Below are 71,408 nucleotides of genomic sequence, written 5' to 3' on the forward strand. Positions count from 1 at the left end.
AATCAACCGTAACTCCGATTTCTTTGCTCTTGGTGTCATTCAGCTCAGTTCCCCTTGGACTCCATGATGCTACCTCTACTTCCATAATCCCCGAAGCGGCAGGTCACGTACACAGGAACTTCCTAATCCTGTCAGATCGTTTCGCCAAACCCTTCCTCCGGGCAATATTAAGTGGCAGATGATGCATATCTCTGGCCCATTGTCTTGCCACCACCGGTACTCAATAAATGTTTATCTATGTATATTTCTCGCTCTGCATATTCCCCCCTCCCTCATCTCAAATGTTAATGAATGTAATCCCACCTTTCCTTAATCTATTCATGACGTGTGAAATATATTCATGATGTAACTCGCGAAACCCGACCTTCTCATAATATATTCATGACGTTTCCTGCTCTGTATTCTGGGTTATGGAGGGAACTTTTAAAAGTCTATGTCGCCCCATTCTCGGGGTTTAATGCCATTTTGAACCTGTTGCGCAATAAACTCGGATCTTCGTAGTTTGCTCCTGTGTCCGGCTGAGCTCCTTTCTTCTCCGCAAGGACCCGCGGACTTTGTCCGACGAGCTGGGTGGCAGTGCAACCACGCACCCAGATTTTTCCGTTTCAGTAAATAAAAACATATATCCTAAAGACCCCACAGTCTCTGCCGGGCTCTGCTCCAGCCTCAGGTAGCCTTCATTCCAAGGAAACTGGATCTAGGAAGCTGCTTGGAACCGCTGGAGTCCCTCACCTCCCAGAACTCGGGGTGGCATGTAACAATGTTCCTTAAGGTTTGGGCCACTGGTGTGGCACCCAATGGTGCAGTTGTGACCTCGAGATCTTCTCATGCCAACTGTGAAGCCTCTGAGGTTGCCTTCCGTGGTCAGAGGCAGTGATGTGTCTGAAGAGCAGCTGTTGGAAACCACAGGGAGATGAGGCCTTCAGCTTTCCAAAGCAAATGGTTCCTAGTGCGGGCTTCCGAAGACCATTGGCAGCCTTTGGAAGGAATGCCATAAGGTGAGTCTGCAGGATCATGGCCAATGACCCATCTTTTTCTCACAACTGGCCAACCTCAGATGTCTCTTTTAGGAGGCTTACAAGCAGGATTCGACCCCAAGAGCAGCTGTATCCACCCTGTGGTTTCCAGCAACTGCTATTCAGACACACCCTCCAACTGAATGTTCTCCACCTGTTTGCTCTCCCAATAATCTCCACCTTTTATTATTATTATTTTGCCGTATATTTTATTGCAGTCCCAACTGCCCTGGGCAGCTGCACTGGCAACCTGACTGTTGTTCGCTCCATATCATTTCTGGCACATTAACAACCTTGTGGTAAGATAAGGAAAAGCTGTGGAGCCAGTAGGAGCAACAAATTATATTTGCAGAAAGGCAGCTGCTCATCCTGGAGCCACTCAGAGACATCCCGGTTTTCCCACAATTGAGAGATATTTGCAGCTTCCTCATTTTCTTAGCCACAATCCCTCTCACCTGCTCCTCACCCCCTTCACACAGACAACTGGTTACTGGTCTAGTTCAATTCCCCCTGCTGTTGAAGCAGAACCTGCTATCTTATCATCATTTCCAGAGAGAGGAGAGGAGAAATATGCAAAACACTGGCTCTCTTGCAAAGAGGGGGAGAGGCCAGTTCTGGTGAATTAGAAGCCTGGAATGATCTCACTGGGTGATTCCTGGTTCCTTAGAATGCTCTGCCCAAAGGTTTTTGCCTGTGTGCTTTTGGAAAGTCCCAAAATCTTAGTAGATGAGTCCTTTGCCACAATGGGTGGCGACTCAGCTTTGGGGCCCCCTCCCAAACGATATTTGAGCTCACACACTGAAGAAATGATTAAAGACTTTTTTTCTTAAAAACGAAACAAAAACTTGTCTGGCTATTTGGATCCTGAAGTATTCTTCGTTGCAAGAAGTTTCTTGCTGGTTTTCTTGCTATTTGATTTATTGGCCTTTTTTTTGTTTTGTTAAACCTACCCATGTTTCCTAAGGAGGTTTAACAAACCAGTAGGAGAACACTTTAATCTCCCAGGACATTCTATACAAGATCTCAAGGTAGCTGTCATATTACAAAAGAATTTCAGAAATAGACTGGAAAGAGAAGTTGCTGAATTACAACTTATTACTAAACTTAAAACCACGGAGAGACCTGGTCTGAATAGAGACATTGGATTCTTACCTTGTTATACATGATAAAGCTATTTTTGGCCATCTCATCCCTTGCTTTTTCCCTGAAAGACCAACTGCAGTCATTAACAGTCGTCAACAGGCTTACCACACCTATCAGCCAATCACCCATTCCAACCACCCTTCTGAGTAATACCCCTCCCCACCCTCTCACTATATATAAGGGTCTGGTGACTTCTGTTTCAGTGTATCTGAAGAAGTGTGCATGCACATGAAAGCTCATGCCAAGGGCAAACTTAGTTGGTCTCTAAGGTGCTACTGGACAATTTGTTTATTTTTTAATATATATTTAAACTGAAGGACACCATCCTCTTTCTATGCTCCTCCTGATGGAAACATGCAGATGGCTTTTGTTCTCCTACCCAGCAGCTCGGAGAAGGGGCAGAGGAAAGACCCATCCATTAGCCTGCAGGGTACCACCACTTAGTTGTAGCTCTTGCAACTGAGCTCATTCTTTGGAGATGTTGATGAGGACACTCAAGCAGCCAGCTTTGTCTTACAGAGAAACGTTTCTGACCAGTTCAGCAACCTCCCCATCTCTTAGATTCTAACCCTCATTGGGTACAGGACCCTGACAACTGGAAGGGCATCATCCATACAGACCCTACAAACTCACAACAGTATATTTAAAGTGTGCAGAGCTCTTTATGCACACCACCTGATTATCCCTGCAACGGCCATTACTTACTGATTTGTTGCTAGGGACGTGGGCAGCGCTGTGGTCTAAACCACTGAGCCTCTTGGGCTTGCCGATCAGAAGGTCGGAGGTTCAAATCCCTGTGACAGGGTGAGCTCCCGTTGCTCTGTCCCAGCTCCTGCCAACCTAGCAGTTCGAAAGCACACCAGTGCAAGTAGATAAATAGGTACCGCTGTGGTGTGTGCTCTGGTTTCTGTCATGGTGTTCTGTTGTGTCAGAGTCAAAATAAAAAAAATCCTTCCAGTAGCACCTTAAAGACCAACTAAGTTAGTTCTTGGTATGAGCTTTCTTGTGCATGCACACTTCTTCAGATATCTGAAGTGTATCTGAAGAAGTGTGCATGCACACGAAAGCTCATACCAAGAACTAACTTAGTTGGTCTTTAAGGTGCTACTGGAAGGAATTTTTTTATTTTGACTATGGCAGACCAACACGGCTACCTACCTGTAACTGTTGTGTCAGAAGCAGTTTAGTCATGCTGGCCACATGACCCAGAAAGCGGTCTGTGGACAAACGCCGACTCCCTCGGCCTGAAAGCGAGATGAGCACCACAACGCCATAGTCACTTTGACTGGACTTAACTGCCCAGGGGTCCTTTACCTTTACCTTTACCATTGATTTGTTGCTTCAATCTCAATCCTGCCCTTCTCCCTGAAGGAGCCTGGAGTAGCAAACACATCTGCAATACAAATTTGAAAAGCATTCTAAAAGCAGTTCATAAGCTGTCCCTTAACCTGCGGTCTCCAGATTGCCAGGAACAATTGCTAAATGCCTAGGTTGTACAGGAAGGCTTTAAAATCCCTATTGAATATCAGTAATGAGGGAGACAGACACACTATACCAGGGAAGTGATTGCACAAGCATCACTGAGAAGGCATTTCAAACATTTCAACAACAACAACAGTTTAAAAACTTTCTCTCTTCCAGGGTCTGAAGTGGTTGATATAGAGCCAGTGTGGTGTAGTGGTTAAGAGCGGTAGTCATGCAATCTGGGAAACCGGGTTCGCGTCTCCGCTCCTCCACATGCAGCTGCTGGGTGACCTTGGGCCAGTCACACTTCTGTGAAGTCTCTCAGCCCCACTCACCTCACAGAGTGTTTGTTGTGGGGGAGGAAGGGAAAGGAGATTGTTAGCCGCTTTGAGACTCCTGAAGGGGAGTGAAAGGCGGGATATCAAATCCAAACTCTTCTTCTTCTTCTTCATAGGGGAAAGTGCTTTTTACAGGGATTGGGGTCCCAAGCCATTTTGGGCTTTCTATGCAGGTGGTGCTGTGGTCTAAACCACAGAGCCTAGGGCTTGCCAATTGGAAGGTCGGTGGTTCGAATCCCAGCGACGGGGTGAGCTCCCATTCCTCGGTCCCTGCTCCTGCCAACCTAGCAGTTTGAAAGCACGTCAAAATGCAAGTAGATAAATAGGTACTGCTCCGGCGGGAAGGTAAACGGTGTTTCCGAGCGCTGCTCTGGTTCGCCAGAAGTGGATTAGCCATGCTGGCCACATGACCTGGAAGCTGTATGCCGGCTCCCTCGGCCAATAAAGAGAGATGAGCGCCACAACCCCAGAGTCGGCCACAACTGGACCTAATGGTCAGGGGTCCCTTTACCTTTTATGCTTGTATTTACATTTTGAATGGCAACCAGTGCAGCACTTTCAGGACTGGCATTGAACTGACCCATTGGGCTCTCCCACCTACCAGCCTAGCTGCCAAGCTCTGCACTAGCCAGCCCTACGTGCAGCGCTTTACAATAGTCCAGTTAGGATTCCCATGTGATGTGCCTGTTCCCTGTGGCATCAGGCAACATCTGAGTTGTGTGTTTTGAGCTCCAGTCTTTATCTGTGCAGGAACGGAAGGAGAGGCCAGGATGTCTAAACCACAGGGTCTTTCCTCTCAGTTTGTGGGTTGCTTAGCACCTCGCAGTTGGCAAAAACAAACAAATAACACAGAAAACACACACCCCACAGCAATAGCAAGTCTCCCCACAGAGCAGGAAAACCGTCAACGTGTGAAATCAGATCTGTTCCTTGGCTTTTCCTATATAAGTCATAAAATGTGAATACTTAACACCAGAAGTTCTGGACCCCAGCTGTCCTGGACTCAGATGTGCTAATAATTCACCTGCGCAGATGCATATTTGCAAATATCAGACCTATGTATTAAAGAAGAAAAGACAAAGGCAGGCTAGGAATTGCAGCTGCATTGAAAAGAAGCGGCTTTCATGTCTCTTCCAACTACAGCGGTACCTTGGTTTCCTAATGTCTCTGTTGACGGACATTTCGGTCTTCGAACGCTGTAAACCTGGAAGTAAATGTTTCAGTTTTCGAAAAGGCCACAGAAATCGAACATGCCACATGGCTTCTGCTCCCAATAAAAAAGCAATAAAATATCAAAAATTAAAAACTTCCCTAAACAGGGTTGCCTTCAGATGTTTTCTAAAAGTCAGACAATTTTTTATTTCCTTGGCATTTGATGGGAGGGCGTTCCACAGGGCGGGTGCCACTGCAGGAAACAGTAGTACAGTAATAACCTGCAGTTTCACAAGAGTATATACTTACAGTAGATAATCAAATAAGCAATGAAATGAATTTGGATATGCAGAAGATTTAAAAAATATATTTTAAGGAATCGCAGAAAGGGGGAGAAGTCAAATTTTGAAATGTTAAATTGATTGTAAAACTAATGAAATGTATAAACTTGAAAAGAATAAAAAAATGAAAACAAAATAAAAATGATTGTATTATATATACTTTGGATCTCCCCGCATATTGATATGTCAGGTGTCTTCACTGTACTCTTTTCGATGCTTGCTAAACATATTTTAAATGTTTAGAAAGCTGATGTGAGTTTTCATCTGTTTTTATTCTATTTTTTAAAAAATTTTGAAGGTCTTTCATCATTGTTAACTTTTTTTAATTGATAATTTTTTGTTGTATCTTTTTTGCAAAACCACAGAGCCTAGGACTTGCCGATCAGAAGGTCGGCGGTTCGAATCCCCGCGACGGGGTGAACTCCCGTTGCTTGGTCCCTGCTCCTGCCAACCTAGCAGTTCGAAAGCACGTCAAAATGCAAGTAGATAAATAGGTACCACTCCAGCGGGAAGGTAAATGGCGCTTCCATGCGCTGCTCTGGTTCGCCAGAAGTGATGCTGGCCACATGACCCGGAAGCTGTACGCTGGCTCCCTTGGCCAAGATGAGTGCTGCAACTCCAGAGTCGGCCACGACTGGACCTAATGGTCAGGGGTCCCTTTACCATTACCTTTAAATTTTAAGATAATTATAGGTTTGTTGACTTAGGTTTGTTAAAAGAAGGAAGTCACTGGACAATCCAGATCCACAGGTTGTTCTCTGTAGAAAGACTGGGAATGTCCTCCCTCTCCTGTTGCAATCTGGAAGTGGGGGGAATTCCAAAAAGACCGTCCATCTGGGTTATGGGGCTGGAGAGAAAGATTTAAACACCCTGCTGGCTGACCTTCTGACTGTGTCTCTGCAACTACAATTTGAGAGGGCTGGGGAAACTGATGTCAAGGCAATGCTGTTTGGAAAGAGAATGCTTAAAGTCATATAATTTGACTCCTAGAGAGGATCACTGCAGATGCTGACAGCAGTCACGAAATTAAAAGACGCCTGCTTCTTGGGAGAAAAGCAATGACAAACCTAGACAGCATCTTGAAAAGCAGAGACACCACATGGCCAACAAAGGTCCGTATAGTAAAAGCTATGGTTTTCCCAGTAGTGATGTATGGAAGTGAGAGCTGGACCATAAAGAAGGCTGTTCGCCAAAGAATTGATGCTTTTGAATTATGGTGCTGGAGGAGACTTTTGAGAGTCCCGTGGACTGCAAGAAGATCCAACCTATCCATTCTTAAGGAAATCAGCCCTGAGTGCTCACTGGAAGGACAGATCATGAAGGTGAGGCTCCAAGACTTTGGCTACCTCATGAGAAGAGAAGACTCCCTGGAAAAGACCCTGATGTTGGGAAAGATGGAGGGCCCAAGGAGAAGGGGACGACAGAGGACCAGATGGTGGGACAGTGTTCTCGAAGCTACCAGCATGAGTTTGACCAAACTGGGGGAGGCAGTGGAAGACAGGAGGGCTTGGCGTGCTCTGGTCCAGGGGGTGACGAAGAGTCGGACACGACTAAATGACTAAACAACAGCAGAGAGGAAGTACACAGAGACAGATAGAGTGAATCAGTTTGGGCTAAAACAAGCAAAAAAACCCCCTATTGAGCAGCTGCTCAATGTGTCATAAACACGAGGGGAGATTGCACAGCTGTTTTGCTTTGCTAAAAAGAAACTTAGGTGTTCTGGGTTCTGGGGGGAAAAGGAAGAAGCTGGATGGGGTGGGCTGAGAGGGAAAGAGCCAAAGGTTTTGCTCATCTATTCAGACTGAAACTAGTCCCCATCCAAAAAAAGGTCAGCTTTTCTAAATTTGGGTGAGGAAGCTAAATGGGGAAAAGAGGAAGAGGTTTTGCTCATGGTGCACATTGTTATAAGAAAAAACTGCTCCTTTTCCCTTTATGGGGTACCCAAGACCCAGTATAGAGTCCTTACATAGGTTCTCTATCGGTAGGAGAAAATAACAGAGGCCAAGCAGAGAATATTGAGAAGCAAAGCAGCTAGTAAGCCTGATCTTTATTGATCTGTTGCAAAAAGGGTCACCACATGTAGGAGGGAGGAGGAACCCAGAACAATGGTGTGCAAGCTCTTATATAGACTTTTGAAATTGCCACCCTGTAGCTCAAGGCCACCCCCTAATACATCATACATCCATCACTGAAGGAGGCGGTCTACAACAGAAAACCTGTCTGCTAGGATACCTGATAATGGTCACTGATTGCTTTTACCTGGGCATCCTGGCCATTCTATTGTGATGGTAAATACTCAGGTCACAGGCTCACCCTACTCACACACAGATACGCCCTTAAGACAGGATTTGTGAGCAAAGATGCAATGGGGAGGCTTTCCCATTTCCTCCCTCCTTGCAGAGAAACATGAGGTCAATTTGGGAGAGTCAAAATGGTTTCAGGACTGTTTTCCTGTACTGTTTCAGACATGAGGTTTATATATTTATGTATGCGTTTGGTACATTTATGAACATTTATTTTATATCTTATCCCTGATAATTCTCATAACAACATGAAAATGTGACCCAGCAAAGCAGGGCCACTCCCCCATAAAGTACACCGTGTGTAAGCAGCAGCTATGCATTTCTTACAAAAAGTGAATTCCTCCAGCAGTAACACAGGGGGTGGAAATGGCAGGTCTTCCTGTCAAGGTGGGAGCCAGCAGGAATTCAGCAAAATTAAGCTTCTTAAAATTCAGAGGTGGGTTTGGCATGTTCAATTTGCGTAAGGAGAATCAAGCAGCAGTGTGGCATTTTTTTTTGCTGCCCAAAATGGTTGTGTTAAGTTGTGGGTGAACATATCAGACGACACAGCGATTCTTCAAACAGCTCTTGTTTATTCACAGGCCAGAACAGAACTGAACTAAGGGTTCAGCCAGCCTGCTTATATAGAGCTCCACTACAATGCAACTGTAACACTTTCTGTAACTATCCAATCACTGAATGTCACTTTCAATCCCTTATTTGCATATGTGGACCTGAGTGAAAACTATCTACAGTATCCCCCTGCTGGCCCAGGGTGCGAACTTCAGTACACAACAGGTTGTGTGGCTGCCGCCACTGTGCGACAAACACAAAGAGAGATGCAGTATTTTCATGTAGGAGAAGGCTATTAATGGCTACCAGCCAGGATGGCTAAGCTCTGTCTCCACAGCCAGAGGCAGTAATGCTTTCTGAATACTAATTGCTGGACAGGATGGGGAGAGCTGCTCTTGTGCTCAGGTCCTGCTTAAAGCTTTCCCCTTTGGGCAACTGGTTGGCCACTGTGAGAACAGGATGCTAGACTAGGCGGGTCACTTTTATTGGCTAACAGAAAGTGTCCTTTCATACTGCATCACGGTGCGATACGCTGGTTTGACATCATCTGATAGGAAGTGCCTACAGAGGGTGGTGAATACAGCACAAGATATTATGGGCTGTCCCGTGAATCCGCTGGATGAAATAGCAGAATAACGTTGCCTCAGGAGAGTGAGGAAAATTCTCAGGAATGCTTCACACCCTGGCCGGCACTTTCTTGATCTCCTGCCCTCAGGCAGAAGATATAGAAGCATGATTAGTCGCACCAACAGGGTAAAGAATAGCTTCTATCCTGGGCTGTTAGGCTGCTGAATGAAAAGATAACAACAGGGCAACTGACTTTCGGGTTTGGTGGGTGTGCATCAGTAAACGAGGGGAATTAAGACTAAGAGAGCTGAGTGGGGGGTGCTCGTGTAATCTCACTGTATACAAGTTGTACAAGTGACAATAAAGTATTTCAATTTCAATAATTTCAATTAATTTGGGGGATAAAGTAAAGGTAAAGGTACCCCTGCCCGTACGGGCCAGTCATGTCCGACTCTAGGGTTGTGCGCCCATCTCACTTAAGAGGCTGGGGGCCAGCGCTGTCTGGAGACACTTCCGGGTCACGTGGCCAGCGTGACGAAGCTGCTCTGGCAAGCCGGCACCAGCACAGCACACAGAAACGCCGTTTAGCTTCCCGCTATAAAGCGGTACCTATTTATCTACTTGCAATTAAGAGTGCTTTCGAACTGCTAGGTGGGCAGGAGCTGGGACCGAACGACGGGAGCTCACCCTGCCGCGGGGATTCGAACCGCTGACCATACGATCGGCAAGACCTAGGCGCTGAGGTTTTACCCACAGCGCCACCCGCGTCCCTAATATGGGGGATACTGTTGCCCAAAAGCCAACAACTGAACTTTGATGCCCCCTGAGTCCTTCCGGAGAGAGCCGCAGGGCAATCACTGCATTAGATGGTTGTCTGATTGCTTCAGCTGGCATATGCCATAAAATATCCTAATGACCGGATAGCTGCCTCCAACGTTGGAGGCAAAATGTACTGCTGTTGCACTTCAAAGAGAAAGGAGGCTATTTTAGCAGGCTGCTATTGCAACTCTTCTAGCGTCTAATCTCTGCCCACCCAAGTCGCCTCCAGGATGAAATCTACCCTTTCAGTAAACTGGGGACCACGCAGGCCTGGAATGAGGTGCAGCTTGGCAGAGGCCCCCCCCCCTCCAGATCAGAAGGCACCAGATAATTAAACAAATGAGTTTATTCACCAATACAAAGTACAACAGCATTGCATTTGAACATAAATAAAAAAAGCAAAACACTTGGCTCATGTTTCAGGTAGGTTATATTTTGCATGGCTTGGGTCGTCAATGTGATTCTGTCCAGATGTTACTGAATGATTGCAATGCTTTAAATACGCTTTTCATTTTGAATAAAACATGCATTGTTTTGCTATGTTGTTGTCTGCCATCCTGGGCTCCTTTGGGAGGAAGGGTGAGATAGTATCGCAGCAGGTAACAATAAAAGCAACTCCTCCCATTAAGACTCAGGAGCCAGTTTGACCAACCACCAGGGATAATGGGACTGGCAGCCTAACATTTGGAGGGCAGGGCAACATATCGCCTGTCCCGTTTATGTGGTTCGAGAGACCCACAGCAAAAGGCAGTAATTTTGACTCAGAAGCCAAAAGCTTCTCTCTCCTCCCCTCTTTGGCAGCCTCTGTATCTGCTGGACTGAAGACTGTCTCCTGAACTCGCCTCCAAAATTAACACAATAGCACAACCTTGCTTGAGGATGTAGGTAGAAGAAGAGTTTGGATTTGGTATCCCGCTTTATCACTCCCCTTCAGGAGTCTCAAAGCGGCTAACATTCCCCTTTCCCTTCCTCCCCCACAACAAACACTCTGTGAGGTGAGTGGGGCTGAGAGACTTCAGAGAAGTGTGACTGGCCCAAGGTCACCCAGCAGCTGCATGTGGAGGAGCGGGGAATCGAACCCGGTTCACCAGATTAAGAGTCCACCACTCTTAACCACTACGGTCAGAAGGTGACAATGGTGAACCTGATGTCCACATGCATATTTGCTTTCTTAGCAGTGCCGGATTTATGTATAAGATAAACAAACTATAGCTTAGGGCCCTCAAAAAAATTTAAAGGAAAAAAAACAACTGGATGTCCATTTCTAAAATATAAGATAAAAAACAAATAAAATAAAACCTACATCATTTTAAGTTAGAGCTTAATAATTATTTCACTGTTAATATACTTCTTAATTGTATTTCACTATTAATATACTTCTCCTTAATTGTATTTCAGTTCAACAATTACTTTAATAAAATACATATTTTGTTATGTGCAAATGGCTTTAGATACCTATTAGGTCCATAAATTACCATGCAGCATATATTCAACACAAAAAACAGCCACAATTTGTGGTTGACAAAGGACAGCTGGACAGATAAAGGGCCCCATTACCTTCAGTAACTTAGGGCCTCATCCAACCTAAATCTGCCCCTGTTCCTTTGAAGGGGTTAATCCTTGCCCCCCCCTATCTACAGATACTTACAGAGGTGGACCAATGGCATTAAGGCAGCTTTGCAAGAATAAATACATACATCACAGTCGCTTTGAAAAACGGGAACACAAACTATAGTACAAAATACGGTCATGTAACGCCCAAAACAACAGCAAATCATAAAGAAAAGTGAGAAATGGAACAATATGTTGCAGAAGTGGTCCCGTCCTCGTGTCCAACAAGTCCATTTCAGAGGCCCCCAACTCCAACTTTCGTGTAGAATACTGTGCCACTAAACACACCCAGCCCCCTAAATCAGCTACTTTCCCTATATCTATCCATCATCTACCTATCTACCTACCTACCTACCTATCTACAGTCGTACCTTGAAAGTCGAACGGAATCTGTTCCGGAAGTCCGTTCGACTTCCAAAACGCTTGAAAACCAAATTGGGGCTTCTGATTGGCTGCTGGAAGCCATGTCGGACGTTCGGGTTCCAAAGAACGTCCGCAAACCCGAACAATCACTTCCAGGGTTGCAGCGTTTGGGAGCCAAACCATCCGAGTTCCAGGGTGTTCGACAACCAAGGTACGACTGTGTCTGTCTGTCTGTCTGTCTGTCTGTTCTGTGAACTTTGGTTCCCCCTAACCCAGCTGTGAATCTTTGGCGTGGTTACAGCAGAAGCCACTCATTACGATGTCTGTGTATTAAAAATGGAGAAAAGGAGGAGAAACAGTAGCATGGAAAAGCAACCTCATGGTCCACAGTCCTCCTTGTCAGGAGTGCATGCAGGAGCCAGGCCCTGTGACCAGTAGGGCTTCGCAGGATTGGGGCCTTCCTAAGTTTGTTCTGGAGAGGCAAGGCGCGGCTGCACAGGTGAGGCTCTTTGCCACAGCAACACGTTTTCTGCCTTGCTGCGTTTGGCTTCTTGCTTCCTGATCCTCGGACCTCGGCTTCTTGACTCCTTGCTTCTCAACCCTCAAACCCTTGACTTTGTGACTCCTTGCTTCTCGACCCTTGGACCCCTGACTTTGTGACTTCCTGCCCCTTGGACCCCTGGCTTCTGGACTCTCGCTCCTGCTCCCACCCTGCCATCTTGCCCCGGTCCCAACATCCTCAACCGGGACTTTGATCGCCCGTAGACCGAACCGTGACACCTCCTGACAAGGCCTAAGTCGATAGCTGTTCGAAAGAAGAGAAATCTATTTTTTTTCTTTTTGCAAAAAACAGAGAATCGGAAGGTAAAGCAGCTATTAGCAGGGCTCTTCTCAAAAGTTTCCTCCTCTTGCAATCAAAGAGGCTTCCATTTTTCCTCCTGATTCTCAGAGCTCTTCAGAAGTTCTTTAGAAATTTGGTGGCTTTGAGGGTTTGGGGCTGATCTTATCGCTGCCAGGTGACTGAGGGCTTTTTCTGAGTAAAAGTTTCCCTGGAACTTCAGAGGCCCCCAAGCTGTCAGCACTTCCGGACCTCAGAAACGCCTTGTGATGCCTTGATCTGCAAAACTACCGCAAGAATGTGTGGGACTATTCATGAGGCTCTGTCACCATGGGCAAATCCGCTTGGTTTTTGTCGTCGTCTCCCCCAGTAAAATGCCTCTGTGAATTGAACTTCTGTTGCAGAAACTGTTCCCCCTAGACTGACCCTCTCTGGCAGAGGAAGTAGGAACAATTCTCTTTCGTTCTTAGCGAAGTACATTTCTAATTATAAATCATATGCTGTGATAGAAGGTCTGATAATGTATTGGCAATAAAATAAAAAAGGGAAACGGAAAAGGGAAGTTACTTTAAAAAAAGCAAAGCAAAGCATTGACCTGTTCTCAAAAGCGAATAGGAATTAGATAGATATAATTTATATCCGCATCTTCCCTTGAAATCTCCAGTACTAACATAATGAGTGTGCATAATGTCAAAATGGAACTCTAAGTGGTTTATAAGCTCCATATGGTGCCTGCATGTCTGCCTTTCAGACAATTCAGTAATGGTTCATTTTTCTTGCGGTGGGGACCAGAAATTGCCTTTGCACAGACTTCCTCTTGGCCCAGCACACCTAGTGCGCTGTTTTAAAAATAAATAAGCAAGTAATTCTGAATTTCTGCAAATACGTATTTGATTCAAGACTGCAAACTGACCAAATTTAAAACAGAGTGAGATGCTTTGATTGGGGCTGGATTCTACAGACGGTGGGAAAAGTAAGCAAGGAAGCTATTTAACCAATTGCATTCATGTATTTGGCAGGAAGTGGAATGTATACAGCAGCGATTCCTGAGATTTCAGCAGCCCAGGCTTCCGTGCTAATGGAAAGATGCCTTGAAAATTTGGAATTCCCCGTTTCATCAGACCTGCAGGGAAAAGGGAAACAGAAAGAAATGTACAATCTATGGGGTTTTTTTTTTTAATTGCAGGGGGCACCAGTTTCAAGAAACTGCCACTCCCTTTCCCAGTCCGAACTGGACTGACTTGGTGGAAATAACCCCAGCTTCTTTCCTAAGCCAGTCTGAACTTAGAAATCACCCATCTCCCACCCAGCCAATATCCTTTCCCTCTAAAGCTCCTCTGCCCAGGGGCAGAGGAAGGGGTATGTGGTGGGGGTGGTCTGCCCCGGGTGCTTCACTGAGGGGGGGGGGACTTTTGGCACGCAGCCTGCCTGTGGCTCCCAAGCCTACCCCGAGCTGGGGGGGGGGGAACGGGGAGCTGTGACCCTTTGCCAGCTGCATTCCTCCTTTCCCCCTTTGTTTCGACAGCTGGGGGAGGCTTGGGGGTCATGGGCACGCGGTGCGCTGAATGTCCACCATTGGCGGCTCGCTGCTCCCCTGGCTGCAGGGTGTGTGCGCCGCTCCGCGCACCCGAGCGGCTCTGTTCCGTCGCTGCCTCTGCCTTCGCTTTTATGAGGTCATCACTTGGTTCAACCCTTCCCAACCCCAGTGTAAGTCAAGACCCAGATAAAACACCTTAAGAGAGACCATCATCTCGGAAGCAGGCAGCTCGCTTTGCACCCCTCAGGTTTGTAGCACTTCTTTTCTGAGAAAGAATGTCTGGGAAGTTGCCTGTGCCCTTTGCATTGAATTTTGCACAACAGCTGGCTGTCACAGTTTGCAGTTCTGCTGTGGTTGACCACACACACACACGGTAATTTGTTTTGTGGAGTGTTTGTTCTTGGCTTCGTGCAAGAGCAACAGAACATTTTGTCCTGGTGACCTGTTTGGTCCCCTTTTTAAAGCACACTTTTTTTTCCCCTGGCTTTGGTCAGAGAGACTGTCCTTTTCTTATATGACAAAGAGCAGATCTCACTCTTGAATTTGACAGCGACTCATTCATTCTTTCACAAATGTGAAGGAGCTAAAAGGAAGTGGAAGGTGGGGCAGGGAGTGATATCTGATCAGTTAAGTGAAAGCGAGCTTAAAAGTCAAAACTGAAGATGCTTGGAGTATTTTCATCTTTGCTCATCAAGGTTGGAAAAATGTGTGTTTTGCTGAGAGACGTATGGTTTCGGGGTTGTTGTCTATTGTAGCCCATAAAATCAGAAGCTGCAGAAGCCCCGTCAGACGTTTGGGTTCCAAAAAACGTTTGCAAACTGGAACACTCACATCCGGGTTTGCGGCATTCGGGAGCCAAAACGTCCGAGTACCAAGGTGTTCAGGATCCAATGTACGACTGTATAGGATTGCTTTCAGACGGCTCAGGGGTCGGATAACTCCATACCCTCCAACATTTCTCCAGTGAAAACAGAGATGTCCTAAGGGAAAGCGGGGCATTCCGGGATCAAATCAGAAACCAGGGCTGCTTCTCTAAATCATGGACATCCCTGGAAAATAGGGACACTTAGAGGGTCTGTTAGCATGAATTCCCCCTGTTCCGAATTGCAGCCTCACCTTGCTCACGTGACCTGTTCAGAATGACGTGCGGGTGCCTGGAGCTCCGCATACACTGTTGAAAGTGACGTTGGGGTATCTTGGAGACGAGTCTGTTCCTGAAAGAGGGAAACAAAATGATATCCTTTACAGACCCCGCGCTAAAACCATCTGAACTCCTGCACTTGGCTGATGCACGGCGAATGGCTGAGATTAGCCGAGCTGCTGATTATATCATTTATGGTGGCTTTTGGGAGCCACTGAGAACGGAGGTGTGGGGGCTACACAAGACTTTGGATCTTGCAAACGCTGCTCATCTTTCCCAAAATCTTGCGGGAGATTTTGAGGAGTGGACCTGGGACCTTCTTTCAGGCAACGTGCAGGCTCTGCTACTCAGGTATGTCCCCTGAAAACACGGCTGTAGTCATCTCAGATGTTCTAAACCAAGAAAGGAGAGGCAGAAAATTCTAGGCGAGGTGGAGTGCAAAAAGCAAAGAGGCCTACAAAAGCAAGGATGAACAGATGATGGACAGGAAGAAAACCGGCTTGCTGTTGCGTCTCGAGGCCCCACGACCCACCCCCCAAATAAATACACACTTATATTAGTTTAAGTTTTTGGGCAAAATTTTTGGCCACAACTTTCTTGAAATACAATCACGTGAGCGGTATTGGCTTAGGCACTGACTCCCCACTATAACTGACTCCACCTCTCAGGGTAATCGTCAAATGGGGTAAACCAAACAAGGGAGCTAAGTCGATGAGGACCAACCTAAGCTCACCCCGGGGTTCCTGTGGTGCTGGCATGGCCCTAGCCCCTCAAGTGGACTTCGGACGAGATCCAGGACCCCCAGATTCCTTTAATGGAATACCCAGTTCCTGGAGGGGCAGGTGATGGCCGCACCTCCCCTCCCCACAATCCAACTGAGCCAATGCCTAACCGCCACCTTACAAGTTGTGATGATTTGCTAAGGGGTAGGCAAAAACCAAATGGTTAAAGCCAACCTGCCAAATGGAAAAATTCATACCCAGCCCTTGTTCCAGAACAGGTGACCCAAACCAAAGCGAGGCCAAGCGACTCTACCTAAACTAGGGAGGGTGGGCGAAACTAGGGAGGGTGCGAAACAAGTGCCCTTCCTTGCAAGCCCCAGGGATCATGCCACCCACTGGCTATTGGCTAAAATCGCCTCGTGTGATCCCAGGGGAATGGCCAGGGCTTCTTGCTCCTCCCCCCCATTTTAACACTATCAAGCGAGCTCTTGGGTCCCGCGCGCAACCAGGACCCTCTGTTATGAGGATCCCATATAGCAGCTTCCAGAGAGAGAGAGCAAGGGGTTTATATTGAGGAACCAAACAGGGGAAAGTGTTGAATCGGGGTTGGGCAACCTGTGCCCCTATAGAAGTTGTTGAACGAGACCTCTCATCCTCCCTGACCGCTAGTCTCGGGTGACAGGAGCTGCAACACCTGGGGGACCAGAGGTTTAAGGAATAAAGGAGGGATGGGGAACTGGTGGCCGTCCAGATGTTGTTGGATAGCTCCCAGTAGCATTTGGACACCCACAGATGTTCCCCATTCGTGCTTCACTGCCTGGATCAGGGATGGGGTCCTAGTGTCCCCCCCCAGGCATTGCTGAGCTACAACTCCCAGTAGCCTCAGCTGCTGGCACGGCCAATGGTCAGGTGTCAGGCTTCAGGGAACCCGACCCCCTCCCTCATGGCAGGCTGCTGGGAGCTGGAGCCACAGGTGAGAGCTGAGTGCAGGATAAAGTATGACGTATCCCCCACCAGAAGTACCACCTCTCCCCTAATACCCTCAGGTTGCATATACAGTGGTACCTCGGGTTAAGAACTTAATTTGTTCTGGAGGTCTGTTCTTAACCTGGAACTGTTCTTAACCTGAAGCACCACTTTAGCCAATAGGGCCTCCTGCTGCTGCCGCTCCGCCAGAGCACGATTTCTGTTCTCATCCTGAAGCCAAGTTCTTAACCAGAGGTAATATTTCTGGGTTAGTGGAGTCTGTAACCTGAAGCGTATGTAACCTGAAGCATATGTAACCCAAGGTACCACTGTATGTGTAAATAAAATCATGCATCCCAAAGACTGCATAGTCTCCATTCACCTTCATTTGCAAGGAAACCGAACCCCTGAAATCTCCACCACCTGTTTGGAGACTGGGATGCCTGCAACATCTTCAAGACTCACCCTACCAGTCATCTACCCAGATGTTTTCTCATCCTAGTGTTCATTGTACATAACTTAAAAAATGGGTTGTATCCAATGTTGGTTCTACTCAAAGTAGACCCACTGAAATTAAAAGGTGTGATGCAACCCAGTGAGTGCTGCTCTGTGTATGCCTAACAATGGATTTATATCTAGCAGCTGCTAAGGGGTCATTTCCAACATATCTTTAGGGCTATTAGGGCACTGTGCAAATATCACTTTCCCTGCACAAACATGGTTGCCTAGAGGAAGTTGAATGTTTCCCATCTGTCTATCGATTTGCATCATAAATAAGCAAAGTGTGTTCCATAAGGTGGAATTTACCGACTTAGAAATAACCAGCTGTTATCTCGTTACTTCCTCGTTACTTTATTTTCACAACAACGAATATATTTCCCCTGTTTCTTTTGCAGAAGCACCAAACATCTGCTACAACCTCAATGCCCCCTAAATGGAAAGCCTTGCAGGATTTGCAACTTTCACTTTTGTTTAATAGATGTGCAGTTTAGCATTAGCTGAAAAAATAGCTTATAAATTATGTGTTGCCTAAGGCTTGGAGGGGGACGTGGGTGGCACTGTGGGTTAAACCACAGAGCCTAGGGCTTGCCAATCAGAAGGTCGGCAGTTCGAATCCCCACGACAGGGTGAGCTCCCGTTGCTCGGTCCCTGCTCCTGCCAACCTAGCAGTTTGAAAGCACGTCCAAGTGCAAGTAGATAAATAGGTACCGCTCCGGCGGGAAGGTAAACGGCGTAGTCATGCTGGCCACATGACCCGGAAGCTGTATGCTGGCTCCCTCGGCCAATAAAGCGAGATGAGCGCCCCAACCCCAGAGTCGGTCACGACTGGACCTAATGGTCAGGGGTCCCTTTACCTTTAAGGCTTAGAGAAACCTGAAAAGTTATAGGCTGCTTAGCAGGATTCTAGATTATATACAACAAATACATACCCTGAGAAGCATTTATTAGGAGAAATGTGTACTAAGATTGGGCCCCATGTTTGCCTCCACCTATATTTTAAGAAAGCGTGTTCTCCTTCATGGAGCGCACGTGTCGCGGTGGGGGCCGACAGGACACTCCAAAGTTGTGAGGCGGGCTAATTGATCTTTGGCCACTGTTGTGATTGGGCTTCCCTTGTTGTTGGGAGGAAGTTAATTTTGCCACTTGATGACTGACAGCCAGAAATGTTAAAATTCCCTGCATGAGGCGTAGAGCTTCCTCTTTTCGCTCTATGCATCGGATTGCCCGTCTCCCCCTCCCTATATTTAGGGTTGTTCACTTTGACCTTGCTATGCCTGTCATGGGGTCGTCTGCTCTTGGGGCAGGGGCCTGGTAGGAATTTTGTCCATCTGGCTGATTGGCTGGGGGCCATTTGGTTTTTGCCTACTGTGTAGCAAATCGCCACAACTTGCGGTTAGGCATTGGTTTATGGTTTGGTTGGTTGAGGGGCATGGATTGGCTGTGCCTGCCCCTCTAATGCTGCTGCTGCAAGGGATTCCGTTAAAGGACTACAGGGGCTCATTCTTGCTTTTGTCCGAACCCTGTCAAGGGGCTAGGGACACGCAAGAGCCCCTGGCTGCATTTGGGGAAGGCTGAGGGCTACCCCCAAGTGTATTCCCCTATTCTGACTTTCGCATCGTGCGGAATGTCAGTCTGTCCCCCATGGTGGGGGCAAATAGTCGCAACCAATGCCTAAGCAACCACTCACATTTTTTGTATTTTAATAAAGTTGTGGCCAAATTTATGCCAAAAACCTTAAACAAAAATTCTGTGTGATGTGTGAGTTATTTGGGGTGACCTGGGGACCTCGACATGCAAAAGTTAACCTAAGTTGACAGGATACTCTCAGCATCTGTGAATGAGGGATTATAGATGCTTGGGTTAACGTGTTTCCTCAAGAAGGAAGCAGTCTTTTATTCCAAGAGACTGGATTTCCTGTGGGTTTCCTCTGAGCTCTGAACAACATTTTAGGAGGTGGGCAAGTGCTGCGGTTATTTGTTTTATGCAATACAGTAAATTTGTTGAAACTTCCTCTGAATAGCATTGTTTTCGAGGCAGCCCTCACTTCCAAAAGAGAAACAAACACGCAAATTACAAACGAAGGAAGAGAGAAAAGACAACAACTATAAACAGAAACATTTATTCTAAGCAACTGTAGAACAAGAACAGACTGAAAGAGCCAGCTGATTCCTGTTCTGTGATTCAAGAAAATGGGGAAAGAAAATCGTATTTTCGTTTGCCAACCTGCGTTCATGTGGACAGACTGTAGGTGCAGAGAGCTAGAGAACGAGTAGGTTTTCAGTACTGAGACAGCTTCATCCTCAGCTACCACCTGCAACGCCTGGGACGTGGGTGTGCTGTGGGTTAAACCACAGAGCCTAGGACTTGCCGATCAGAAGGTCGGCAGTTCGAATCCCCGTGATGGGGTGAGCTCCCGTTGCTCGGTCCCTGCTCCTGCCAACCTAGCAGTTCGAAAGCACGTCAAAGTGCAAGTAGATAAATAGGTACCACTCAGGTGGGAAGGTAAACAGTGTTTCCGTGCATTGCTCTGGTTCGCCAGAAGCAGCTTAGTCATGCTGGCCACATGACCTGGAAGCTGTACGCCGGCCCCCTTGGCCAATAAAGCGAGATGAGCGCCGCAACCCCAGAGTCGGTCACAACTGGACCTAATGGTCAGGGGTCCCTTTACCTTTACCACCTTCAACCTCAGAACAGGGGTATTAAAACAAGCATCTCTCCTACAGAGCAGGTTGAAAAGGGATGGGGAGGCAGGGGTGTAAGGCAAAGGGCTCTGGTTCAGATCTCTGGACCTCTTGAAAGAGGAGCAGAAGCCAGAACACCCACACAGCAGAAATGACATTTGCCATCTATTTCTGCTTTGCATTTGCTGCTGCTATCTTTGCAAGCCACCCTAGAGTGGCTGGGGAAACTCAGCCAGATGGGCGAGGTATAAATAATAAGAGAGCTGATGAACTGCTTGTGGGGGAGGACTCAGCTGGGGCAGGGGGGGAGTGCAGAGTGCAGAATGGCTTGCTGAGCACGAGCATATTTGGTAAGGATATTTAAACGTACATAATTTTGCCACTTCAATTGTGACTTCACTAGTGGAGCCTGGTGAAATGAGGGAGAACTGTAAAAGTTACCAGGGACTAGGACTTTCCCGGGTGTCAAAAAAGATTATTTATGTATGCCACCACTGCGGCCCGTGTTTCGTTAGTCCCCAGATGGAAAATGAGCGAGGTCCCAACTAAAGAAGAATGGCAACGTAAACTGATGGAACATGCGCACCTTGCGGAACTAATGCATAGTATAACAGAACAAGAAGAACACACGTTTAAAGAAGATTGGAAAACGTTTATTGAATATATGGGGGGAAATTGTGTGCACTTGAGAATGTTGGTAGCATTAAGATAAATCCAACAGTGTAAACAAGTTTTGATGGATGTAATAATGAAATACTGAGTGGTTTAGCTTATGTAAAATATGTCCTCCTGGGCATAGTTGGCCAATCGGTGTTAAAGAAGGATAGAACTTTTTTCATGTATGCTACAGCAGCAGCAAGAATTCTCATCGCAAAGCATTGGAAGACACAAGACCTACCCACCTTGGAAGAATGGCAAATGCAACTAATAGACTATATGGAGATGGCGGAGATGACTGGCAGAATCCGAGATCAGGGAGAAGAGTTGGTGGAAGAAGATTGGAGGAAATTTAAAATGTATTTGCAGAAATATTGTAAAATTTTTGAATGTTGAGGACATTGAAATGAATTGCAGGGGTTTTAGCAACAAGGTAAATTGTAAGATTGGATTAATAAATAGACTAACAGGACATGAATTTGCTGAACTAACTTTTAAAAGGGATACAAAAATGGGAGACGTGAGGGAGTCAGGAAAATAAGGTAATCAAAGAGGAGAAATTAAGAAAGAAGGAATTTTTGTCTTTTTATATGTGCTTTTTTCTTTTCTTTTTTGTGTTTAATGTCTGTTTTTCTGTATTTTGTAATTTTGTATTTTTTTCTTTTTTGTATTTTTCTAAACTTTTTAATGGATAAAACCTAATAAAATATTATTTTTAATAAAAAGCTTATGTAAAATATGAAGGGATTTATGATATGCAAAATGAACCATGGAAAAAGAAGAGGGGAAGTCACTGACATTTTAAGGTTGTTTGAATGAATATTCTAAAGTGTGAAACAGAAAATTTAAATTAAAAATAGATAGGTATATATCTATATATCTCAATATCGATATATAGATATATAGCTATGTATATGTATAGTTACCAGGGACTCAGCTACATTGATAAAAAAAAAGGTTTTTAAATCCATTATAACACTGACACCAGGTGGCGCTGTAGAGTTCCATCTTTAGGCAACGTGATTTCCCCATACGAGGTTTGCAACACATTTTCCTGAAATGTTTTTTTTGATGTGTCTAGATCCAGCCCAGATCTGCCCCAAACATTAATTAAAATGGGTGCTTTATATAAGGTGTGAACGCCCTATAATATGAACAGTACAGTAATACATGCTCAAGCGTTTTAATGCAGAGCAGACACATAGATGTTGAGTGTAAATATTTCCCTTCCAATAGTGAAGGTGGTAAGGGCTTAAAGGGGGTCTTACGAACTAGGCCATATCACCACCACCACTGGGATTGCCATGATCATCTCCATCACCACCGCAATTTCCATCATCCCCGCCATTCTGTTCTGCAAGAAGTTCTCACCTGGTCATCATCGCCTTCTGGGGGGCTTCTCTTTGCAACCTCTGAATACTGAAGCTCAGGAAGTGGCTCCTCCCTTGGCATCATGGAGGTAGCTGCAGAGGGAAACATAAGACATTTACTCTATTGGGTCACCCACACCTGCCTAGCAGATTCAGGTAGGTAGCCGTGTTGGTTTGACACAGTCGAAATAATTTTTTTATTTTTTAAAAAATCCAGTAGCACCTTAGGGACCAACCAAGTTTGTTCTGGGTATAAGCTTTCGTGTGCATCCACACTTCTTCAGATGCACTGAAGCAGAAGTCACCAGACCCTGGTATATAGTGGGAGGGTGGGGTGGGGTTTTTCTCAGGAGGGTAGTAGGAGATGGGCGATTGACCCAATGGGTATAGTAAACCTGTTGACGACTGTTAACAACTGCAATTAGTCCTATAAGAAAAAGCAAGGGATAGTATGCAGCTGTCCAAAAATAGCTTTAGCATATGTGATGTAACGTCTCATTACATATGCCAAATATGCTAAATATGTCTCATTACATATGCTAATTACACACACTGCGTTTCCGTGCACTGCTCTGGTTCGCCCAAAGTGGCTTAGTCATGCTGGTCACATGACCTGGAAGCTGTACGCTGGCTCCCTCGGCCAATAAAGCGAGATGATCGCCGCAATCCCAGAGTTGGCCATGACTGGACCTAATGGTCAGGGGTCCCTTTACTTAAGGGTACAGAACTATGTATAGGAACCCTAAACCCCCACTGAAAGGGACTCAAGTTTCACAGAGATCAGCTGTGGGGGGCAGGATGGTCATCCCAACAGATTCTTCGGTCGGTTCCCTCAAGACTTTCCTTCTGCTCTTACGAAAAGCTTCCTACCTCTGTTGGGTGGCATCTTCCTTCTTTTCTTCCAGGTCTTTAGCCCAAATCCAGCCAAGAGGAGCAAAATTACGAATAAAATGATGAGAAAAGTCCAGCTCCAGCTCCAATGCAGTCCGGGTTGATTGCCACCTGTAAAGATTGGATAAATAATAGTTTTTTCGTGCCAGATATTGGAAGACCTCTAAAATGTTGGGCAATACGAGCTCTGAAGGCAGAACCCACAGCTCATTAGTGGGTTGCGTGGACCATAGCTGTCAACATTTTCCTTTCTTTAAGGGAAATTCCCTTATTCTGAATAGGATTCCTTGCAAGAAAAGGGAAAAGTTGACAGCTATGGCATGGACAAGGGTCTCGGCTAGAGCTGTGCGCAAACAGCTTCTTGAAAGCCTCCACTTATCTGATGGGATCAGAGCTACCTCAGCAATATAGAAACTTATTTATGTACACAGCTACAGCCACAGGAAGATATTTGCCCCAAAATGGATAGAAGAAGTTCCGATGAGAAAAGAATGGTTACAGAAAATAATGGGATATGCAGAAATGGCAAAACTTACTAGAAGAATTAGAAATCAAGACAACCTTTTTTTAAATTAAGGAATGGAAGTGGTTTATTGAATATTTACAAACAAATTGCAAACAGATCATTAAGACGTTAGCAGGTCTACTGTGAAAACCTGCAGTTTTTAAAACAGATATAGAGGAATAAAAATAATATTGCGGGGTAAAAAAGTTTCACCCAGTGGTTATCTGCAGTTATCCATCTCCTATTCCTGATCGCTTCACTAGGTTCCTATTTTTTTCCTTGCTGCTTTCTCATTATTATATGTACTTAGAGGTAAATTATTATTATTCTCACTATTATTATGTAGTTTATAAGCTATGCTGAGAGTGCTTGAATGGCTGTGAAATCCTTTCATTGTTAGAGAGCTCCATTCATTGCCAAAGCTGCTGTTTTCCACGGAAAGAAAACCTACATGTCATAATCCCCAGATATTTTCTCATGTCAGATGTTGGCTTGATGGCTGCCAATGAATGACCTTCTTGCTGCTCTGAGAAAGCAAGCTCAAATAAAGGTTAGTTCCAACGTGTATCTCCAACGTTTCATCTCCAACGTGGAGATGAAAACACAGCTGGGTCTGTGAAGTGGAAAAGAAGTGGAATGTTTTGGACTTTATGGGAGAATCTGTCCCACGGCAGGCTTGTTGGACTACACTATCTCTGGGTTTAATATATACGTATCTAGGGAGACTTTCAGATAACCACTGTTATAAATGTGCTTTAAAATATAATGCCGTTATTTGGATGATAAGAGCCACATAAATTATGGCGCAGACAAAGAGGTCTGTGTTTACGGCATCTATTATAGCTTTTGAAGCTTGTGAAAGCTGCAGTTTTCGGATGATAAAAGGCAGCTGGAGACGGGAGTCTTTTCCCACAAGTTTCTCTGTTAAAAAATGTCCAAGGCTTAAACAGAGAGATACTGAACCACCTGTCCATTATTTTGGGTGGGGAAATGTTGTAAGGTAAAAAGAAAGTAAGGTAAAAAAGAAAGAAAGAAAGAAAGAAAGAAAGAAAGAAAGAAAGAAAGAAAGAAAGAAAGAAAGAAAAGGCTGGATAGTGCTGGAGTTCTTTGTTAAAGTTGCCAGATAATTTTAAATCACCAGAGCATGCACTTTCTAACATGCGATTTTAGTAAGAACGATTATTTTCAAACTACAGTCGTACCTTGGAAGTTGAACAGAATCCATTTTGGAAGTCCGTTCGACTTCCAAAAATTTCGGAAACCAAAGTGCGGCTTCTGATTGGCTGCAGGAAGCTCCTGCAGCCAATTGAAAGCTGTGGAAGTACCATCAGATGTTCAGGTTCCAAAAATCGTTTGAAAACAGGAACACTCACTTCCGGGGTTTGATCGTTCGGGAGTCGATTGGTTCAGGAGCCAAGGCGTTTGAGATTCAAAGTGCTACTGTACTGATTTCATTTCTATCTCAAAAGTTTATGTAACGTGCTTTTGAGGGCTGCTTTTAAAAGTATGTTTTAATGAATATTCTAGATTCCTTTGTAAACCACTAGCATAAAAAGAGAGAGAGAGAAAAGAAATGGATAAGACAACACCCTGAATTCCACCCGTTTGCTTTTGGCAGGAATCGTGCAATCGTCCCCAGCCATCCTCGGCTAGTTATGAGGACCGATTCCTAAGTTTGCACTGGCTCATGAATCTGTCTAGATTTCCATTTGAAAAAATATAAATCTTTCCATTTCATTGACCCCATGATAAGGCTCATTTTGAAATTAAAATGGAAGGGAAGTGTTGGGTGTTCAGCACCCCAATCAACTACCCAGCTAATGCATAATGAGGAAGGCGAGGAGGACAAATAACTGTTCAGCTTTCACTGTGTTTTATGCGCTTTTAAAGATTAAATTAATGATTTTTAAAATTACCGTATTTTTTGCTCTATAAGACTCATTTTCCCCCTCCTAAAAAGTAAGGGGAAATGTGTGTGCGTCTTATGGAGCGAATGCAGGCTGCGCAGCTATCCCAGAAGCCAGAACAGCAAGAGGGATTGCTGCTTTCACTGCGCAGCGATCCCTCTTGCTGTTCTGGCTTCTGAGATTCAGAATATTTTTTTTCTTGTTTTCCTCCTCCAAAAACTAGGTGCTTCTTGTGGTCTGGTGCGTTTTATAGAGCGAAAAATACGGTAAGTGGTTTCTGCAGTTTTCTAAATAAAATAGAGAGTTGCTCACCTTCAGTTTGGCAGATGTGCAGCAAGTTGGAGGAGATGCTTTTCTGATCTGCTGGATTGGTGACCATGCAGGTGATGTTGGGCTCTGAGGAGTTGAGCTTCCAGAACAAGTGGAGACTGTTGCCATTGCCAGAGAGGTTATATGACTTTGAACCATCTTCTAAGTCCCTGAAGGCATCCCCTCCTTTCCAGGAGATGTTGAATTCCCCCTTTCCAGGCACCTGACACTGCAGGGTCACATTGCAGCCATCTGGGCTCTTGGAGACAACTTGGGAGAGGATTTTTGGTTCTGGGACTGGTTCTGTGGAAAAACATATGAAAAGCTCATAGGTTTCCCAGCACAATTCAAAGTGTTGGTGCTGACCTTTAAAGCCCTAAATGGCCTCGGCCCAATATACCTGAAGGAACATCTCCACCCCCATTATTCAGCCCAGGCACTGAGGTCCAGCTCCGAGGGCCTTCTAGCAGTTCCCTCCCTGTGAGAAGTGAGGTTACAGGGAACCTGGCAGAGGGCCTTCTCAGTAGTGGTGCCCGCACTATGGAACGCCCTCCCATCAGTTGTCAAGGAAATAAACAACTATCTGACTTTTAGAAGACATCTGAAGTCAAGGGAAGATTTAATGTTTGATCTTGCATCGTGGTTTTAATATTCTGTTTGGAGCCGCTCAGAGTGGCTGGGGAAACCCAGTCAGATGGGTGGGGAATGAATGAATGAATGAATGAATGAATGAATAAATAAATAAAAATAATGTGTGTCCTCCATGGCTGTCACCGACATCACTGCTGAAGGAGAAAAAGGCAGGCTCTTTTTCCAGGTTCTATTCCACAATAAATAGACACAGGTGAATAAAGAACTACTTACCATACACAGAGAGATGGAAAGTGTAATCTTTATACTGTGTCGAACTAAACTTCACTCTAATGGAATATATGCCACTGTCATCCATTTCCAAGTCTTTGATCCTCATGGTGGTCTCATTGGCCATCTCCAATCTTGGCCCAAACCTGTCCCCTGGATCGAGCCTCTCCAGTTCTCCATCCTTCAATTCAGCCAGCTGAATTCCTGAACCATTTTTCCACTGGAAACCCCACTCGATCGTCCTCAGTTTTTTCTCAGGGGGGATACTTACAGGGAGCAACACACAGCCTTCCAGGATCCCGTTCAACTTCTCCTTGTGGGGATTCTGTACTCTGATACTTGCAGTACCTTAAAAAGTTCAAGGAGTTGGAAAAGAAGGAAGGAAAAGGGTCAAAGTCAAAGAAAGGGACAATGTCTCTCAGAATCACCGATTTAAAGCTTTGCCGAATGTGTGGATTTATTCGTTATTTTTACCTAACAAAATGTATAAACCACTTAATTTTAAATAGAAAAACCCTTTAAAAAATAACAAAGTTAAAAACAGGTATTTTTAAAAGTCAAGATATAATTAAAACAAATGCAAGCTGGGGCTTCCGGTTCCACTCTGCCTTAATAGAGGAAGACCCCACAACAGCGGGAGATTGCTGGTTAAGGAAAAACAAGGATGATTGAGGGTAATTATCCTTGCAAGTTTTCCCCAGGGACAGGGAGGAACGGGCTTCCCTTGCAGTTTATCTCGGTACCTGGCTCTCATTCCGGAATGGATTGTGGGAGGCAGGGAGGCGAGGTGTACAAAAGCACTTTGTTTGCCGAAAACCCTCCTATGCCACCATTAAGAAGCAGAGGTACTCCTGTTAATTACTGCTTAATTTGGACTAAAGTACAGACACGTGCTAGAAAAGATGAGATCAAAAACTGTGGAACAAAACCAACCGCAAGGTCTTTAAGGTTTGAACTTGAGAGAAGACTTCATTCGGTGCAAAAGACGTGTGTAGGGGAAGGGAGCCTATGGTTTCTTTATATAAAATTTTCTGCTCTACATTTATGATTCTGCAACCCTCCTCTGAATGTTAGTTCAAATTATATTTGTACCAGTGAGGATGGAAGAAATTGGATTATAGATATGGAATGTAACATTAAACGGAACTGCGTGTGTAAAAAAAAGGAAAAAGGGAGGGAAACTCTATTTTGCAAAAGAATTACGATGAAAAACTAGAGCTGACTCTTCCCCATCCTTTATTGTTTATGGAATGAACTGAATAATGCTAAGAGGACTTGGAATTAAATTTAATTGGCAGCTCATTTGTCTTCAGTTGGACGGAAGGATGAAAGGAGTCTGTGAACTTGCCAAGGAACTGATAAGGTTCATTATTGAAAAAATAAAAAAATTCCTTCCAGTAGCACCTTAAAGACCAACTAAGTTAGTTCTTGGTCTTTAAGGTGCTACTGGAAGGAATTTTTTTATTTTGACTATGGCAGACCAACACGGCTACCTATCTGTAACTGTTCATTATTGAGTCACCTGCAGTTCAACAGACCTCTCTTCTACCCAGCCTGAGAAAGTTGCAAAATAACGAAGCACGGGATGGAGAAATGGAGAATTTTCTGGAACAACAATGGGATATCAGCTTCACCTAAGGCATGATGGATAACAGCAACAACCCGGGGAAAGACAGAAAAACATCTTATGAGGAAACGAAGAAACACCGAGGACAGAATAATTGCCACATACAGGAAGGAGGAGGATATAGTTTGCGTTCCTCACTTGTAATTTTATAAATCATTTAATGTGTCAACACGAGTAGAAGTTATTAATACTGCAGTTGTTCTATAAGGGATTATTATTATGATTGGAATGTAATGGAAATTAATAAGATTTTGGAACGGAGAAATAAAGCAAATAATCAAGTCATCAATTCTAGCACGTGGGGGGGCACCTTATCTAAATTATATAATTTGGTATTTGAATAATTGGTATTAATAATTGTATTATAAATTTGTATTGCATTTTATTGAGGCTATTACTGGATTGTAATTGAAAACTAATAAAAAATATTAGCAAAAAACCCAACAAAGACAAGCTAACAACAGTTTGAAAAAGATTGCGGGAGTGTAGTATTTCATGAAATTGAGAATATAACCAATCAAGATATAGAAATGGATTGTCATTTAGCTTTGTTAATCAGTTTCTCAAAAAGCAATAAGAAGGTGAGAAGTAAAGTGTTGATCGGTCATCTTTTAAGGGAAGGCAAAGTGAAGAACTACCTGTTTTTGGAGGACTTAGAAGGAGCTACACCAGAATATTGGTATATTAAAAGGTTGAGGAGACAGCTTCAGTTGAAAGGTTGATCAATAAATTGAAATTTGCTGGGAGGGCTAAACAGAGGGTATGTTTTGGATCAGAATAGTTTGATTCTGTAATTTATACGAATAGGAGAGTGAGAGATGTAATGTCACCATCTTAGTCTGCGACTTTAATTGATTAAACTCATTATAGTTTAATTAATTACTTGATTGCAATATATTGCCCACCCTTCGCTCTAAGGTCCCAGGGTGACTGACAAGGATTAAAACACATTAACATTAAATCATAATATTGCACAATATCTTTTGTGATTTCTGCTTGCCTATTAATTTCAGGAACTGACCTTTACTCAAGCTTTTAAGTTATGCTCTTTGTACGTTTCTGTGGATAAAAAAAGATAAAAAAATAAAAAGGTTTCTGGGAGCCCCGCCCTCGATTAAAACACATGCCAAATTCTGTATGTCTGGGTAAGGTTGCCTGGATGGAGAGGTTTTAATTAAGGACACCTGTCTGATGCCAAATACACTAACTGCAGCTTTTAGTTCAAGCGCAAGAGGAGACCCACTGGATAGCATTATTCAATTCTGAAAGGTGCTTTGTCAGACTGCAGAAGCATCATTGCTAACTGCCTTTTTAAACACAAATCAGCCTGATATTTGCCTTCAAGAATAAACCCAGGAGTCTTTGAAAGATCGCTTGCGGGACCAGCTTTCCCCAGCTAAAGCTGAAATGAAATTTCCTGCAAAGAAGAATCCCTCCATTTTGAGAGGAAGAAAACTGCGGCATCTCACTCTGTTTTCCAACCCTAAAATGCACTTGCTTGAGAAGGAAGCAGTACTGTTTCAAACGATTTTATAGTCGGCGGCCTCTGCATCCATCCATTACAGCACAGGGAGTCTCCCGGCTGCATCCCCTCTGCTGTTTGCGTTTTAGATGTTACCAAATAACAGAACCATGAAGGGCTTGTGAGGCCGCTTCAGCAGACAGAGAGGCCTTCTACAAAAACGTCTTTTCCTGCAAAAACACGCGCATATCACCTTCTCAAGCCTTTGGAGGACTTACCAGAGGGAGAAGAAAGCAAAGACAGAGTCAGAAGAAAGAGCTCCAGGCTTCGTTTGCAGCCATTCGCAGCCCCCTTTTGCCTGCTGCGTGGAGGACTCCTCTTCAAGACACACAGACATTGGTCGTTCATCGTAAATCCATTCAGAGGATGGGTCTGAAAGCTGTGTGAAGTGATGAGAGGTTGAGCATTTTTAGGAGGAGAAAAATTGAGAAGCTCATTTTCTGTGTGTGCCGAAAAGAGGAAGGTGGGGGCGTTTATGGGGAGGAGAGGTGTGGTTACGAGCTGGCAGCCATCCCCCTTTTTTTCGACCTCCAGCTGGTCTTAGCTCCTTCTTAGCAGATTCTGCCAATGCACAGAATAATAGAATTGTAAGCCCCGGGAGAGACCCCAACAGTCTAGCTCTAGTTCCAAAATGAGAGGTATCTCCCTTCAAGTCTCTTGGAGTTCCTGCCCTCTGTCTTCACCAGAGATAGAGAAAAATACATTCCCCTCAGACCCCATGAGCCTCTCTGCATGTCACACCCATTCCCAGACCTGCTTTGTGTGTAGAGAAACTCCCTCGTTTGCAAAGGCCAAATTCACATTCATTCTCCAGCCTGTTTTGCCTCTCTTCTCACCCACCACCGGGTGCATGTGGTCCTCAGGCTCAGTTTCCCATCCCTGCCTTAAGCTGACCAGGCTCCTGCCTTCTTTCTCTGGCTCTACTTTCAAAACTTCCTTTAACTTTCCAGGGCTGATGTAAAGGTTCAAAATTCCAGCTGATCACCACCATTAAGGGGACACAGGTGACGCTGTGGGTTAAACCACAGAGCCTAGGACTTGCCGATCAGAAGCTTCAAGATTCCAGCTGATCACCATCATTAAGAACTCTGTGAAAAGTGCCCCTGGGCATGTGCAGAGGGCTTTCCCTTCCTCCCCACTCAAGCGCTGCTCTCTCCAGGTGTAAAGGTGGGCTACTGGATCCCCAGGCAGAGTTTTGGACTTCAATTTATCTCAAGGCTGAAGATGGAGTATGATGCTCCTTCCATCAATGCTGTCTAAGAGGCACATAGTCAGTCCTCTGGGAGAGAGAGCCGCCTTTGCAAAATGATGAAAAGCAGGCAGAGAGGAGAAAGTGTAGCAGGGCGTTCTTGGCTGTCTTCATTTGTCCCATACTTGCATGACTGCAAAAGATTCCGCCCTATGGAACACCCTCCCATCAGATTTCAAGGAAATAAACAACGATCTGACTTTTAGTAGACATCTGAAGGCAGCCCTGTTTAGGGAAGTTTTTAATGTTTGCTGTTTTATTGTGCTTTTAATATTCTGTTGGGAGCCGCCCGGAGCGGCTGGGGAAACCCAGACAGATGGGCGGGGTATAAATAATAAATTGTTGTTGTTGTTGTTGTTGTTGTTACAAACAGTTTTCTTAGATTTGTCTAATCCACTTTTAGAGCCATCCAATCTGGTTCCCCAGCTGAATCTGGTGCACAGCCTTAGAATCTATCTCTGCACTCAAGGTAGCTATATTTTAAAAATTCAGAAACCTACAATAGGGTGCTAATGCTATTCATCTGGGCAACTGAAAGATGAGAAACAGGTGTGCAGGTTTCCAGGTACTCCAGCATCAAGCAAAGGACAGCTGGTGGGTGGGAGAAATTTGCCTGCAGGTGTAGCCATCTCTGTTTACATGTTGCAAAAGATTAAGGAGGGAGGAGCAGGCAGGCATTCAAATGAGGCTTCATGAAGCATCCTTCAGCTATCAGTTTGCACTCAGGCCTCTTAAAGGTAAAGGGACCCCTGACCATTAGGTCCAGTCATAGCTGACTCTGGGGTTGCGGTGCTCAACTCGCTTTATTGGCCGAGGGAGCCGGTGTACAGCTTCTGGGTCATGTGGCCAGCAGGACTAAGCCGCTTCTGGCAAACCAGAGTAGCGCACAGAAATGCCGTTTACCTTCCCGCCGGAGCGGTACCTATTTATCTACTTGCACTTTGACATGCTTTCAAACTGCTAGGTTGGCAGGAGCAGGGACCGAGCAACGGGAGCTCACCCCGTCACGGGGATTCAAACCACCGACCCTCTGATCGGCAAGTCCTAGGCTCTGTGGTTTAACCCACAGCGCCACCTGCGTCCCCTCAGGCCTCTTAGGAAGTAGCAATCTCTTTCTCTCTCTCACACACAGAAGCTATTTCTCTGCCCCTAAAATCCAAAAACCAGCCATCATCCCTCAGACCTCTGCTCCATCCTTAGGCGAAACACACAAAAGTGATTCACGTGTGATGTTCACTTAGAGCTTATCCACACCTACGCTTTCCAGAAATCCACACTTTTTAAAGCATTTCCACCCCTGCACAAGCTTTTACCATGAAAACCCACTCTCTGAAGCTGAATCAGAGCTAATGTCAATCCAGGTCTTCCACGGACTGATATTTGCTCTGACTCAGCTTTAAAGGGCGGGTGGTCGTAGGGAAAGATCTGGAGCAAAAAAGAAAGAATCTTTTTTGGGGGTTGGACACACAAGCCATAAGGCGGAAGCAAACTCTCTATGTTCACTGCCTTGTATTATTCCTGTGTTGCTGGGGGTTGGACTAGATGACCCACAGGGTTGCTTCCAACTCTGCAGTCATGCCTCTTCTCTTCCCCCATTCTTCACTCCGTATTTGACCCTATGCCTGATGGGATCAGCTATCAAAAACCAAACATAACCAACAAATGGAAGACTACAGCATATCAAAGAGAGTACTAAGCTTGCCTCTTCCTTTCTGTCCTTCAGTTTCCAAATACAGGAAGGTTTTATACTGGAGAGAAATTGTACATTTTCCTGGCTTGCTGCTTAAAACTGCAGTTCATATACCATTTTAAGTACCGATGCTGTATCTGACTATGTATCAGATATAAAATAGTAGCAGCTTCTTACTTGGGCATTGGGAATTCTAAGAAACCAAAAAGAATCTGCAGTTTTGAAAGGGTCATCTTTTTTTTAAAAAAAATTGAACCCAGCTTTCTTAAGTGTGTACAATTTCACACATCAAAAAGTGGCCTTTTGTCCTGTGAAATGTTGAACTTTGAAAAGCTTGGGAAGTCCATAATCCCAAGAGAGAATGTACAAGTTCCATCTGCCTTCATTTTTTTTTTAAATGATATTTACCGAAAAAAGAATTCTCTCTTTAAAAATTACAAAGAAAAAAGACAAAAACAGAAAAACAAAAACAAAAAACAAAACCATCATCTCCAAACTCTCCACTTTCATTACCTTCTTTCCATGACCTCCTCCCATCTCTTGTATCTTGATTAATAATAGAGTTGTAGAGTGGGAAGAGACCATGAGGGTCATCTAGTCCAACCCCCTGCAATGCAGGAATCTTCCACCCAATGTGGAACTTGAACCCACAATCCTGGGATTAGGAATCTCCTGCTTAACCGACTGAGCTATGCACACACCCTTCCACACTTGCGCATGTGTACCAGAGACAGTGTGCGCCTGTGTTCTGTTCAGTGGGTGGAGAAGCCTGTGGAGGATCCTTTGGAAGTGAAACTTCTCCTTCCAGTATTCCTGATCCCAAGCGCAATGCTGGCACAGAAGGAAAAACCCCTCCTCTGAAAAATAATGTATTTTTATGCTATAGCCACAAGGTGGCAGCTCCTGAATGAAAAACATAGCGGAAAAGACGTGCCAAACTTGTGTAGCTTCCTCAGCGTGCAGGTTCTTAGCAGTGCAGTTTTGTGCTGGAAGAAATTCAGACAGACTCCAACTCTTCAGTCAGTTCAGTCCTTTGCTGACAGGACCAAAGCATCTCTGGGCCTTCATCTTTCTCAATAGAAGCTCTGTGATGCTTCCACAATATTAACACGTCACTGCCATCTAGAGGGGCAACTCAGTAATGCAAGAAAAGTGGGATGAAAAATTGGAGGTTTTCAGCAAGACGTTACAGGCCATGCACTGATTGGAAAGGAAGCAGTTCGTCCACCTTAAAATTTTTGCAGGTGCAAACAGTATTGAGACTAGGGTCACCTTCATACCATACAGTTTAAATTCTGAGATACCACTTGAAATATACTTGGAGTCGAGAGTGGATTTCATGCTCTTTATTCAGCTCATAGTGGTGAGGAGGAATGGAAGTTCCCCTAGAATGTCTGCCTTATATACATTATTTACACAATGGGCCCCACGTGATTGGCTAATTCCAGGATTCTCCTGTAGGCCAATCAGGTTGCGGATTGACTTCCACCTGGAGCTGGATTGGGTGGCTCCTGTGGACCAATCAGACTGCTGCATTCTGGACCCTATTGTTCTAGGACCAATCAGACTACTGCATTTTGGATTCTATTCAACTCAGTACATCACACCACTTTAACCGATCGTGCCTCCCCACTCTAGGAAGTGTAGTTTATAAAGGGGGCTGAGAAGTGTTAGGAGATCCCTGTTCCCCCTCCCTGAACTACATTTCCCAGAGTTCTTTGGAAACTGGCCCTTCCCTGTCACAGCCATGTGGTTAATGGAACGCTTTCCCAGGCAGGTTTGGCTGGCGCCAACTTTGTCATCATTTCAGTACCATGCAAAAATATATTCTGTTTTCCTAGGCATTTGGGTAGCAGCAATGACATTATATGACATTGTTAAATCTCCTTTCTATTTATTGTATTACTTTATTTCTTACCTTCATTGTAAATCGCTTTGGGGCTTTCTCCCCCATCTCAATATGAAGTTCCTCTCTCTATATGAAGTTGCACTGGTCTGTTGTCACACTGTTGTTTTACATCATCAGACAACCCTACCTCTCCTGCGAAGATTCAGTTGAACCCATGGATAACACAATCCCATTTATTTCAATGAGTCTGCTCCAAGTTACTTTAATGAACCCTATCAAGCACTTTAATCATTGATTAAACTTTGAGACAAAACAGTGCAATTGGGACACACAAACAACATTTGAGTGCCTTCAAAGGCACGGCTTAGTCATGAATCTGAATCAAAGTGCCCTGACTCCATCACAAACAATAACATAATCGGAAAAGGTTGGGTTTGGTGGTGTAATAAACAAAAACCTGCCCTTATTCCCTTATGGGGGACACAAGAGCCCTTATAGAGTCCTTTGCAGGTTCTCCATCGGTCGGAGAAAATAACAAAGGCCAACCAAAGAATATTGAGAAGCAAAGCAGGCAGTAAGCCTGATCTTTATTGTTGTTGTTTTTATAAGATATTTATTAAGGTTTTACACAAAACATAAGTTTGCACAAAACATAAGTTTGCACAATAAGATTTACAAAAATCATAGGTTTATAATATAAGAAAAAATTAAAATAAAAAAACAAACAAAAAACTTAACAACCTAAAAAGAAAAAAATCACATAGGAAAGATATATGGAAAGAAAAAAGAAAAAGGAGAAGACAGTGGCTAAATAAAAAAAGAAAAAATGAGATTTAAAATAAAGTCCATCTTTCAATACTCTTTCAGCTCGTTTCCTTATTTCTTTGACCTCCTCACACCTCCCCTTTTGTATTCCCGTTTAAGAGTCCTTTCAGCAAATCCTTACCCTCTATCATTTATCTTTACTCAATATCTTAACCTATTATAACTATATATTTTCAACCATTGTCAATCCATATTTGCATGTTCTTAATAATCTTTTTACCAATACCACTTATTTTCCATTCCAACATCATTTTAACATTCATTAATTTTACAGTATTTCTGCAAGTAGCTTTTAAATTTCTTCCAGTCTTCTTCCACCGACTCTTCTCCCTGGTCACGGATTCTGCCAGTCATTTCTGCCAATTCCATGTAGTCCATCACTTTCATCTGCCATTCTTCCAGTGTGGGTAAATCCTGTGTCTTCCAATAAGCTTGATCTTTATTGAACTGTTGCAACAGGGTGCTCCCTTCACACACAAGAAGGAGGAGGACCCAGAACAAAGGTGTACCTGCCCTTTATAGACATTTTAAATTCCCTGCCCTGGAGCTCAAGGCCACCCCTCCATACATCATACATACATCACAGAAGGGGTGTAACCCAAGACCACCCCCCCCACACACAAACATCATATCTACATCACAGAAAAGGTGGTCTACAAGAGAAGTTGGAATGTTGTTTTTCCTGTCTGCCAGGTTATCTGATCATGCCTTATCTGATTGCCTTTCCTGGTAGTCTGCCCATTCCTTTGGGGTGGCGATTACCCAATTCCTGCCCTCCCTCCTTGCAGAGAAAACACTTGGTCAGTTTGGGAGTCAAATTGGTTTCAGGGCGGTCTTCCTGTGCTGCTCCAGACGTGTGGTCCCCATATCTATGTACCTGCTAGATTGGTACATTTATGGATATATATATATAAGGGTAAAGGGACCCCTTGCCATTAGGTCCAGTAGTGACTGACTCTGGGGTTGCAGTGCTCATCTTGCTTTATTGGCCGAGGGAGCCAGTGTACAGCTTCTGGGTCATGTGACCAGCATGACTAAGCCGCTTCTGGCGAACCAGAGCAGCGCACGGAAATGCCGTTTACCTTCCCGCCGGAGCGGTACCTATTTATCTACTTGCACTTTGACGTGCTTTCGAACTTCTAGGTTGGCAGGAGCAGGGACCGAACAACGGAAGCTCATCCCGTCACAGGGATTCGAACTGCCAACCTTCTGATCAGCAAGTCCTAGGCTCTGTGGTTTAACCCACAGCACCACCCGCGTCCCGAATATATATATATATATATATATATATATATATATATATATATATATATATATGTTTTCGTAGATTTTCACGGGTACAGGAATGCAGGTTTTGGTGTCCTCGGGTGTCTTCCCGTGTAAAAGTTGGGGTGTCTAGGCGACGTTTCGACGAGGTCTCACTCGTCATCTTCAGGCTGGTGCTTTCGGCTTCTTGTTACTGGAACAGAGCGGGATCTCAGTGTTTGAGTTCCTATAAATACTGTAGAGGGGTGTGGTGTATTGCCTCAAAAGTTCTGGGCAGAGGGGAAGTTCCCAGGCTAGTGTTCTTTTCTTCTTTTGTTCCTTAATTACTTGAGGGATATCTTGAGTGATTTCTTGAGTGATATTCTGAGTACCACTTAGGTGGGTCATTAGGTGTGGATTAGTTGCTAAAGCCTTCGTGTCTTGACCTCTTGAATTTGTGAAGAGTTTTTCTGGGAAGATGGCTGTACTGCACTTAGTTGTGCTCTGGCTTGGCTTCGTGTATAGGGGCGAGCTGTGGTTTTGTGCCCTGTGCCAGCCAGATCTGTGTAGGGATTGCAGGGGGGTGCAGCATCCGGAGGTGCCACTATGGTTTGGTTACTGGATGGTGTCTGTAATTTATCTGTGGAGAGGGTCTGGGTTTGGGTCTGGTGTGGTTGATTGGTGGTGGCGTTCTGTGTGCCTCTGGATCTGGTGTCGGTTTTTGTGGGGAGGGCTAATTTCCAGATGTCTGGCAGGCGGGACGTGTCGTCACGCTTGTTCATGTTGTGAGGGTGTTTCTCTATCTCGATGGCTTCCATGATTATTCTCTTGTGGTGATGTTCCATATTAAAGAGCAATTTGGAATCTGCAAAATTAATTTCGTGTCCTGTTTCTTTCATGTGTTGGAAAAGAGAGGAAGATTTTTCTTCTTTTTTGACGGCATTCTTGTGTTCTGCGATACGTGCATTTATTCGTCTGTTTGTTTGTCCAATGTACGTGGCTGGGCAGACTTTGCAGGGTATTTCATAGACCCCTTGGTTTTCCAACTGGATTTTATCTTTGGGGTTTCTGAGGATATTGGCTATTTTTTGGTTGGTGCAAAAGGCTGTTTTGATATTGTGTTTATGGAGGATTTTGCTAATTTTATCCGTAGTGCCCTTGATATAAGGAAGGAGGGCCATGCCATTGTTTTCTTCTGTGTCTTGGTTTTTGGGGGGTGTTTCTTTTTGGATTAGCTTCGTAACCCTGTTTTGCTGGTATCCATTGGCGATTAACACATTTGAGAGATTCTGTAACTCAGTTGTCAAGTGGTCTTTGTCAGCCAGGCGTTTGGTTCTGGAGATGAGGGTCTTGGCTACGGAGTTTATTTGTGCAGGGTGGTGGTGTGATTGAGCATGTAAGTAGCGGTTGGTGTGTGTTTTTTTCCGGTAGATAGTGTGTCCTAGGGAGCCATCAGGTTTTTTGTAGATTAGGACGTCAAGGAAGGGAAGCTGGTTGTTGGCTTCTATTTCCATAGTGAATTGTATTTTGGGGTGTAGGCTGTTGAGATGTGTGAGGAAGCTATCTAGTTTTTCTTTCCCGTGTGGCCAAATTACAAAGGTGTCGTCAACATATCTGAGCCAAAGTTTGGGTTTGTGTTCTGACTTGTCTAAAGCATTGGTTTCAAAGTGTTCCATGTACAGATTTGCGATGACCGGTGAGAGGGGTGATCCCATAGGTGCTCCTTCTATCTGTTTGTATCTTTGTCCATTGTGGATGAAGTACGTGTTGGTTAGGCAGTGGTTGGTCAGGTCCAGGATGTATTCGGGGGGATTGTATTTGTTTTGAATGGCTGTCAAGGCTTCATTAATGGGCACTTGTGTGAAGAGAGATACAACATCGAAGCTCACAAGTAGGTCATCGGGATGTAGGTTTTGCTTCTTTATTGTTTCTATGAACTGGAAGGAGTTTGTAACGTGTGAAGAGATGGATTCTGCATAGGGCTGAAGTTGCTTAGCGAGAAATTTAGCGAGATTTTGTAGAGGTGAGCCTATGGAGCTGACTATTGGTCTGAGTGGTGTTCCTTCTTTGTGTATCTTGGGGAGGCCGTAGAGTTTGGGGCATCTGGATGATTTTTCTCTGGGGATGATTCTTAGCTGGATTTCTTCACTGATAGGAGAGGCTTTTATTTTGGATTTGGTGGTTTTTTCCAGATAGGTGGTGGGATCTGTTTTTATAGGTTGGTAGGTAGGGTCTTGGAGTAGATTTGATAGTTTTGCTTGGTAGTCCGATGTGTTCATCACAACAGTGGCATTACCTTTGTCTGCTGGGAGAATGATTATGTTGTTGTCTTTCCTCAGGTTGGTGAGTGCTTTCTGTTCTTCTTTGTGTAAATTGCTTCTGGGTGGTTTGCTGGAGCAGAGGATGTTGGTGACTTCAAGTCTGATTTTATTGGCTTCATCTGGGTTGATTTTGGTTAGGCTAGCTTCGACTCCGCATATGATGTTTTCCGTGGGGATGCGTCTCGGGGTAACTGCAAAGTTGAAACCTTTGGAGAGTACTTTGGTTTCAGTTGAGGTGAGGATCCTGTCTGATATGTTATGTACTGTTTGTTTCATGGGTTGTTGTGGAGGGTGGCTGGGCTTCTGGCGTCTCTCTAGTTTGTGGAGTTTGTTGGTGTGTGTGTCTGTCTTATGTGAGGTCTCAGTTTCAGCTCTCCAGACGGCTAGTTGTTTGCATTTGTCCCAGAGTGCAGGGTGGATTTTGTTACAGAGTTTGAGGTGAAGAGTGAGCAGATCTTTGTTGGTTTGGTTTAGTAGGTATCTTTTCTTATGTAGTTCGTTTCTGATTAAGGATAGTTCAGTTCGTTTCAGGATCCTTTCGGTAGCTGGGGTTTTAGAGTGGAATTTAAGTTGGAAGCATGTGGGAATTAAGTTGTTGTCTCGGCAGTTGCGTAGGAACAAGAGATCACATAAGATGGTGGCTCTTCGGATTTCTAGTTTCTCGTAGGTTCTTGTCAGCTGGAAGGTTTCCTCCCCGTAGAGGTGAGATATTTGTTTTCGTAGATTTTCACGGGTACAGGAATGCAGGTTTTGGTGTCCTCGGGTGTCTTCCCGTGTAAAAGTTGGGGTGTCTAGGCGACGTTTCGACGAGGTCTCACTCGTCATCTTCAGGCTGGTGCTTTCGGCTTCTTGTTACTGGAACAGAGCGGGATCTCAGTGTTTGAGTTCCTATAAATACTGTAGAGGGGTGTGGTGTATTGCCTCAAAAGTTCTGGGCAGAGGGGAAGTTCCCAGGCTAGTGTTCTTTTCTTCTTTTGTTCCTTAATTACTTGAGGGATATCTTGAGTGATTTCTTGAGTGATATTCTGAGTACCACTTAGGTGGGTCATTAGGTGTGGATTAGTTGCTAAAGCCTTCGTGTCTTGACCTCTTGAATTTGTGAAGAGTTTTTCTGGGAAGATGGCTGTACTGCACTTAGTTGTGCTCTGGCTTGGCTTCGTGTATAGGGGCGAGCTGTGGTTTTGTGCCCTGTGCCAGCCAGATCTGTGTAGGGATTGCAGGGGGGTGCAGCATCCGGAGGTGCCACTATGGTTTGGTTACTGGATGGTGTCTGTAATTTATCTGTGGAGAGGGTCTGGGTTTGGGTCTCTAAGTGGTACTCAGAATATCACTCAAGAAATCACTCAAGATATCCCTCAAGTAATTAAGGAACAAAAGAAGAAAAGAACACTAGCCTGGGAACTTCCCCTCTGCCCAGAACTTTTGAGGCAATACACCACACCCCTCTACAGTATTTATAGGAACTCAAACACTGAGATCCCGCTCTGTTCCAGTAACAAGAAGCCGAAAGCACCAGCCTGAAGATGACGAGTGAGACCTCGTCGAAACGTCGCCTAGACACCCCAACTTTTACACGGGAAGACACCCGAGGACACCAAAACCTGCATATATATATATATATATATATGAATGACCTTAATTTTTTTATTTCAGTGGTGTACCTATGGCCCCCAGTTTGAGAGTGAATTACTCAGTTTGGGAGGGCGGGGGTAGAACAGAAAATGGGGTTTGCAGCACACAACTGCACTAAAGCAGCACTCTACTTTGGCACCGGTTTGGAGTCAATCAGGTAAGGCTGGATTTGGGGGTATATCTATGGCCCTTGGTTGTCTGTCAATCACTCAGTTTTGCGATTGCAGAAAGCAGGGTTTGTGGCACAAAATGCCATCAAACCAGCACACCACTTTGACACCAGTTTGGAGGCAACCTGACAAGGTTGGGTTTTCAGCCATTTGCTTGTGACCCTGGTTCAAGTGACAATTACCTAGCTCGGGGGGTGACACAAAACGTGGGGCTTGTGGTGCAAAACAGCACAAAACTAGTGCTGAACTTTGGCATCAGTTGTGGTTTTTTTTGCGGGGTGGGGTCTGAAATCTCAGGGTTGTTCAGTTTCACTCCTCCTTTCCCGGCCAGACACTGCTAGCTCGGATGAAGAGAAAGAGTTGGAAGGCAGCCAAGGTGAAGCTGGGCTGCAAACAGATAATATAGGCTCGGAAACTCTGTCCACTGACAGCGGGGAAGGGCCAATCCAGACTCTCAGTCCTTGCACCCGGTGCTGGGAAAGGCTCAGAGAAGAGCGGAAGAGGAGGGGTAGAAAGGCGAGTGTCACTGGTTCACGGGTGATCGAAGTCCTGGCTGGGGACGCCGGGACTGGGGGCAAGATGGTGGGGTGGGAGCAGGAACGGGAATCCAGAAGCCAGGAGGCCAAGAATCTGAGGGTCAGAGAGCCGGGAGTCAAGAAGCCAAGAGTCCAAGGGTCAGAGAGCTGGGAGTCAAGAAGCCAAGAGTCCGAGGGTCACAGAGCCGGGAGTCAAGAAGCCAAGAGTCTGAGGGTCAGAGAGTTGGGAGTCAAGAAGCCAAGGGTCCGAGGGTCAGGAAGCAAGGAGTCACAAAGTCAAGGGTCCAAGGATCAAGAAGCGAGAAGTCATGAAGTCAGGGGTCCAAGGATCAAGAAACAAGGAGTCCAGGAGCCAAATGCAGCAAGGCAGGGAACGTATTGCTGTGCCAAAGAGCTGAAGGGAAATATCCCTTCCCGGCTTTTGCCACCAGGTGCAGCGAGTTACCAAGCGGCCCAACCTGTGTGGCCGTGCCTTGCCTCTCCAGAACAAACGTAGGATGGCCCCAGTCCTGTAAAGTCCTATTGGTCACAGGGCCTGGCTCCTGCACGCACTCCTGACAGTGAGGTTCTGGGGCCGTTCTTGTTGGAGGCAGGGTTCTGATTTAGGCTAGAGCATCTATCGTTGCTGAGAGGGAGTGCAAAGCTCCAGATGTTTGCTTCTGTAAATAAAACTATCTTGAAATGACGGGAGTCTTGTTACTGCTGGTCAGCTGGCTCGTTTACAGGGATCGTTATAGGGGTCACACGTTAATGAAGCTGGTGGAGGAGATGAATGAGCTGTCTTTGTGCATCTCCTCCTTTTCCTTTTTTTAATAAAAATATTTTTATTAGCAATTTCAATATAACAACTTATCAAAACATATCATAACCATTATTTCCCCCCCCACCCCAAACCCCTCTCCCCTCCCCCAGAGACTTCCCTCAGCTCCTCTCTCTGATTTCTCAGCACATATTATTCTCTGCATACTGTAAAATTGTCTAAATTCTTATATTATCTTTCTACTATCTTAACAATCAATAAATTTGTGTATGTTTATTCAAAACCTGCCAAGGAGTCCAATTCACTTTGTTGTTGTTTTTAAATAATTTGTAAAAAAATCCCATTCTTCTTTGAAATCACAGTTGTCCTTATCTCGGAATTTGTATGCAATTTAGCCAACTCTGCATAGTTCATCCATTTCTCTGGCCACTGTTATTTTGTCGGGGTTTCCTCATTCTTCCATCCTTGTGCAGTCAAGACTCTTGCCGCTGTTGTTGCATACGTAGATAAGTTCTTTGTTTTCCTTGGCAGGTCTTGTCCTACAATCCCTAACAAAAATGCTTCTGGTTTTTTTTTTGCAAATGTCATTTTGAACATTTTCTTCAATTCATTATATATCATTTCCCAAAATCATTTCCTTTTCCATAGCCACTGGTGGGGTGGCATTGCATAAAAAGGTAAAGGGACCCCTGACCATTAGGTCCAGTCGTGGCCGACTCTGGGGTTGTGGCACTCATCTCGCTTTATTGGCCGAGGGAGCCGGTGTACAACTTCCAGGTCATGTGGCCAGCATGACTAAGCCGCTTCTGGTGAACCAGAGCAGCGCATGGAAATGCCGTTTACCTTCCTGCCAGAGTGGTACCTATTTATCTACTTGCACTTTGACATGCTTTCGAACTGCTAGGTGGGCAGGAGCAGGGACCGAGCAATGGGAGCTCACCCTGTTGTGGGGATTTGAACCGCAGACCTTCTGATTGGCAAGCCCTAGGCTCTGTGGTTTAGCCCACAGCGCCACCCGCGTCTGTGGCATTGCATACCTGGTTACAATTTGCTGCTCCTGCTGCCGAGCTTTCAATGTGCCTAACGTCCTTCTGCCTCACCACTGCCCAATTGGTAAGCAGTGGTGATGTGTGGCATTGGAAAGTCACCTAAACCACCTCACCACTTCCTGCTGGGCACTGCTGCCAATCACACCCTGACCATATGTCTAATTTGAACCCTGATTATCATAGAATAATTGAATTGTAGAATTGGAAGGGACCCCAAGGCTTGTCTAGCGGCTAGCCCAAACCCCTCCAATGCAGGAATAACATATAAAGAACCCCTGGCAGATGCCCATTCAACCTCTGTTAAAAAACCTCTAATGAAGGACAGCCTGCCGCCTTCTGAGGTTGTCCATTCCATTGTCAAATGGCTCTTGCCCCCCATAAGTTCTTTCTGATATTGAACTGATATGCCTATTCTTCCCAGTAGTGATGTATGGGAGTGAGAGCTGGACCACAAAGAAGGCTGATCACTGAAGAATTGATGCTTTTGAATTCTGGTGCTGGAGGAGATCCTTGAGAATCCCATGGACTGCAAGAAGATCAAACCTATCCATTCTGAAGGAAATCAGCCCTGAGTGCTCCCTGGAAGGACAGATCCTGAAGCTGAGGCTCCAATACTTTGGCCACCTCGTGAGAAGAGAAGACTCCCTGGAAAAGACCCTGATGTTGGGAAAGCTGGAGGGCACAAGGAGAAGGGGACGACAGAGGACAATATGGTGGGACAGTGTTCTCAAAGCTACCAGCAGAAGTTTGACGAAACTGTGGGAGGCAGTGGAAGACAGGAGTGCCTGGTGTGCTCTGGTCCATGGGGTCACGAAGAGTCGGACACGACTAAACAACAACATAATTTGAATCCATTAGTTTGGGTCCTACCCAGTAGAAAACAAGGTTGCTCCATCTTCCTGGTGACAGCCCTTCAGATATTTGAAGATGGCTTTCATGCCATCTCTCAGACTGGCGGTCTAGACATAGGACTGCCCAATGCAGTTGGAGCATGGGAAGAAAGAGAGAATGTTATAAACCCTAATTAAAATGTGTATGCATCCCCCCCACCCTCCAATCTGGATTTAGTGCCCAGATCTTCCCATGCCAGATTGGTTCCACTCCAAATTCTGGATAGGGCCCTGACTACCATAAGGAGGGACATAATAACTCTAGTAATGAGTGAGATCTGCCAGAGATTATGCGCTGTCTTCAGACATTGCTCGCAGGTTTGAAGTGTTTCCGATGTAGGTGTATATGTGACCCAGCTGAGCCTTGATTAAAGGACCCAAACCAGGTGTGCTTCATAGGGCATCACTCATCTCCTTTCATGTGAGAAACACCTCTGATAAGCTCAACCATCCCAGCAATTATTTGCAAGCTGCTGCAATTGTGGTTACAAGGAATCCTTTGCGGCTCTGCTTCTTTCCAGTAAAGGTGGGTGAAGAAGCAGTTGCTTCACCCAAAGTCGTAAACCAGTCTCTGCGCTGGAATAATAAAACAGAAACACTTGTTATGAATGTCTGATTGGGTTCCTTGCCAAGAAATGACATTACTTCCTTAATGGACTGGACAGAGATGGGATGTCTTTTTTCCCTGTGATCTGGGGCCCCCACAGACTTCTTTTTCATTGCACATTCAGGATGGTTTGTGCTCTGAACAGTATTAGGGTATTCACAAAAGTTCCCAGGATTTTGTTTCACTCAGGGAATGGGTTTTGTAGGACAGAGCTAGCACAGCCAACTTTTGCTACCAGGTTCCCCCCCCCCCACAAAGGTAAAGGACCCCTGGACGGTTAAGTCCAGTCAAAGGCGACTATGGGGTTGCGGCGCTCATCTCGCTTTCAGGCCGAGGGAGCCGGCGTTTGTCCACAGACAGCTTTCTGGGTCATGTGGCCATCATGACTTAACCACTTCTGGCACAAAGGAACACCATGACTGAAGCCAGAGTGCACAGAAATGCCGTTTACCTTCCCGCTGCAGTGGTACTTATTTATCTACTTGCACTGGTGTGCTTTCGAACTGCTAGGTTGGCAGGAGCTGGGACAGAGCAACAGGAGCTCATCCCATTGTGGGGATTCGAACCGGCGACCTTCTGATCGGCAAGCCCAAGAGGTCAGGAAACTTACAGCAGGGGGCTGGTTCACTGTCCCTCAGACCTTGTGGAGGGCTGGGCTATATATTTTTTTTTTTTTTTGGGGGGGGAGAACAAATTCCTATGCCCCACAAATAACCCTGAAATATATTTTAAATAAAAGCACACATTCTACTCATGTAAAAACACCAGGCAGGCTCCACAAATAACCCAGAGAAGCATTTCAAATAAAAGGGCACATTCTACTCATGTAAAAACACGCTGATTCCCGGACCATCCGCGGGCCGGATTGAGAAGGCAATTGGGCTGGATACTGCCCCTGGGCCTTAGTTTGCCTACCCACGATTTAGATCAAAGCACCACCTGCGTTCCTTCAAAACTTCTGCTATTAAAACAGGGGAAAGGGTGTGTGGCAGGTTTGGAAACTATGGCCTGGGAGGAGTCAAAGGAGGCCAGTGTGGAGATACTATTGCAGGAGTATTGAAGAACATTTATGTAGCACAAGGAGGTGCAGACCTCCCTGTAGGAATCCAGTAAATATCTACATTGAGAGCCCGAAACGCTTTTGGATGCTTACACCAGCAAAAGGACACTTGCAAGGGATGGTGGATCTGTGGCCCTCCAGATGTTGTTAGATTCCATGGGGTTGGCTGGGAAACTGCCATGAGTGTAAAATACTGTAGCACAACTGTAACCAGGAGTAGGAGCCTGTCATTGCATTAGGCCTGTGCTCAGACATCTGACCATAAAGAAGCTGGACCATAAAGAAGGCTGATCGCCAAAGAATTGATGCTTTTGAATTCTGGTGCTGGAGGAGACTCTTGAGAGTCCCGTGGACTGCAAGAAGATCAAACCTCTCCATTCTGAAGGAAATCAGCCCTGAGTGCTCACTGGAAGGACAGATCCTGAAGCTGAGGCTCCAAGGCTTGGGCCACCTCATGAGAAGAGAAGACTCCCTGGAAAAGACCCTGATGTTGGGAAAGATGGAGGGCACAAGGAGAAGGAGACCACAGAGGACAAGATGGTTGGACAGTGTTCTCGAAGCTACCAGCATGAGTTTGACCAAACTGTGGGAGGCGGTGGAAGACAGGAGTGCCTGGCGTGCTCTGGTCCATGGGGTCACGAAGAGGCGGACACGACTAAATGACTAAACAACAAAAACAACAGACATCTCCACTGGCTGCCGATTTGTTACCAGACCAAATTGATGGTTTTACTATTGATATATATAAAGCCCTTGACAAATTGAGGCCAGTTTAGTATGCAGTGACATTGCTCCAGGAATGGGAAACATGCAACATTGCTGGAGAACAGGCTTCCATCCTCCTTGGCCATGCCGGCTAAGGGGGAGGTGGACTCCAGCAAAATGTGTAAAGGCTCCAAGAATCATGGATCTAGACACAGGCTCTGTTGCTTTATTGTAATTGCTGGACTACAACTTCCATCAGTCTTGACCAGTGTTTCCCAAAGTGGGCAAGATCGTCCCCAGCGCTGGAATTGTCATGGGGTGGTAGTACAGTTGTACCTCGGGTTAAGAACTTAATTCATTCTGGAGGTCCATTCTTAACCTGAATCCGTTCTTAACCTGAAGCACCACTTTAGCTAATGGGGCCTCCCCCTGCTGCTGTGCCACCAGAGCACAATTTCTGTTCTCATCCTGAAGCAAAGTTCTTAACCTCAAGCACCACAGTGGCACCTCGCTTCAGGTTACAGACCCCACTAACCCAGAAATAGTGCTTCAGGTTAAAAACTTTGCTTCAGGTTGAGAACAGAAATTGTGTTCCGGCGGCGCGGCGGCAGCAGGAAGCCCCATTAGCTAAAGTGGTGCTTCAGGTTAAGAACATTTTCAGGTTAAGAACGGACCTCCGGAATGAATTAAGTACTTAACCCGAGGTACCACTGTATTTCTGGGTTAGCGGAGTCTGTAACCTGAAGCGTATGTAACCTGAAGCGTATATAACACGAGGTACCACTGTAGTGTCGGGTGGAATTGGAAGGGCGTTGGATTAAAAAAAGGGGGCGGGGGAAGCATAAAGAACGAAGAGAATAGATTTCTGAAAAACCATTTGTACAGGTTTCATCTGTTGTGTAATTGTGCTTACAAACAAGTCGGTTGTCGTTGTGGGATGGCAACAACATCTCCTGTGGATCCGGCCATTGTGCTAGAGGCAGGGGTTTTTCCTGGGCTTCAACAAACTCTTTTCAGCTTCACCCAGGCCTGGGAAATAGATCTCAGCTTGCCTGCTTCCAGTGGCGTAGCGTGGGGGGTGCAGGGGGGGCCGGCCGCACCGGGCGCAACATCTGGGGGTTAGGGTTAGGGTGCACAAATCCACGGGTTAGGGGGTGCAAATCCACGGGTTAGGGGGCACAAATTACTTGCCTTGCCCCGGGTGCTGACAACCCACGCTACGCCACTGCCTGCTTCTTTGGCTGATGGCAGGTGGGCCCAAGCACCAGTTGCACCCCTGGAACTGATTGGACTGAGCCAGGGGGACAGTGAGTATTTTTTTTTCCTTGAAAAGGGGGCAGTAGGCCTCACAGCATTCATAAGGGGACAATCGCACCAAAAATTATTAAAAGAATGGGGATGTGCTAAAGAGTATATGAAAAAACATTGTTCTGGAGTAATCATATCGGTATGTGACGAATGAAGTTTCACAGGGTTAAAGAAAGAGAAAAATGGTGCAAACAGTATAAAGATAGAGGTAATCTACATTAGACACAATGATTTAGAAAGAGTAAAAATTTTGAGTGAGAGCTGGACCATAAAGAAGGCTGATTGCCAAAGAATGGATGCTTTTGAATTCTGGTGCTGGAGGAGACTCTGGAGAGTCCCATGGACTGCAAGAAGATCAAACCTCTCCATTCTGAAGGAAATCAGCCCTGAGTGCTCACTGGAAGGACAGATCATGAAGGTGAGGCTCCAAGACTTTGGCCACCTCATGAGAAGAGAAGACTCCCTGTAAAAGACCCTGGTGTTGGGAAAGATGGAGGGCACAAGGAGAAGGAGACCACAGAGGACAAGATGGTTGGACAGTGTTCTCGAAGCTACCAGCATGAGTTTGACCAAACTGTGGGAGGCGGTGGAAGACAGGAGTGCCTGGCGTGCTCTGGTCCAGGGGGTCACGAAGAGGCGGACACGACTAAATGACTAAACAACAAAAACAACAGACATCTCCACTGGCTGCCGATTTGTTACCAGACCAAATTGATGGTTTTACTATTGATATATATAAAGCCCTTGACAAATTGAGGCCAGTTTAGTATGCAATGACATTGCTCCAGGAATGGGAAACATGCAACATTGCTGGAGAACAGGCTTCCATCCTCCTTGGCCATGCCGGCTAAGGGGGAGGTGGACTCCAGCAAAATCTGTAAGGCTCCAAGAATCATGGGTCTAGACACAGGCTCTGTTGCTTTATTGTAATTGCTGGACTACAACTTCCATCAGTCTTGACCAGTGTTTCCCAAAGTGGGCAAGATCGTCCCCAGCGCTGGAATTATCATGGGGTGACAGGTGTGCCTGGCGTGCTCTGGTCCATGGGGTCATGAAGAGTCGGACACGACTAAACGACTAAACAACAACAACAATTTTGAGGTCTTAGAACAAAGGAAGGAAGTCCATATGTGTATATGTACGTAATGATTAGAATGATGATATGGTTTTATTTGTAGATGTGTGTTTTTGTTTTTTGTTTGTTTCTTTGTGTTTTTTTTCTCTTTCGTCCCCCCCCCCCATTTGTACTGTTTTATTTTGGATTCAATGTTTGCGATTTTTGTTGTAATTTTGCATTGAAAATAAAATATTAAATAAAATATTAAAAAAAGAAAAGGGGTCAGTAGGCGAAACACATTTGGAAACCTCTTGGTCTTGAGTCTTGGCCATGCTGGCTGTGGGTGAGGGGAGTTAGGGGTCCAAATATCTAAGTACCAAGTTAATTACTCAAATTGGTTTAGCTAGGGCCGTACACTCCTGGGATCACCATATGCCTCTTCCCAGAGAGCCAGCGCAGGATGGGGGTTCCAGGAAAAAGTCCTTTATCAGCACTATTCTAAGATTATGTCTGCTCGGAAGTAAGCTTAACTGGGTTCAGTGAAACCCGCACCTAATAGGAGAAAGAATGTCAGCCTTCCTAAGTTATTCCTCCCCGCCTCTTCATCTTCACACACCCTTGCTACCACCCTCAGGTGAAGCGATGGTGGGATGAAAAACATCTTGTGAAACAAGGAAGTGAAAATAATTAGAGAGCGCCTATTAAACAGCTGACAATTAAACAGCTGACTGTTAATTTTAGGCTCCCAGAATTGTGCAATAATTATTTCCTCTATGCGCACCAGCGAACCGTATAAAAAGGGTTGTCCCCCAATGGGTTACACCAGAAGCACCCGATCCTCTGAAACCATCTCTTTGGATCCAGTAGGAAACCAGGTAATTTCTTTCATTTTAATGGGCAAATGGTTCTGCAAATGATTCTCTTCTCCGCAGGTTCTTCAATATCAGACTAACCTGATTTGATCTCTCCCCCCATGCCCAACTTTTACTCAAAATGAAATGTTGAGGGAAATTTCTGAGTTTGTCCCTGGGCAAAATTCAGGAGAAATGTCATAAAGAGTGTTTCAGTTGAGCTACGGTTTGGTCTTCCGATGCTTCTCACTGATGTCGAATGTCCCCGGGGGACATCTTCTGGAGAAAAGAGTCTGTCCAGTTAGTGGACAGATTATACATGACTAAGCCATTTTTCACCTTCTCACCCCTTGCCTTTTCCTGTAAGACCTATTGCAGTCGTTAAGAGTCGTCAACAGGCTCATCTCAGCCATCTGCCAATCTCCCATTCCCACCACCCTTCTGAGTAATACCCCTCCCCACCTTCTCACTATATAGAAGGATCTGGCAACTTCTGCTTCAGTGTATCTGAAGAAGTGTGCATGCACACGAAAGCTCATACCAAGAACTAACTTAGTTGGTCTTTAAGGTGCTACTGGAAGGAATTTTTTTATTTTGTCCAGTTAGCGTAACTGATAATGTTTGGGGACTCAACTTGGCACCAAACATTTCCTAAAGAGGACCTTCTGGTGGATTTGGAGCGCACTAGGGGTGCTCCTGCCTACCTAGCAGTTTGAAAGCACATCAAAGTGCAAGTAGATAAATAGGTACCACTCCGGCGGGAAGGTAAATGGCGTTTCTGTGCGCTGCTCTGGTTCGCCAGAAGCAGCTTAGTCCTGCTGGCCACATGACCTGGAAGCTGTATGCCAGCTCCCTTGGCCAATAAAGCGAGATGAGCGCTGCAACCCCAGAGTCGGCCATGACTGGACCTAATGGTCAGGGGTCCCTTTACCTTTAGGGGAATATAGGGAGCTGCCCTCTTGAGATTCAGACTGCAGGTACATCTAGTTCAAGTCGTGGCAGCACTGAATGACAGCAGCTCTCCTGGGTTTAATTGAAAGAACACAGATAAAATATAGAAGGTTAATATATATAAAAAAGATAATAGGCTAAAAAAAAAAGCTATAACAGAAATGTAGGTTTGGAACATAGGACCAGGTTTTTTTTTTAATATCCATTTTCACTCTGCCCACCCCTTTCTCTGAAAGTAACACATAGTGTCTTCTTCTTCCTTGGTGATCCCTTGTAGCTGAGTAAGACTGTCTTCCATAAACCCGGTTTTAACAGTGAGTCCGTAAGGGACTGTGGAGGCCAATTCTGGACCCACACGTCCTTCCACAGTGGGGACATTGGTTTCCCAGCAGGAGTTGAGGGTTTGCCAAGCATGCCTTCCTCTGAGCACGCTTCTCCCTTGCGTCCTGAGTTCGAGTGTCTTCAAAGCCCATGACACCTTTGGTCAAGGCTGTTCTCCAACTGGAGCGCTCACAGGCCAGTGTTTCCCAGTTGTTGGTGTTTATACCACATTTTTTTAGATTTGCCTTGAAAGAGTCTTTAAACCACTTTTGTTGACCACCAGCATTACGCTTTCCATTTTTAAGTTTGGAATAGAGTAGTTAACACATAGTGCATTGCATTCTGGGTAACTTCTTGGAAGCCACATGGCCGTGGTGGGTTGGGACCAGAGGGAAAATTGAGGCTGGGGGCTGGAAGCTCAGGGTGGATAGAGGGGGGGGGGGAGAGGAAAAGGTGGGTGAAGCAACAGGTGCAAATATTACCTTTATGCAGTAGTCTAGTATCTACTCAAACAATCCCTCTCTGTCCTCTACCCAGGCATGCAAGAGGCATGACCAAAGATGAAAGACACATTTCACACATACCAAAAAATGGTTTGGGACGTGATGTAGGGCTTTGTGAGGGATGCAGAGAAGAGGCATGGCTGCCAAGAGGGGTGTTTGATCTAATAATAATAATAATAATAATAATAATAATAATAATAATAATAGGAAGAGTTCTGAGGGCAGATAGAGAACCTTCAATGGCTGCATTCGACTCCTTGCCCCGAGGTTCCCTACATCTGCTTTAACCCAATTTTGCATATTATATCCGCTCTTCCAAAAACCTTATTCTTGGTAATAGACCTCATAATTGTAATAAACTTCATGCAATAGATAGAACACAGTAGAAAAGGTTTGAGTGAAAACGCTGCGGAAATCAGGGGTGGGAAGTCAATTTACGAAACGATGTAGCTGTTTGGTACGAAGATGATTGTGAAAATGTTTGAAAAAGTTAATAACAAAATTATACTGCAATAACTTCGTTTCAGATCTTTCCCAACCAGCTTCAAGATGTCTCTGCTGAATGACGGTATCTTGATGGAGGACTTCTATGACCCAGAAATGGAAGGCCTGGACTCCTTCTATCAGTATCCGTACTGCTACCGACCCCGCCAGCGTAGCTGCTACTACCCTAGGGGTTATGGCTATGGTTATGGTTATGGCGGCGGCTATGGTTCCAAGTGGCGTCCCGGCTACACTTGGCAATATCCACAGTACTGCCCCCCACAGTATTATGGCCCCGGTCGCTGGCCATGTTACTACCCTGGTAAGAGGTGGCCATGTTAAGTCCAGATGAAACGTGGATGATCCAGGGAAGAAGAGGCAGGATTCTGACCCGCAGCTGAATGAATGGACACAGTAGTCAGAATTGCTGAGACCCCCAGAGGCCCTACTGTTCAGCCAGTGGGATTTGTTAGGTCTCCGCACTTCTTTTAATGCTTCATGCTTGGACTTTATTCCTTTGGTTCCCCCTGTTTCCTGGCGTCTTGTATCCCAGCCCTTGGTGCTATGCTAGGACTCTCTACCAAATTGTGTTTCAGCAGCGCTTGGCTGAAGGAGGCTCATCGCATAATAGCAACCAACTCTGCTTTTTTGTTGTCGCCTCGATCCATGATGATGTATATCAGCTTTCCAAGAAACAAGATGTTTCATATCTCTGTTACTGCTGCATGTTTTTCAACTGCAACAGGCCATTTCCACTGGCTCCTTCCTTTATATCCTCAATAAAAATTTCAGCATCTCATAGAGCAAAATGGTTTTGTCTACTTCTCTTCATTTTCTATCACAAGAGTATTCAGTGGTGGGCCTCTGGATGTGGTTGGGGTCCACCTCACAGCAGTCCCACCCAAGATGGCCAATGGTCAGAGGTGGTGAGGGTTGATATCCCACAACTTCTGCAGGGCACCATGTAAACTGTCCTTGCTCTTTGACAAGGGAACCTGTGCTAAAGACAACTGGTTGATTACCAAAATCATTTCTAGATACATTCTGGGGATCAGGGGTAGGCAATAGTAGTAGTAGTAGTAGTAGTAGTAGTAGTAGTAATTAACAACAATAATATTTATACCCCATCTATCTGGCTGGGTTTCCCAAGCTACTCTGGGTGACTTTCAGCACATATGAAAATATAATAAAATGTCAAACATAAAAAAACATCCCAGTACAGGGATGCCTTGTCTGGTAATATTCAATTTTCATCCTCCTGGATGAAATAACAATATATTATACCCCGCCCATTTGGCTGAGTTTCCCCAGCCACTCTGGGCAGCTCCCAACAGAACATTAAAAGCATGATAAAACATTAAACATCACAAACTTCCCTAAACAGGACTGCCTTCAGATGTCTTCTAAAAGTCAGATAGTTGTTTATTTCCTACACAGCTGATGGGAGGGCATTCCACAGGGAGGGCGCCATCACTGAGAAGGCCCTCTGCCTGGTTGCCTGTAATCTCACTTCTTGCAGTGAGGGAACCGCCAGAAGGCCCTCGGCGCTGGACCTCAGTGTCTGGGCTGAACGATGGGGATGGAGACACTCCTTCAGGTATACTGGGCTGAGGCCCTTTAGGGCTTTAAAGGTCAGCACCAACACTTTGAATTGTGCTCGGAAACGTACTGGGAGCCAATGTAGGTCTTTCAGGACCGGTGTTATATGGTTTCGGCGGCCGGTCCCAGTCACCAGTCTAGCTGCTGCATTCTGGATTCATTGCAGTTTCTGAGTCACCTTCAAAGGTAGCCCCACGCAGAGTGCATTGCAGTAGTCCAAGCGGGAGATAACCAGAGCATGTACCACTCTGGCGAGACAGTCCGTGGGCAGGGAGGGTCTCAGCCTGCATACTAGATGGAGCTGGTAGACAGCTGCCCTGGACCTGCGCCTCCATGGACAGCTGTGAGTCCAAAATGACTCCCAGGCTGGAGACCTGGTCCTTCAGGGGCACAGTTACCCGATTCAGGACCAGGAAGTCCCCCACATCCGCCTGCCCCCTGTCCCCACAAAACAGTTCTTCTGTCTTGTCAGGATTCAACCTCAATCTGTTAGCCGCCATCCAACCTCCAACCACCTCCAGACACTCGCACAGGACATTCACTGCATTCACTGGTCCTGATTTGAAAGAGAGGTAGAGCTGGGTATCATCTGCATACTGATGAACCCCCAGCCCAAACCCCCAGATGACCTCTCCCAGTGGCTGCGTATCGATGATAAAAAGCATGGGGGAGAGGACGGAACCCCGAGGCACCCCACAAGTGAAAGCCCAGGTGTCTGAACACTCACCCCCCTGTCGGCATGCAGAGGGTTGCAAGGCCAGCTGGCTAGCCCCAGCTGGGTCGCCTCCTTCCAGCCATCCCACTGCAAAGACCCATCGGTTTCTAATCCGATGTAAATCAGTGAACCAGGCTTCAAAGCCAGGGCACACTATATCAGCAGATCAAACTGTGCACACAGAATAGGAGTGAGGCTTGTGGAAGCTATACACACAATGGAAGTTCCCAGCAAGCTGTGCTGGTATGTAAACAGACATGTGACATGCAACAGTTCCATGTCTGCAACTAAAGGTGGAATGGAATTTTCCAACACACACCCTCCACCACGTTCTGGACACGGCCCAGGAGGAAGGAGCAGAACCACTGTTTAACAGTGCCCCCAGCTCCTGGCCCCTCTAGACAGTCTAGAAGGATGTCGTGGTCGATGGTAGGCCACTGAGAGTTCCAGCAGAACTAGGAAACAGCTTTCACCTTTGTCCCTAGCCTGCTGGAGATCACTGACCAATGCGACCAAGGCAGTTTCAGTCCCATAATGAGGCCCAAATCCCAGCTGGAAGGGATCCAAATGATCCACATCCTCCAGGCGTGCTTGGAGTTGTTCAGCAACCACCTTGCCCAAGAATGGAAGATTTGAGACTGGTCCAAAAATGGTTTTTTAATAAGCGTTTTAATGACCGCCTCTTTAAGTGGGTCTGGGAAGGATCCCTCACAGAGGGAAGCATTCACCACTCTGCAGAGCCCATCGTCTAGCCTTTCCCGGCTTGCTTTTATGAGCCAGGATGGGCAAGGATCAAGGAGACAGGTGGTCAGTTTCACTTGTCCAAGCAGACTGTCCACATCCTCGGAGGTAACAGATTGGAATTGATCCCATGCTACTTGACTTGACTTGACTAGACTAGGACTTTAGCACTTTTTGCTGCGTTATTTACATGGGTAAAAAGCCCACCCAGGATGGGCTACCACCGACCCATATGTATCTTAAAAAGTTCTGGAAGGAGCATGTCCTCACCTGATGCTTTATTTAATTTCAGACTTTTGATAAGAGTTTTTATTCCCATGGGGGATTCCGCTTGCCCTCATGGTAAATTTCACCAATCATTGGTCATCTCAGCAACTACTGGCTGCCTGGCCTACTCTCCAAGTAGTTTTACAAAGTGATCCACCCAACGTTGCGTCATTATGGTGGCATCTAATGTTGATGTAGTGTTGTTCATGCCCCAGGACACCAGTTCCCAAAATTTATCCTCCCTTTGCTCAGACACCACTAGCATCAGCTACTGCCACTGTCTTCTCACTAAAGGAACTTAAGAAACTTAAGGAACTTCTTCTATACTGCTCTGACTCTACTCATGTTTATCTTGTTAATTTCAAAGGGTTCCCCCCTTGAAAAGTCCTGATAGCCCTTAACAGGCACTTGTTTGCTTTTCTGCACTGCCCGTAGAACCAGACTTTCTCGTTCTCCTGTATTCCCTTGGCAGCATTTGAATTGATCAGATGAGGTCTGGTAACTGTAGTAATATGCATGTAGTCCACCAGCGGATTGGACAAATCGCTTATGAAATAGTGTTGCAATCTCATCCTTTGAACACCTTCCAGGATCCTGTGTATCTTATCGTTCATGTTCAGAGACCGTTTCACTCTCGTCACACCCAGGGATTGACAAGGAAATAGGCTAAAGTAGCCGCTGAAAACAGGGAGTGGTCATTTTCTGTTCCTACCGGCGCATTAATTGTTTTTGCCAAGTTGAAAAGCGAGGCCGACACAACGAAGTAGTCTATGACGCTTCCGCCCTTGTTTTGTAAAAAGGTAAGCTGGCAGTTAGAAGAGTCATCTGGACTCCCATTTAATTTATATATATTTGTTGTTGTTTAGTCATTTAGTTGTGTCCGACTCTTCGTGACCCCATGGACCAGAGCACGCCAGGCACTCCTGTCTTCCACTGCCTCCCGCAGTTTGGTCAAACTCATGCCGGTAGCTTCGAGAACACTGTCCAACCATCTCGTCTTCTGTCGTCCCCTTCTCCTTGTGCCCTCCATCTTTCCCAACATCAGCGTCTTTTCCAGGGAGTCTTCTCTTCTCATGAGGTGGCCAAAGTCTTGGAGCCTCAGCTTCAGGATCTGTCCTTCCAGTGAGCACTCAGGGCTGATTTCCTTCAGAATGGAGAGGTTTGATCTTCTTGCACTCCATGGGACTCTCAAGAGTCTCCTTCAGCACCAGAATTCAAAAGCATCAATTCTTTGGCGACCAGCCTTCTTTATGGTCCAGCTCTCACTTCCATACATCACTACTGGGAAAACCATAGCTTTAATTATACAGACCTTTGTTGGCAAGGTTATGTCTCTGCTTTTTAAGATGCTGTCTAGGTTTGTCATTGCTTTTCTCCCAAGAAGCAGGCGTCTTTTAATTTTGTGGCTTCTGTCACCATCTGCAGTGATCACGGTAATTACAGTGATCATGTAATTCTCTCTGAGCTGCCTCCAATGCAGGCATTGAAATCTGAGCAGACATTTCACAATAATCTGTTCTAGAGGTTTTGTCAGATCCAACCAAATGCTAATGCAGAAAAAATGAACCTTCTGGTACTACACTAAACTGCAATGGCAGGAAATATTTATAAAACAAGCCAAACTCTACTACAATAATTTCCCCAGCTAGATCAGATGGTCAGGGCCCTCGTTCCTCACCCCTTTGAAGACTTCTTGACTGCTGGGAGACTAAGCTGGTAAACAATAACAATAACAATAACAATAATAATTTATTTATACCCCGCCCATCCGGCTGGGTTTCCCCAGACACTCTGGGGGGCACCCAACAGATTAGAAAATAGAATAAAACATCAAATATTTAAAACTTCCCTAAACAGATGCATGGGGTTAGTTTCCTGCGGCCAAGTCTCTTGTTAAGGTAAAGGTAAAGGGACCCCTGGCCATTAGGTCCAGTCGTGACCGACTCTGGGGTTGCGGCACTCATCTCGCTTTATTGGCTGAGGGAGCCAGCGTACAGCTTCAGGGTCATGTGGCCAGCATGACTAATCCACTTCTGGCGAACCAGAGCAGCACACGGAAACACCGTTTACCTTCCCGCCGGAGCGGTACCTATTTATCTACTTGCACTTTGACGTGCTTTCAAACTGCTAGGTTGGCAGGAGCAGGGACCGATCAACGGGAGCTCACCCCATCGCGGGGATTCGAACTGCCGACCTTCTGATCGGCAAGTCCTAGGCTCTGTGGTTTAACCCACCTCGCCACCCACGTCCCTCTTCAAGTTTCATAGCTAGCCCTAAAATGTCGCACATGTCCACTAGCAGTTTGTTCTCAGATGTCATTGGTCCACTGGACTTCGGAACTGGCCACATGTGTGATCACCTCAAGGCCTGGGAACATCATGAGTATTTGAATTAGCTCCCTTCAGATGAGGAGGTCTCTATAGTAGTTATCACACCAGCATGGGAACATTGAAGTGGTTTCTGAACCAGTGGCGTAGCGTGGGTTGTCAGCACCCGGGGCAAGGCAAGTAATTTGCGCCCCCTAACCCGTGGATTTGCGCCCCCTAGCCCTAACCCCCAGATGTTGCGCCCGGTGCGGCTGGCCCCCCTGCACCCCCCACGCTATGCCACTGTTCTGAACACCCAGACAGCAGTCAGAAAAAGCTGCCCAGACAGTAAAACATAGCTTGGTTACAAAATGGTAAAAGACCCTAAAATATTGGTATACAAAAAGCCCTAGTTTCAGATTCCATCCACGTCTGAAACAAAAGCGGCTGGTTAAAGCCATGCGGCTGAGCAGAAGCAACAAATGAAGCCCTCCTCACATACTGAACCCACATATAGAGTGAGTATGACAAAAGGCTTGGTTTCCCATTTCCTCCCAAGGTGAGGGGAAGTGAAGCCAAGGCTGGCAGGACAGCTTACTCTATGACATTAACCCCTTGAGGCATTTATTAGACTCAAGTATGCTGGTTGTGTGAGGCTGGCTACAGATCAGAGGATCAGACCTTCCAAGTATCCCTGTTTTTCAGGGACAGTCCTGGATTTACAGAAGCCATCCTGGTTTCTGATTTGATCCCAGAATGCCCCACTTTCCCTTAGGACAGGCATAGGCAAATTCGGCCCTCCAGATGTTTTGGGACTACAACTCCCATCATCCCTAGCTAACAGGACCAGTGGTCAGGGATGATAGGAGTTGTACTCACAAAACATATGGAGGGCCAAGTTTACCTATGCCTGCCTTAAAGTAAAGGTAAAGGGATCCCTGACCATTAGGTCCAGTCGCGACCAACTCTGGGGTTGCGACGCTCATCTCGCTTTACTAGCCGAGGGAGCCAGCGTACAGCTTCTGGGTCATGTGGCCAGCATGATTTAGCTGCTTCTGGTGAACCAGAGCAGCGCACGGAAACGCCGTTTACCTTCCCGCCAGAGTGGTACCTATTTATCTACTTGCACTATGATGTGCTTTCGAACTGCTAGGTTGGCAGGAGCTGGGACCGAGCAACAGGAGCTCACGCCGTCCTGGGGATTCGAACTGCCGACCTTCCGATCGGCAAGTCCTAGGCTCTGTGGTTTAGACCACAGATGTCCTTATTGGAATAATGTTGGAGGGTATGGAAGATGATCCTCATGATGAGGATGTTCAGTAAAACTGCCTTGGCTGTACACGCCTGTTCCCTCCTAGAACGGGGTGTCTGCAGCCAGTTTCAGAACTGAACCCTGTGCTTCTGCCAATCAGCTACCATCTGATGGGTGTGATTTGGAGGGAAACGGCCTTGCAGGACAATTAGGATCCCATTGTGGTTCGAAATTGGCCTGTGAGCCAGAAACTTCCTACTATAGCTTTTCCATGGCCTTTTCGCCTTTGAACCCACCCACTTAATTCCTTTGGCCTCATCCACTGCTGCTATGCAACCCCTGAGATGTTCCCATGGGCAGTTGTGCTTCCCCGGGCTGAAAAAGGGCCTCATCCTTGCGCTTTCACTGGAAGGAAACAACACTTGGCCTTGGGCTCCATGTACGTGCTTCGGAACGGGACACCTGCATGCTTATCAGCCCACACTTGTCATCTGGCGTGCGGTTGCATTCCGAATCTGTTTTCGAGCCGTCTTCAAAGGCGGCCGCTTGTAGAACATGTTGTAATGATCTAATCTGGAGGTTGCCAAAGCTGGGTGACTGCAACTGGGCCTGTTTCTTCCAATGGATAAACAATGATGATAAAATATAGCTGCTGCAATTCTCAATTAATACCTTGTGCATGCTCTCTCGGCCTGCCACACCCTCCAGCAACATGAGAAGAGAAGAACCTGGTGGTCAGCCAGCTGTCTGCAGGAAATCCTCAAACTAAAAAGCAATTCTCTCCTGTGATTTCTAGCCTCTGACAACGAAGGCAGAGCTTCACCCGTGAGGTTAGTAGTAGTTGATATTCAGTGTCAGATTTACATATAAGCTAAACAAGCTATAGCATAGGGCCCCACTCCCTTGCCCCCCCCATATAAAAGGTAAAGGGACCCCTGACCATTAGGTCCAGTCATGACCTAATGGGGTTGTGGTGCTCATCTCGCTTTATTGGCCGAGGGAGCCGGCGTACAGCTTCTGGGTCATGTGGCCAGCAGGACTAAGCCGCTTCTGGCAAACCAGAGCAGCACACGGAAACGCCGTTTACCTTCCCGCTGGAGCGGTACCTATTTATCTACTTGCACTCTGACGTGCTTTCGAACTGCTAGGTTGGCAGGAGCAGGGACCGAGCAATGGGAGCTCACCCCATCGTGGGATTCGAACCGCCGACCTTCTGATTGGCAAGTCCTAGGCTCTGTGGTTTAACCCACAGTGCCAGCCATGTCCCTTAGTGCCAGATTTACATATAAGCTAAACAAGCTATAGTTTAGGGCCCCACTTTCTTGCCCCCTCAATATATTCTTTTTAATTGTATTTCAGTTCAACAATTATTTTGATAAAATACATATTATGTTATGTGCAAATGGCTTTAGATACTTATTAGGTCCATAAATTACCATATAGCATATATTCAACACACACAAAAAACAGCGACAATTTGTTGTTGACAAAGGACAGCTGGACATATAAAGGGGCCCATGACCTTCAGTAGCTTAGGGCCTCATCAAACCTAAATCTGGCCCTGTTGATACTGCTAACCTTCCCTTTTGTGACTTTGTTTAATCCTCTTTTAAAGCCACCCAGGTTAGTGGTCATCAAAAGTCTCCTATGGGGAGAGTTCCATAGTTTAACGATAAGTTGTGTGAAGAAAAAACATTCTTTTATCTGTCCTGAATCTTCCTACATTCAGCTTCAGGAGATTTCCATGAGCTCTAGTGTTATGAGAGAGGGGGGAAGAAGAAGAATTAGAATTAGAATTTATATACCGCCCTATATCCAGAGGGCTCACTGGAAGGACAGATCCTGAAGCTGAGGCTCCAGTACTTTGGCCACCTCATGAGAAGAGAACACTCCCTGGAAAAGACCCTGATGTTGGGAAAGATGGAGGGCACAAGGAGAAGGGGACGACAGAGGACGAGATGGTTGGACAGTGCTCTCGAAGCTACCACCAGCATGAGTTTGACCAAACTGCGGGAGGCAGTGGAAGACAGGAGTGCCTGGCATGCTCTGGTCCAGGGGGTCACGAAGATTCGGACACGACTAAATGACTAAACAACAACAACAATATCCGGAGGTCTCAGAGCGGCTCACAGAAAAGATCACAATACAGTCATACCTTGGACTGGAATCCGTTCCGGAAGTCCGTTTGACCAATCGGAAGCCGCAGAAGCCCCATCAGACGTTTGGGTTCAAAAAGAACTTCCGCAAACCAGAACAGTCACTTCCGGGTTTGCGGTGTTTGGGAGCCAAAACGTCCGAGTTCCAGGGCATTCGGGATCCAAGGTATGACTGCATATAAAATCAAAATAAAAACAATATCCCAACACACCACATCCCAAGAGCCACATTTTAAAAGGGTATAGGAGGTTTAACAGGTTAAACAAAGGCCTGGTTAAAAAGGAATGTTTTTGCCTGGCGCCTAAAGGTGTATAATGAAGGCGCCAGGCGAACTTCCCTGGGGAGAGCATTCCACAGGTGGGGAGCCACTGCAGAGAAGGCCCCGTTCTCGTGTTGCCACCCTCCGGACCTCTCAAGGAGGAGGCATACGAAGAAGGGCCTCAGAAGATGATCTCAGAGTCTGGGTAGGTTCATACGGAAAGAGGCGGTCCTTGAGGTATTGTGATCCTGATATTATCTATCCATTTCCTCCATGCCGTGCATCATAGGCACCAATTCTAAGGTGCCCAGACCCCTTGGCCTTCCAAAAATATTTGCTCCCCCCATTGACCGTGGCGAGCTGCCCCAGTCCTTTTCACTGCTGTTATGTGAGAGTGCCTCCCTCTCTCCTGGGGAGCCCTCCCTCCTGCCCTCCCCTCCGCTCCAATGACCTTGGTCTGGACCCAGTGCCCTGCAAATCCCTCGCCATGGAGCGGACTTGGCTGCCGCCACCTGCTGGCATCTCGGCAGGGAGAAGAGGGGGCAGTGCACAGCCTAGGCGTATCTTAGTTCTCAAACTTAATCTGTTCCTGAGGGCTGTTCCAAAACCAAAGCGTTCCAAAACCAAGGCACGCTTTCCCATAGAAAGTAATGCAAAATGGACCAATCCGTTCCAGACTTTTAAAAACAACCCCTAGAACAACAATTTAACATGAATTTTACCATCTAACGAGACCATTGGTCCATAAAAGGAAAGCAATAATCAATGTACTATACTATAAAATAAAGAAGACAGCATTGTAGATGATAAAAATTAAAATTATTATTTTTTCTTACTTGCACTGATGGTATTCATTGTTTGGATGGGGGGCTTTTATCCATTTCTGCAGTCACACAACCAACCAACCAACCAACCAACCAACCAATCATAAAATGAAAAACAAGCCAGACACAAAAATGAAAAAGCCACACAAACAAAAACTCAAAGAAATAGCAAAAACAAAAGCACCAAATATCACTTCAGAACACTGCAATCAGAAATGGAAGGCTTTAATTATGATGGGTGGGGGCTTAAATTTGCTGCTTAAGGGTAAAACGGAAGGAAGAAAGCCTTAATTACTATGCGGGTGACTTAAATTTGCTGTGCAACAGTAAAAATGGAAGCTCAGGAGCACATTCAGCTTCCAAGGCAAAGTTCGAAAACTGGAGCACCTACTTCCAGGTTTGCAGCATTCGGGTTCCCAGTTGTTTGGAAACTAAGCTGTTCGAAAACTGAGATACCACTGTAATGCGTTATTAAAATGTTGCACCAGAGGGCGCTGCAGAGCAGCCAGGAACCCACAACAAGGGAAACTGCTGTTAGAGAGGTAATGAACAGGTGGTGGTTTTTTTGGCAGTGATGTTTTAGAACGATCCAGTTAATATTGTTCTAATAACGTTTAAAAGGTCATTGTAGATCCAGCCCAGAACGCTACACAGTATTCCAAATGTGGCTGCACCATAGACATGTATAGCAACATTGTCATATTGGCAGTTTCATTTTCAATACCCTTTCGTATGTTTTTAATATATTAAACGGTATAGAAATTAAACAATCCTCCATCATCAACACGTGTCTCTTTACAGTTGTTTACACTGAGCTATACTTGTCATTTCCCCACCAATTCATTCAGTTTCCAGAGATCCTTTTGCAGCTTTCCACAATCTCATTATGCTTTAACAACCCTGGGCAATGGAGAAGCCAAATTTGCTGGATTACAGCTCCCAAAATCTCTTCTCTACTGGCTATGTTGGCTGACTGGGGCTTCTGAGGGTATGAGTCCATCAACGCCCAGAGAGGACTCTACTCCATATGAAAGGCCATACAGTGGTACCTCTGGTTACGTACTTAATTCGTTCCAGAGGTCTGTTCTTCACCTGAAACTGTCCTTAACCTGAAGCACCACTTTAGCTAATGGGACTTCCCACTGCTGCCACACCGCTGCGCGATTTCTGTTCTCATCCTGAAGCAAAGTTCTTAACCCAAGGTACTATTTCTAGGTCCGTAACCTGAAGCATATGTAACCTGAAGCGTATGTAACCCAAGGTATCACTGTATTTGTATAGAGTCTGATTTGACTACAAAACCCATCATTCGTTATTCTTGTCCTTGCTGGCTGTGGTTGACTGGATATGGAGCCAAACATCATCTGAACTTGCACATAAAGGTAAAGGTAAAGGGACCCTTGACCATTAGGTCCAGTCATGGCCGACTCTGGGGTTGCGGCGCTCATCTCGCTTTATTGGCAGAGGGAGCCGGCGTACAGCTTCCAGGTCATGCGGCCAGCAGGACTAAGCCACTTCTGGCCAACCAGAGCAATGCACGGAAACGCCATTTACCTTCCCACCGGAGCGGTACCTATTTATCTACATGCAGTTTGATGTGCTTTTGAACTGCTAGGTTGGCAGGAGCAGGGACTGAGCAACTGGAGCTCACCCCGTCGTGGGGATTCGAACCGCCGACCTTCTGATCGGGAAGCCCTAGGCTCTGTGGTTTAACCCACAGCACCACCCGTGTCCCCAAACTTGCACATACTGTAGCTCTAAATTTGCTACTATACATATAAAGGAGAGTGTGCAAATGCTATGCAGGTGGGTGTCCTTTATTGTCCTCTTCTTTTGGGTGGTGATAGTGCATTAATAATAATAATAATAATAATAATAATAATAATAATAATAATTTATTTATTTATTTATACCCTGCCCATCTGGCTGGGTTTCCCTAGCCACTCTGGGCAGCTTCCAACAAAAGATTAAAATACATTAAAACATCAGTGATTAAAAAGTTCCCTAAACAGGGCTGCCTTCAGATGTCTTCTAAATGTCAGATAGTTGTTTATTCTTTTGACATCTGATGGGAGGGCATTCCACAGGGCGGTTGCCACTACCGAGAAGGCCCTCTGCCTGGTTCCCTAACCTCCTCTCTTGCAGGGAGGGAACTGCCAGAAGGCCCTCGGAGCTGGACCTCAGTGTTCAGTGGGCTGAACGATGGGGGTGGAGATGCTCCTTCAGGTATACTGGACCGAGGCCATTTAGGGCTTTAAAGGTCAGCACCAACACTTTGAATTGTGCTCGGAAACGTACTGGGAGCCAATGTAGACCGGTGTTATGCGGTCTCAGTGGCCACTCCCAGTCACCAGTCTAGCTGTGCATCCTGGATTAGTTGTAGTTTCCGGGTCACCTTCAAAGGTAGCCCCATGCAGAGAGCATTGCAGTAGTCCTTTTTTGGAGATTCTAGTGAATGTTGGTTTCGTGCCTAAAGGTAAAGGGACCCCTGACCATTAGGTCCAGTTGTGGCCGACTCTGGGGTAGTGGCGCTCATCTCGCTTTACTGGCCGAGGGAGCCAGCGTACAGCTTCCAGGTCATGCAGCCAGCATGACTAAGCCGTTTCTGGCAAACCAGAGCAGCGCACAGAAATGCCGTTTACCTTCCCGCCGAAGCGGTACCTATTTATCTACTTGCACTCTGACATGCTTTCGAACTGCTAGGTTGGCAGGAGCAGGGACTGAGCAACGGGAGCTCACCCCGTCACAGGGATTTGAACCGCTGGCCTTCTGATCAGCAAGCCCTAGGCTCTGTGGTTTAACCCACAGCGCCACCCGCGTCCCCGATTTCATGCCTATCTGTTCCTTAATGGGTAGAATACTAGCAGGAGAGCAAGTTTAGTGTGCAGAGGTGCAGCCCCTTCAGATGTTTACCCATCTTTCCATCCTTAGGAAACTCAGTTTCATTGCAAAGTCCCACATTCTGTATCTTCACTCTCTGTTCTCTCAGAATGAAGTGACAGGCTAATCCTCAATTGCTGATTCCAGGCAGGTTGAAAGATGTAGCTCATTTAATTTTAGAGCATGTGGGAAAGCACTGCCAATGTTTCCCTTTTTTTTATAAAAAAGTGAAGTAATCACTCATTTTCCACCCCCTGACAGATGTCTGAAAGAACCACCTGCAAGGACGCCCTGCGGCACATTTGTAGAAGGATCTCAGAAGAATAAAGCTGAGTCAGAATAGCTACCCAAGTTGCCAGCAGAGGGAGCTGCTGCTCTTGCAATAGGATATTAGAAGGGGAAGAAATGGAGGCAGTGAGAGATTTTACTTTTTGGGGCTCCATGATCACTGCAGATGGCGACAGCAGCCACGAAATTAAAAGACGCATGCTTCTTGGGAGAAAAGCAATGACAAACCTAGATAGCATCTTAAAAAGCAGAGACATCACCTTGCTGACAAAGGTCCGTATAGTAAAAGCTATGGTTTTCCCAGTAGTGATGTATGGAAGTGAGAGCTGGACCATAAAGAAGGCTGATGGCTGAAGAATGGATGCTTTTGAATTCTGGTGCTGGAGGAGACTCTTGAGAGTCCCATGGACTGCAAGAAGATCAAACCTCTCCATTCTGAAGGAAATCAGCCCTGAGTGCTCACTGGAAGGACAGATCCTGAAGCTGAGGCTCCAATACTTTGGCCACCTCATGAGAAGAGAAGACTCTCTGGAAAAGAACCTGATGTTGGGAAAGATGGAGGGCACAAGGAGAAGGGGATGACAGAGGACGAGATGGTGGGACAGTGTTCTCGAAGCTACCAGCATGAGTTTGATCAAACTGCGGGAGACAGTGGAAGACAGGAGTGCCTGGTGTGCTCTGGTCCAGGGGGTCACGAAGAGTCGGACACGACTAAATGACTAAACAGCACCATACTTTTCCATGTATAAGACAAGGATTTATTATGTTAAATTAACGGTAAAAAATTGGGGTCGTCTGCATAGGGAGGACGGTGGATGGTTTCCTGCTGCCAGCAGCAGATTGTCACTGGCGTTAGTGCGGGTGTTTTGTGGCTGCTGGAGGTGAGTGGAAATACAATTGAAGGCTTCTGCATCACGTGTGACCGGGTGAGTGTTTTTAGGCACCCCCCCAAAAAAGTTCAACAACTCTGGATAATCCCCCCCCCCATTTTTCTAAATTTTGAGTTCCCCAAATAGGGGGTGTCTTATACACAGGGGCGTGTTATACACGGAAAAATATGGTATGTGGCATTAATACGTCCCCTTAGCTGCACTTAGAATCAGAGAATTGTAGAGCTGAAAGGGACACCCAAGGCTCGTCTAGTCCAACCCCCTGGAATGCAGACTTCCACAGACTGTGGCAGTCTACCTCTGAACACCACAGGCCAGAGGCTAATAATAATAATAATAATAATAATAATAATAATAATTTATTTATACCCCGTCCTCCCCAGACTGGGCTCAGGGCGGCTAACAACCAATCATAAAAACAAGTTGATTGAAATACAATTTAAAAAACAAGATTAAAATACAACATTAAAACATTAAAGCATAAAACACCACACGAGGAGAAAGGAAAAAGAAAGAGGGGGAGGGAATCAAATTGATTCTAAGCCAAAGGCCAGGCGGAACAACTCTGTCTTACAGGCCCTGCGGAAAAGAAATCAGATCCCGCAGGGCCCTGGTCTCTTGTGGCAGAGCGTTCCACCAGGCCGGAGCCAGTGTTGAGAAGGCCCTGGCTCTGGTTGAGGCTAATCTGACTTCCTTGGGGCCCGGGACCACTAGGGTGTTGCTATTTATGGACCTTAAGTTCCTCCGTGGGGCATACCAGGAGAGGCGGTCCCGTAGGTACGGGGGTCCTAGGCCATGAAGGGCTTTAAAGGTCAAAACCAGCACCTTAAATCTGACCCTGTACTCCACCGGGAGCCAGTGCAGCTGGAAAAGCACTGGGTGAATATGCTCCCATGGCAGAGACCCTGTGAGGAGCCTCGCTGCAGCATTCTGCACCCGCTGGAGTTTCTGGGACAGCTTCAAGGGCAGCCCCGTGTAGAGCGAATTACAGTAGTCAAGCCTGGAGGTGACAGTCGCATGGATCACTGTGGCCAGGTCGGGGCGCGAAAAGTAAGGGACCAACTGCTTGATGCGGCGAAGGTGGAAAAATGTCGCCTTGGCTGTTGCTGTAACCTGCGCCTCCATGGAAAGGGAGGCGTCAAGGATTACACCCAAACTCTTAAAGGAAGGCAATCACAGGGAGGGTGGCTAATGGAGGAAAGTATCTTATACAGTGTCAGACAATTTGTCCATCTGGCTCAGTATTCCCTACACTGACTGGCAGCTGCTCTCTAGGGGTTTCAGAAAGGAGTCTTTCCCAATACTTGGGGATGCTGGAGATTGAACCTGCGACCTTTTGCATGCCAGGCAGACGATTTATCTCTGAGCCCCGGCCCTTCAGGCTTTGCTTATAGATTTCTCCATTAAGCATCTGGTTGGCTGCTATGTGAAAAGAGGATGGATTTGATGGAGCCGCCTTGCGATGTCTGTACCTGTCCACCAGATGGTGCTGGTGAGCTTGACATCGGGATGAAAAGGTTGGCTCACAGGTAAGGAATTTCTGGCGTTTAGAACATGTAGGTACTTCTTGTACACAAAACATGCATGAGAGAGGGTTGTTATTATTGAGCTTGCTAGCTTCATGGAGGCATCTGGCTGAACTGCTGGAAAGAGATGCTGGCACTGCCCACCTCACTCTTAGTCTGAACTCGGCCAGCTCCCATGTGCCTGCTTGCAAGCACAGGTATGTGACACTTCATTCACCTGAGTTTCAATATTACCCCTGGTAGAACTCAGCAGGGAGGATGATGACAAAATATACTGACTAGCAATATTATACCCTCCAACGTTTTCATCTGAAATGTGGTATAATAGTGATAATCTAGACATTTGAATGGGAGTCACACATAGCTACAGATGTCCTGTAAAGGAAAGTGGCTTTCCTTTATGTGAACTATCTGAAAAGCAATTGTAACCAACAGATTACGCTAGTAGGATTGCAAGAAGTTTTGTAAGGAGGCCTATGTGAAATATTGCAGAGAAAAGGATGAAGAGAACTACTAGCGAAGGACTATTAAAGTAATACTGAAATTAATGAAATGCAGATTAAGTGATAAAGATTGAAAAATCTTCAGATGTGGTTGATGGAAGTCCAAAACACTGAATAAGATGAGAAAATATGTTGTATTGGTTTTTTTTTTTTTGAAATTTCATGTAAAAATTGACAAAAATATTTTTTTTTTAAAAAAAATAAAAAATGGTACCATGTCTGCTGTAAATGAGGCCTCAATATAGGAAGTTCCCATATCTGAGCCAGACCAATCTGTAAGTGGCCTGCAGGCCGAATGTGCCCCTATGGACATCTCAATCTGCCAGGTGCCATCTAGCAAACACCTGAGAGGGAGTCCTCTTCTTAATAGCTGTGTTTAATATCCTCCCAGTTCTAGGTTGGGTTTTCCTTGCTGGCGTTCTGCCCTGTGGAGTGTCTGGTGGAAGAAAAGGGATTGGTTTTGAGCCTCTGGCAAACCTCACCTTGGCATGGAGGTGGAGGTGGAAGAGCAGGTTTCTCCTGTTTGGCTAACCTGCTCCCTTCAGTCCTGAACTGTAATCCCCTGTGGAGTGGAGCTGGATTGGGCCATGGATCAGCTGAAGGCTGCTCGGAAGAGAGTAGAGCAAGGCATAAGCAAACTCGGCCCTCCAGATGTTTTGGGACTACAACTTCCATCATCCCTCACCACTGGTCCTGTTAGCTAGGGATGATAGGAGTTGTAGTCTGTGCAGGAGTTTGCCTGTGCCTGGAGTAGAGACTGATTCAATAGTACAAGAGGGACACCTTGCTTGCTGGATGAGACTGTGGCAACCTCTGTCTGAGACTCCCGATTAAGGTTCATTCTTCAAAGGCATTCCTATTACAGCAGGCTTCCTCAACCTTGGCCCTCCAGATGTCTTTTGGCCTACAACTCCCATGATCCCTAGCTAGCAGGACCAGTGGTCAGGGATGATGGGAATTGTAGACTCAAAACATCTGGAGGGCCAAGGTTGAGGAAGCCTGTATTAGAGCATTAAGCACCCAGATTCATTTATCCGTCTTAGAAATGGAAGGAACGAATGATGCAAGCAAGTTGCTGTCAGATATCAACATGAGGTGTAAGGCCTTTGACTTGAATTCATTCTCAATGGGTTTTCCACTTAGAAATGGGAGAAATGAAGAATCCAAAGTTGCTATTAAGCATTTGTAGGAGGTGTCCTAAGGGCCTCAACTCAGATTCGTTCTCAGACCTTAGACATGAAAGAAGCATGCAAGCAAGTTGCTATCAGACAGCCATATGAGCTGTAAGGCCCTCAGCCCAGACACACTGTCAGAGGGTATCTTAGACACAAAAGGGGGGAAAAGCAAGTCACTATCAGATGTTCTGGTGAGAGAAGTGAGAGCTGGACCATAAAGAAGGCTGATTGCCGAAGAATTGATGCTTTTGAATGATGGTGCTGGAGGAGACTCTTGAGAGTCCCATGGACTGCAAGAAGATCAAACCAATCCATTCTGAAGGAAATCAGCCCTGAGTGCTCACTGGAAGGACAGATCCTGAAGCTGAGGCTCCAAGACTTTGGCCACCTCATGAGAAGAGAAGACTCCCTGGAAAAGACCCTGATGTTGGGAAAGATGGAGGGCACAAGGGGAGATGACAGAGGACGAGATGGTGGGACAGTGTTCTCGAATCTACCAGCATGAGTTTGACCAAACTGCGGGAGGCAGTGGAAGACAGAAGTGCCTGACGTGCTCTGGTCCAGGGGGTCATGAAGAGTTGGACATGACTAAACAACTAAACAACAACAAACCAGATGTTCTTAGAATGGGGATAAGCCTGCAACCCGGTGATTCTTTTTCAAAATGTGTCACGAAAGAAGTGGAGCAGCACACAAGCAAGTTGTGTATTTGTAAAAGCTGTAATTAAACCCCGCTGTGCTTGTTGTGAAAGTGTGTGGAATTTCAAGAGGTGAATGGGAACTAGGTTGTGGTCCAGAGATCTATTATTATGATGGCATCTCGGTCAGGGGAATCCTTATGCAACACAGTAAAGAGCAGTTATTAAAGGCAGAAGGAGACTGCTGAAACCCGATTCTAGATCTTTGTGATTTCTTACCCTGCTCATCACACCCAGAAGGTTTGGCTGAACTTCTGAGACCCACCTAATATGACTAATTGCATGCTCCAGATAGAAAGGAAAGGAAACATGTCACAATGAACATCAGACTTCTTGTGTTCTGGATGTGTTAGGCTTGGTAGGTCATGCGGCTGTGGCCTGTGACCCCACATTGCTTTTTAATTTGAAGGAAGTCCCAAATCAGTGCAGTTTTGAAATCTGTGGTGAAAATCAGTGCAGCTTTGAAAGATTTATGGAATTACTATAAAAAAATTCCTTCCAGTAGCACCTTAAAGACCAACTAAGTTAGTTCTTGGTATGAGCTTTCGTGTGCATGCACACTTCTTCAGATATTCTTCAGATAGTGTGCATGCACATGAAAGCTCATACCAAGAACTAACTTAGTTGGTCTTTAAGGTGCTACTGGAAGGATTTTTTTTATTTTGACTATGGCAGACCAACACGGCTACCTATCTGTAACTGGAACCATGGAATTACTATGTTTATACATATTGTTCGAAAAATCAAGAAGGTCTAGACTTCTCGATAACTGACAAAGGAACTTTGTTCTGGTCAGCAGTTCAAGGATGGCGGATGTGGGTGGTGTTTGCTTGCTTCATATTCTGCTAATGCGGTTTGGTGGTTAGGGTGCTAGTGAATGGGAGAACAGGATTCAAGTCCCGATTCAGCCATGAAGTTCACTGGGTTACCCCAGAGCTGTTGTGGGGATTAAATGAAGACGAGGGGAACCATGCACATATAAATGCAACGAAACAAACAAACAAAATAACAGAACTGTGCAGGTGTTCTAACCCGTGTAAAAAAGGTAAAAGGTAAGGGACCCCTGGATGGTTAAGTCCAGTCAAAGGCGACTATGGGGTTGCGGTGCTCATCTCGCTTTCAGGCCGAGGGAGCCGGCGTTTGTCCGCAGACAACTTTCCAGGTCATGTGGCCAGCATGACTAAACCACTTCTGGCGCAACGGAACACCTTGACGGAAACCAGAGTGCATGGAAATGCTGTTTACCTTCCTGCCGCAGTGGTATCTATTTATCTACTTGCACTGGAATGCTTTCGAACTGCTAGGTTGGCAGGAGCAGGGACAGAGCAACGGGAGCTCACCCCGTTGCGGGGATTCGAACCACCGACCTTCTGATCGCCAAGCCCGAGGGGCTCAGTGGTTTAGACCACAGCGCCACCTGAATCCCTGTCTAAGATGTGTAACTGCAGACTGCCATGTAAGGCCAAGAAAACTGCTACATGAGCTGATTTTAAAAGGGCAAACCTTTTTTCTTAGCCTGTTGAAAGTTTCTTGCAACTCTTATAATTTTCTAGTATATTTTA

The 71,408-nt window shown here is 45.7% G+C and overlaps 1 protein-coding gene and 1 long non-coding RNA gene across 3 annotated transcripts; one reads left to right on the forward strand and one right to left on the reverse strand.

Annotated features, from left to right (window-relative positions):
- Positions 1-10,023: 10,023 nt before the first annotated feature.
- Positions 10,024-31,009, reverse strand: LOC310694246 (natural killer cell receptor 2B4-like). Of its 2 annotated transcripts, XM_083477298.1 has the most exons (9): positions 30,844-31,004; positions 29,923-30,265; positions 29,204-29,241; positions 26,559-26,903; positions 25,698-25,997; positions 22,953-23,084; positions 22,084-22,175; positions 15,161-15,258; positions 10,024-13,630 (listed from the first exon to the last, which is right to left on the reverse strand). In XM_083477298.1, the coding sequence occupies exons 4-8, from the start codon at positions 26,680-26,682 to the stop codon at positions 15,166-15,168; spliced, it is 741 nt and encodes a 246-aa protein (XP_083333424.1). In that variant the 5' UTR covers positions 26,683-26,903; positions 29,204-29,241; positions 29,923-30,265; positions 30,844-31,004; the 3' UTR covers positions 10,024-13,630; positions 15,161-15,165. The 2 variants fall into 2 exon arrangements, with proteins under 2 accessions (XP_083333424.1, XP_083333423.1); XM_083477297.1 differs by lacking the exon at positions 29,204-29,241 and having other exon boundaries at positions 30,844-31,009.
- Positions 31,010-49,398: 18,389 nt separating this feature from the next.
- Positions 49,399-52,575, forward strand: LOC310694337. Its single transcript, XR_014519597.1, has 2 exons — positions 49,399-49,532; positions 51,811-52,575. It is a non-coding gene; the product is annotated as an uncharacterized lncRNA (long non-coding RNA).
- Positions 52,576-71,408: the final 18,833 nt, after the last annotated feature.

The sequence above is a fragment of the Podarcis liolepis genome (genome assembly GCF_965112155.1).
Source record: "Podarcis liolepis genome assembly, chromosome: 15".
Lineage (NCBI taxonomy): Eukaryota > Metazoa > Chordata > Lepidosauria > Squamata > Lacertidae > Podarcis > Podarcis liolepis.

What these genes read in the sequence shown, in the direction of transcription:
- LOC310694246 (XM_083477297.1), bottom strand. Translation starts at nt 30,052, where the DNA reads ATGAACGACCAATGTCTGTGTGTCTTGAAGAGGAGTCCTCCACGCAGC. An exon ending in TTTCCATCTCTCTGTGTATG is followed by an intron (nt 25,998 to 26,558) that starts GTAAGTAGTTCT and finishes GTTTTTCCACAG; the next exon opens with AACCAGTCCCAGAACCAAAA. An exon ending in GAAGATGCCACCCAACAGAG is followed by an intron (nt 22,176 to 22,952) that starts GTAGGAAGCTTT and finishes TTCCCTCTGCAG; the next exon opens with CTACCTCCATGATGCCAAGG.